At 42.4% G+C, this 65,000-nt stretch overlaps 2 pseudogenes; both read left to right on the forward strand.

Annotated features, from left to right (window-relative positions):
* Nucleotides 1-21,108: 21,108 nt before the first annotated feature.
* On the forward strand, nt 21,109-29,770 carry LOC144522585 (synaptotagmin-2-like; annotated as a pseudogene).
* Nucleotides 29,771-44,362: 14,592 nt separating this feature from the next.
* Nucleotides 44,363-56,443, forward strand: LOC144522586 (myosin heavy chain, fast skeletal muscle-like; annotated as a pseudogene).
* The last annotated feature ends 8,557 nt before the right edge of the window (nt 56,444-65,000 follow it).

The raw sequence follows: 65,000 nt of genomic DNA on the forward strand, positions 1-65,000 counted from the left end.
GTGAATGCTGATTCAACAGCATTCACAGTAATGTTATTCGATTCTTTATTATTATTATTATTCCGCTTCTTCCTCCGTACATTTTAATAACTAACTACTTCAACATACTTTCAGCTAGAAAAAACATTCTAATATCAAAATGTTCAGCTCTTTCAGCAACTATTTTTCTGCTATTTATACTTTAAAATATTATGCTTTAAACTTGTTTGTTTTTTACATTAAAGTCAATGAGAGCATGCTTCAAATTCTTAAAATCCTCTTCCATTTCAAAATGATTCACCTCCTTCATACTTTCACCTACAGACTTCAATTCAACTTTAAACCATTCACAAAAGAAATCAGCTTTTAGGCTGTATCTCAGCAGTTTGATATATTTTACAGTTTTGTGTCATCGCTGTCTTAACAGTTTTTTTCTAAGTTTATAATGCGTGTGTATTGTGTGAAATCGCTATGATGACGGTGATGACGGTGATATCATCGGTGATGACATCGCTAGAGTGTGGAGCCTCGAAAAAGTAATCGTAGTCCCTTCTCTATAACTTGCTCTCAGGCCCACAATTTTTACTTGTCATACACCATTTATACATCAAAACGTATGTATGCTAGTCTACTTTTTTTCTAATACTCATTTAGGCAATAGGATGTATGCATTTGGCTCAGTGAGCTTCCAAATGACACCAGTCTCAAACATCCCTCCATTGGGAGCCCATATTAAAATTCCTTGACATCTCCGGATGAAAGCACAGAGAACCATTTTTTCGAATCGCTGATATGCCCACATTTTTTCATTTTATCCACACAAATTATACAGTATATCAATACGTTCGCAGAGGCCTTCTGCCACTCACCGTGAGGTCATTTCACTAATTCACCTATAGTTTGCTTTTTGAGCCTTCTTTTCACAGGTCTGTCCCTCACTGGCAGAGCAGTTAGACACAGGTGATCTGGTCATTAGCTGATTAGAAAGATCAAAGCCTCAGCTAATGACCACATCCCTGAGATCAAAGGGGTCTCCTCTCTGTTTACAAATATGGCAACTGATTAGACAGACCTGCAGTTCTCCTAACCATGACGCAGCACTTTCCCCTTCTGATGTCAAAAGCTGCATGTCACATTTTTATCTGCTGAACTCTAACAAAACAGAGATCCTGTTATATTATGTACTATATGTCAACCATTGATGGCAGTTGATGACAACGTTTCTTGAGATGAGCCAAATAGTGCAGTTTGAAACACAAACACACACACGCACACACACACACACACACACACACACACACACACAGACAGACAGACACATACACTCGCACACAGACAGACAGGCAGACACTCACACACACACACACACACACAGACACACACACACACACACAGACAGACAGACACACACACACACACACACACACACACACACACACACACACACACACACACACACACACACACAGACAGACAGACACATACACTTGCACACAGACAGACAGGCAGACAGACAGACACTCACACACACACTCACACACAGACACACATACACAGTCACAGACAGACGGACCGACACACTCACACACAGACAGACAGACACACACACACACACACACACACACACACACACACACACACACACACACACACACACACACACTCACACACACTCACAAAGACAGACGAACAGACACATCTGTATTATATTCCACATCTTTTATACATCAGTGGTGTTATTCAACATTTTAATGAAATTTATGTTAATTAAAATTCCTGCTTTTCCAACTATCCTCACCACTTCACCTTCTTCTTACCCATTTAAGCTATTAATCCAGTTTAGCTTTAGCAATTTAGCTAATCAGCATTCACACGCATTTTCAGCAGGAAATACATTTTTCTAGTGTTACTTGATGGTTAGCTGTGTTCGCAAAGTTGTGGACTCACTAGTTTTTGATCATAAGTAAAGTTATCATTACAAATGCCTGTGTACAGCAAGTCATATCTACGATAGCAGAGTATTGTGCATTTGTATTACACTTTGCTATGGTGCTGGAAGCATCAATAAGTCCAATTTGATAGAAGAAATATTCTGCACACTTCATCCACTGCATGGATCTAATAGTGTCTGTCTGTCTCTTCTATCAAGATAATTCTAATTAACATGTTATGCTGTCTCCTGTAGGCTGCTATGATGGCTGAGGAGCTGAAAAAGGAGCAGGATACCAGCTCCCACCTGGAGAGGATGAAGAAGAACCTGGAGGTCACTGTTAAGGACCTGCAGCACCGCCTGGATGAGGCTGAGAACCTGGCCATGAAAGGTGGCAAGAAGCAGCTCCAGAAACTTGAATCCAGGGTAAAAAAGAAAGAAAGAATTTGCAGGGCTGAACTCATTTTAAAAAGATGCATACTTATTTACTTATTGTTCATTGAAGGTGCGTGAACTGGAGGCAGAGGTTGAGGCTGAGCAGAAACGCGGAGGAGATGCCATTAAGGGTGTCCGCAAATATGAGAGGAGGGTGAAGGAGCTCACCTATCAGGTACAGTCACTTTAATAGTTAACAAACAAATCAACTTAACATACATATTACAAAAATTTACTTTCAAAGGGGTATTTACTTTTAAATAAACCTTTACAGACTGAGGAGGACAAGAAAAACGTTGCCAGGCTGCAGGATCTAGTTGACAAGTTGCAGCTCAAAGTCAAGGCCTACAAGAGGCAGGCTGAGGAGGCGGTAAGAACAAAATATACATTTTCAACATTGAATGCTTGATACTGTGGCAGAAGTTTTTCACACAAAGAATACCTTTGGTGTGATAGGAGATTCAAAAATGATAATCTCTATGGTTTTTCAGGAGGAGCAGGCCAACACTCATCTGTCCAAGTGTAGGAAGGTGCAGAATGAGCTAGAGGAGGCTGAGGAGCGCGCTGACATCGCAGAGTCCCAGGTCAACAAGTTGAGAGCAAAGAGCCGTGACTCTGGCAAGGTAAACAAACAATTAAAAATGTTAACTTTAATTAAATTCTTTTTTTTATTATCTGACAGAAAGTTACTGTCAGTTAGATTTGTTTGAAATGAAGTTAATCCAACCCTTTTTTACTTGTGTTTTTAGGGTAAAGAGGCAGCTGAATAAAGAAAACTGTCTGATCAGCTGTTTCTAATCATATAATATGATGTGAGATATGCTATAAAAATAAATGTTTTCCTTGTCACAGTTAAATTGCTGTCTGCCTGCCTTTTTTTCATTGTATTGATTCGCTCAAAAGATAAGTGTCAGACTGGGTAATTGGCTAGATCTAGAAATCACATTTGAGTAACAGACGACCTGATTTCTAATACCACGTCTAATTATACACACTGTGTATTACTGTTGATGTATTACCTTGTCACACAGCTTTTTTGGATAAGGAACAATCAGTCTTGAGTTGCTGCCTGAGGTAAAACAGGCTTCAGGTGATAATAATGAATTTTATATCCCGACTGCCGTACTTCAGTGTGTGTTATGGGTGTCAATAATGGCCGTTGTGGTTAGTTGGAATCACAATCATTGTCTTGAGTGTCTGCAACCACCGGAATACAGCGCAGACATGCCTGGTGGAATCTAGAGGTCAGGTGTCAAAGTTTTATTGCTGTGCAGCTGTGAGTCGGGGCTGGACATTTTGATGAGCAAAAAGACAAATGAGAAAAGTTAACCCTTGAAACCTAAGTCTCTAATCCCCACAGCACAATCCCAAAATGTTTGTTCTTCATTAACCGCGGCTCAAACTCACAACCTCACACATTAGGCCAAGTCATGATCTTGAGCTAAATGGCAACTGAGCTACCATAAACAGCTTCACACTTTTTTTGCATGTAAAGGCAAATTTCAAACTAGTGCCATAAATTCAGTTATCAAGACAAAATTCTGTTTTAAACTTTACACGGCTGCTGTAGTGCCACCATCAGAATGACAAGCCCACAAAGCCAGTTGAGGAAGCTTAGCAAAGGAATGGACCTATGTGCAAAGTTTCACACATGGAAGGCAGATTTCATGGTAAGAAGAATGATAATAATTATAGCTGCTGCACAGCTGTGAATCGTGGGCATTTGGATGAGGAAGAAGAAGACATTTGAGAAATACATTTATAATTGAACTTTGACACCTAAGTCTCTAATCCATACAGCATATTCACTGAGTATGCACTAGGATGTTTGTTTTGCATCACATGGGGCTCAAACTCACAACCTAAGAAATCAAGGGCAAGTCATGGTCTTGGTGAGCTAACTGACAAGTGAGGAACTGTAGATAGCTTTACACTCCATACGTGACAAAACTAATGTTTAAAGATGCTCTATTTCCATTGACTGCAATAGCGCATACTACGTATATGCAAACTGATCGGTCCCCATCTATCCTCAGAGTATTTTACTGCTATGAACTTAAACTGGGATATGCTTAAAACCCCAGCCACTCTGCTTTACAAATAAACTGGGCTGGATAATCTGGACCCCTCTTTTCTAAAACTATCTGCGAATATTATCGCAGCCCCCATTACTAGTCTGTTTAGTCTATCACTCTTATCTTCAGAAATCCCTAAAGATTGGAAAGCTGCCGCGGTCATTCCCCTCTTCAAAGGGGTAGACATCCTTGATCCCAACTGCTGCAGACCAATATCTATCCTACCCTGTCTTGGAAAGCATGGTTAACAAACAGATTACCAACCATCTTGAATCTCACCATACCCTTTCTGCAATGCAATCAAGCTTCCGTGCTCGTCACGGTTGCACCACAGCGACATTCAAGGTTTTAAATTACGTCATAGCCTCTATTGCTTAAAAGCCTTTCTGTGCAGCCATCTATATTGATCTGTCCAAGACCTTTGACTTTGTCAACCATCGTATTCTTATTAGCAGACTCAATAGCCTTGGTTTCTCTCAGAACTGCCTCGCCTGGTTCACTAACTACTTCTCTGATAGGGTTCAGTGTGTTAAATCAGGGTTTGCTGTCTGGACCTACGGCTGTCTTCATGGGGGTGCCACAGGGTTCGATTCTCGGGCTGACACTGTTCTTTCTATATATCAATGATGTGGCTCTTGCTGCCAGTGACTCTCAGATCCACCTCTATGCTGATGATACTATACTGTATATGTTAGGAAAATTATGATTTACATAATTTTCCTCTTGTTATTTATTAAACTGTTTGCATAAGAATACCATATTATACTGATTACCCTAACCAAGATACCATAGAGCCATCGTCTGTCCTTGTGAAAGGCACAGGATGTTTCTGAGGGCAGAGCAGGCAGAGGAGATTCCCAGCCTGAAGATAAACTGGCGACATCGACTTTGTTATGACTATAGACTTTGTATCACAATCCACGTTGTATTACAAAAGCTGTTATAAGAGAGTGTTTCGTCAGTCACTTCTGTACTTATGCTGTGAGTACTGTAACTGGCTCCTTGTTATGTTCGCAAGTTAAATTAACTTTGATATAACTTCAGTGGTTCTGTCTATCCTTTGATAATGTAATTATTCTAACAGTATACATCCGGCCCTTCATTGTATACTGTACTATCTAACCTCCAGGAGAGCTTTAATGCCATCCAGCTTTCTTTCCAAAACCTTTAAATACTTTTAAACTCTGATAAAACCAAGTGCATGCTTTTCAATCGATCGCTGCCCACACCTGCTTGTTTGAATTGCATCACTAGGCTAGATGGGTTAGAATTAGAATATGTGGCTACTTAGGGACTGTTCGTTATTTATTTCGGGGGCCATCGGAGGACTTTTGGTACCTTAAGTCAAAATAGACTTGACCCTCCCTCCACTAGTAATACATTTTGGTTGACCCTCCCAAATGATTGGGAAAAAAAGGGATAACCCTCCCCAACATTACATTGGAGCCTTCTGTACAGGTTTGCAGTTGGCAAAGATGTACAAATGTCCATTGTTTTTAAACAGCCATGGCATATGTAACTAAACCTCTGCATTCTGATCTTACGCACCACACTCCACTATTATGGTGTGGCGGCCATTTCAGTAGATTTACTCACTAACTGTTATGGAAACACAATAAGCATGGAAACTAAATGCACACTTCCTGCATTACTGTATTACTTCAAATACTAAGTTACTCATCTAGTAAATGAGTATTCACATGAAATAAAATAAAACATTGAGACCATTCAACAAAGGACACTGGATAATGACAAATTCAACACTGGTTGCTATGGACTCGTCACTAGGCTTCCTCAGTCGTAGTATATTTTAGCATAGGTAAAACTCCATTTCTCAGATGAGCGTCAATTTGGGAGCTTGCATGCTACCACTCCTTCCTTCTCAAATGCCTTGAAAAGGCTGTCGTTTGCACAATTTCACAAATAGTCACTGGGACTGAAAGGATTTTTGAGTCGGGTATGGCTACAGCCTGGAGACCTCCCGTCTCATGCCCGCCCGGCTGTTCTTTCGGCTTTTCAAAATAAAAGCTTGCGTCTGGTTCGCTATGTTTTCATATGTTTTGGATGTTTTTGAACTAAACAGTATGGCAATCATGCTAATGAATAACATTATTTTTTACAGCAGATGTCTTAGATACAACACAACTAGCAAAGCAGTTTTGTGTTTATATGTGCGAGCAGGATTTATTCATTTTGGGAAATCCAAACAGGGAGAGACCCATTTGCTAGTGATAGGAGCTGAGACTGTGAGAGCAACATGGAGCTACATGGATAAATATGCATCAAACAAGCCACTTTGAAATTTTACTGTTCTCATGAGTAATTTTCAACGCCAGGGAGGTACCTGTTGCGTTATTTTTTGACGATGGGGTCCGTCAGATAGACATTCATGTTAATCCCTCACCGTCAGATATAGACGAAAGAAAAAACACGCCCCCCTTCACTTGAAATCTGTGACAGTTTTATTATTGGTATTTTTAGCCCAATAACCGCTGTTTTAATCAACATTATTCACGAGAAATTATCATGGTTTATATGTATTTCTTTTAAAGTTATTATTTCGGTCTATTTCGGCCAGGGAAGCTGGGTTGCTTTTTTGTTTATTTATTTTTTTAACGCTACATCTATCAACATTTATTTAGATGTTATCATGGTATTCATTTCTTTATTTTTATAATATTATTTCGGTCTTATTACCAGTGAAATATTACAGTATGCTGTAATACAGAACATTACGATATGATCAGAGCTAGACGCATTCAAAGCTGATATCCCACAATGCAATGCGGCCATTCATTCAAAGAATCGGGCAGCGATCAGCGGGTTTTTAACGCCAGCATCGCTTCAATATACATATATATACTCAGTGTTTTATCACCAGCAACAACATGTTGCTCAGCTTTGTTCCAGTAAGTTATACACCGTAATAAAACGTTTGAAAACATCCGCGGAAGTGACGTAGTAATTACCACTCCTCGTCTGTGAAAGAATGTTGCACATGAGAATTTACACAATAAAATACCAATAATGAAAAAATAGTGTTTTATGCTAAGCACTTTGATTTGCCTTATATATACTATATAAAAAACCTACAGTTGAGTGTTTAGAAATACAGCTTAATGGCTTGTTTGACTAATTTGCACTTGTTTTGACTTGTACTGTTATGAAAAACAATAAACTATATACAAAGAGAAGCATTCTTTATTTTATTTTCCATACATAGTTATTTAAAAACGCAATTTTCTAATTTTGCAGTTGATGACCATTGATAGCAAATACTAAATGGAAAAAGAACATGAGCATATTTATGAGTGGGACTTAGTTTGATTTAATATCACACTGCATTATTAGTTGTTTTAAATAAATGACTTTTTTGAAATATCAATTTATGGTAGGCCTAACATATTAATTATTATATTCAGAAGATGATCCTCATATCAATCAACGTGGTTACAGCTTGTAGCCATCCTAACCTTTGTAGCCTTAACTGAGAGACTACCTTTTCAAAATTAAGAAGGGACTAGTTGTAGGAAGCATTTTCAGGAAATTAAAAAGATAAGCAGATTGTTGCTGAGGTTTTTGTTTACAGAGTAAGATGTATATAGCTTTGTATGGGTATGTGTAAGTAGTTATAATACCTGCACCTTTTCGCGTGCCCGTGTACACTGTGTGAAGGTGTTAAAAACGTGGTGTTGGACCTATGATTAACGGCTAAGAAGCTAGGGGTAGGTTTATGTAGGCAATTCGTCATAAAGGATGTGCTTTAAAAGCCTTTGTTTCATGCAATCTGGTCACTTTTTCACCACTCGTTTTTTAGCTAGCTAGCTAGCTAGCTCGTTTTTCTCCACAGCTGTTTCTCAACAATCAACGGTGCTTTTTCTTTTTAATTATTTAGGTGAAAGAAGGAGGAATCGTCTTTCAGTCATGTCTACATGCGTATTTGGATGTCAAGATGCATTGTCTTTTGAAAAAGAAGGTATGAATGATACAGACTCTCCCTGTACATTTGAATTGAGAACAACGAAATGGCTCATCTATTGCTGGAGAAGCTACTGCTATTACAGATATTCCATTTGCGTTGAATCGGGCTCCCCAGAAAAAGAGACCCCGTCCAGAGATGTATACGCCAAGCATGGCTGATTCCTGTACAGTTGATATGGAATATGGGGGTGACAATGGATATTGTTATTCTATTAGCTACAGTGCGGCGTATGTGACATTAGCTGTTTACACTAGCGTTGTTGTGGAGCTATCTAGTAAATCTAAAACAGAGTGCACACTCTCGGTGAAAGACTGGAAGTTTTTTCGAGGTGTATGGATCTCGACAATCCAGGATTTCCTGAGGTTGTGTATGTATCACAATGGGGTAGTTGCAAAGGGAACAAAATCTACCGTGTGGAAGCAGACTGCTTCACAAGAACTGCTGAGGATTTTATTTTCCTCAATGTATGTGTAGAAAAGGAGAAGTTCATTGTGGCCAGAGGTCGTGAAGATTGGTTGTTAAAGCCATATCCTGTTTCTCACGATGAATGCAACAAGTGGTTTAAAAACGGCTTCTTTATACAATGGTGTGACTGGGAGATTTTGAAGAAGCAGTTTGATACCGTCGATTATGTCAGTAGAAGAGACCAGATAAGGAGCTCTTATAAGACCATAAGAAAAAAGTTGATTTTCGATGACGGCGGATAACATTCTCTGTCCCTACCCCGACCGCTTTATAGACCTAAAATCGTCAGACACAAAGACTAGTAAAACGGTGGGTCTATTTGTATGTGCTGTTTAATTACAAAATAGTTAAAAATGCTTTTTTTTTTTGTCTTGTGTTTTATTGTGTCTGTAATGTATGGATTTTTTTTTTCTCCAGAATGTTTGGAGTGTTATTCACCGGAGTCTCCTCCTATCCAACATGGCTTATTTGCACCGCCGACTGTAACAGGATTTCCTCAATCACCGTCACCATCATCATCATCATCATCATCATCATCATCATCATCATGTATGACCCCCGAACGCTTCCTGGCGCCGCCACATATGTCACCTCCACTACCCCCCTCTCTTTTGATCAGGTCACCGCCATCCGCCCCCCGCCACTATGCATATCATCGTCTGATGTCATACAACAGACAGATGGCAACGTTTGTTCAAACGCTGTGGGGGATGATCAACCGGACGGTCTGGTGTCAGCGTTGTTTATACAGTGTTAAAACAGCATCTCTACATCTGCTTAATGTTGTACTTTACAACTATTGGCAGGAGGTGTTTTATGGTTGTCAGATCAACCATCCGCGCTTTCTGGCAATGAAACATCTCCGTGCCGATGGTGCAAGAATCCATGGAGTAGCTGAAACTGTTTTGTACGAGTTAAAATCTGTGGAAGATGTCACAGTCAAAATACGAGAAATGTATGATTCTATGATTGGTGAGGACGTCCTCAAAGTGGCTGAAATTCTCCGAGATTGGAGACTGCTGGAGAGACTTATATGAGAGGAAAAAATAACAGTGTGTGGTTATGGGGAACTGTTTACGTGCAATGGGTAACCGTATCAGTGAGAGATATGTGACAGCTTGGTTATTCCGTATTTTAGATCAAACCATTGCCATCAATGTGAATGATGTTAGAAAAAACCAAAGTATGTGTAATGTAGATAGCCTTGATGTGTGTAGGCTAGAAAAACTGATGGATCTTGGTAGAAGACAGTATAGTAAGCCACATTGGGCTGAGTTGATGCAAATGCTGTTATCAGTGCTAACAACATGTGAGAGTGTTGTGGAGACATTTTGTGCAGTTATAACTAGCATCACACACAATTTCAAGATGTTGAAAGTATGTCATATACTGACAATGTACACAATGCTTGTAGATGCTGTGAGTTTGTATGTGAAAGAAAAACAATGTAGTGATATGATTTACAAAAAGCTACACATATTCATAATCAGTCAAATTGGTGTAGGTGATTTAGCCGAAACTCTATCTGTAATAGAACGGGTACCACTGTCCTCATAATTGTCATGTTTGTTACAGAATAAAAAGGTTGATACACTTGTATCCTAGACTAAACATGGAGAGAGTTGTGCGAAAAATATATTATGACCCTGCACACCCGGGAGGGTTAGGTGGGGTGCATAAGTTGCGCAGTGCAGTCAAAGAATGTACTGGGATGTCTCCGCCAATCCCCACGGTTAAAAAGTTTCTGTTGCGTCAGGATGCGTATACTCTACACGCGTCTGCGTTGAGACATTTCCCCAGGAACAGAGTTAATAGTATTGATAAACAGTTTCAAGCAGATCTGGTTGATATGTCTGAATATTCTGCGGAAAACGACAATGTTCGGTATATATTAACATGTATCAATGTGTTATCTAAGTATGCATGGGTCAGATGTCTTAAAGATAAATCTGGCCTCACCGTCACAAGTGCCTTTAAAGAAATATTGTGTCAGGGGAGGGTGCCTATGAAACTTCAAACAGACGAGGGAAAAGAGTTCTATAATAAGGTTTTTCAAAGATTGACGACTCAATATAAAATTCATCATTTCTCTACATCAAACAAGACAAAAGCCAGTGTAGTGGAGCGTTTCAACCGATCTTTTAAGACTTGTATGTGGAGATATTTAACCGTTGTTAATGCACGTAGATATATTCATGTTGTGCAAGATCTGGTGAATGCATACAACAATTCGTACCACAGGTCAATACAAATGGCACCGTCTGCAGTGAATAAAGACAACGAGAAAACAGTCTTTAACAATCTATACAAACTGAAACATCCCGGAGTGGTTGCTTTTAAATTTCAGCAGGGCGATACTGTCAGGTTGTCAAAACATAGGGGAGTATTTCGAAAAGGTTACCATCAATCTTTTACAGATGAATTTTTACAATAGCTAAATGTGTTGGAAGGACACCCTCTGTTTATATACTAAAAGACAATGGCGGTCAGTTATTGACTGGAACATTTTACGAGGCCAAGTTACAATCCATAATTGTAGACAAAAACCAAATGTTTAAAATAGAGAAAATAATTGATAGCAAGAAAGTAGGGCGTAAAAATCTAGTTCTGGTGAAATGGTTAGGATGGCCTGATAAATTCAATTCATGGGTCTCCCAAAAAGACATAGTCGATCTGAGATAAAGCTAGCATGACATGCACTTCAACTAGTCATTTTGATTCGGTAATGAAAGGCGTCGCTACGATGAATAAGAATGTTTTTTTTGTTACGCTAGCCAGTAACGCTTCGGCATTAGTCTATCCGAACAATAAGATATGGCAGTTCAGAACAAAATTGGCAAAACCGCTAATATTCCAGCAGCCCTATGAGGTAGGCCTCGTAGAGATACAGTACCCCAGGATATGGAATAATTTTACCACAGATGATGAGGAGGTTGAAATTTTTGACACAAAAACTAAACATACATACCGAATAGAACTAGTGGTCGGTTGTTATAATTCAGTGGCTAGCATTGTTAAAGAGTATAATATGAGATGCATTTCTAGTATAGGGACAGCAGACATATCCATGAGCCACAACAATATTACAAACAGGATTTACTTTATCGGCGTTGCGGGTATCATTTAGCATTTACAGGCCGTCTGGCAGAGATTCTTGCCTTCATTCCAGACACTGTGTTTTAAATAGACCACAACCCCTGTGTTAAATGTGTAGCCCCCAGACCTGCAGACATCCACTCGTGTCGCTATAATATATTTATTTATAGCGACATAGTGGACTACCAGCTAGTGGGGGATAGCCATGTTCCACTTCTCCGATGTATAAATATCTCTGCTCATCTACACTCAACTATTACGGACATTCAAATAGATCTACACGACGATCAGAGCAAACATATTCCATTCTCATGGACGGGAGATATACGGCCTACTATATGAACTAGGCCGGTGGAGACCTGCCGGGGTTCATAGGTTCCAGTACGCAATATGGCAACTGACTAGGTGGCGTATTCAGAAATCTGTTTCGAATGGCTGTCCCCTTTTTAAAAAAGGGGTTTAATCTAGCCAAACCTCATCTGAAAACTGCAGCCATTGGTATCATTGGGGACGTGGTCTCTAATGTTCGAAACACAATATCAGCCGGACAGCAGGGAAATGGTCTCATGGTGTACAGACGCAAACCGTTAATAAGAAAACCAACAGGATGTCGTTATCAAAAAACATTTAAAACCACAACCAAAAAACGAATAGTCATCAAAAAGAAGACAGCTTCCAGAAGACGCAGAGCTCCAACCCGACGCTCTCTGGACCTAGCAAAATACAGATTCTAAATTAATTTTTGGGAAGTAAGCCTAATCATGGCGTTCATTCATAATCAGTCGGAAGAGTGTGTGAAGACAGAACTCGATCTGTTCACAGTCCCGTACACGCAGACATCTATCGAAAAATCAACATTTCTAGAAATTCCACCAATGTCCGCTCTAACAGACAGTGGTCCTATTGAGTTTTTCGTATCTGCTAGTGGAGAACATTACCTCGATCTTAACGATTCATATCTTTACACTCGTGTGAAGATTACAAATCCTGATGGCACAGGGCTGGCTAATGCAGCTGATGTGGGGTTTATAAACTATCCAGGCTGTAGTCTTTATTTGCAAGTAGATATAATGTTAGGTGATAGATTGATTACCCAATCTTCAAATACATAGACATACAGAGGAATTATTGAGTGTTTGCTAAACTATGGAAAAGAAACACTAGATACACAGGTTAAGCACTGGACTATTCTGTAAAGATACGAGCGGGAAAATGGACGAGACATCTATTAAAGGAGATAATCTCGGATTAGAACAACGAGGCTCATACACTGGTGAAAGCCATATTGTGGAATTAATATCACCAATATACGCAGACTTGTTTTTTCAAGAAAAACTGTTGCTAAATGGTGTGGACATGTCACTTAAATTCATCAGGTCAAAAGATGACTTTGTACCCAGGAAATGTTCAATTCACTTTGAAAATAATGTCTGCCAGTCTGTTTGTAAAGAAAATATCAGTGGCACCAAATGTTAGACTTGCACACAGTAGAGCGTTACAGCATACTAATGCCAAATATTCTATTGACCGAGTAGCAATAAAAACATTTTCCATACCTGCCGGTACACGGGTATCTAACCAAGAGAATCTATTCATTGGCCAGATACCTAAATTTGTAGTCTTGACTTTAGTTGATAATGAAGCATACACAGGTTCGTATGCATGTAACCCATTTAATTTCGGACACTATAATACCGAGTTTATATTTCTATACGCTGACGGTCAGTCTCACCCTGCACGACCTTTTCAACCACATTTTCAAAGAGAACAATATGTTATAATATTATCAGATTGTGGAATCAACAGGACGCCATTTAAAGGACCGTTCATTAGCCAAAACATGATCAGATTTCGGCGACGGTTACACACTGTTTTGTTTCAATCTGGAACCCGATGGTGGCAGGGGTGGAAATGTATTACTGATTAAGACAGGCAATGTGAGGTTAGAGGCGCGATTCCGAAATCCCCTCCCACGGACGGTGACCCTGATCTGTTATTCTGTTTTTGATTCTGTAATTGAAATATCTAATCGAAGGCAGGTACTATTGGATCATTACTAGTATGAATACAATACCAGCATATACAGCTTACCAGTGTGCTTAGAAAAAGAATGAATGGGGAAACAAATTTCTTAGGTGTCATGCAGTGTGATCAACTTCCGAAAACCATCATTCGTAAACTACCAGCAATGTTAGTGGTAAACACGGACACAAGTGATAAACCGGGTCAGCACTGGTTGGCTATATACATTAACGAAAACAAACATGGCTTGTTCTTTGATAGCTACGGACACAGCCCGTCAGTTTTTCCGCCAGAAATCAGCCATTTCCTCTTAAAGAATTGTGTGGAGGTGTACCATTCGGGGGTACAGGTGCAAAATAACAATTCATCAAAATGTGGACAACACTGTGTGTTCTTTTTATGTAATATTCAGAAAAAAAGTCTTATACAGGTGTTAAACATGTACAGTGATAATTGTGTCTGGAGTAGTCATTTTGTTAACAAAATACATCCCGATGTGTACCACAATCAGAAGTTTAAATGTGTGCAATGTGCATGTGCAACATATATGTAAAAGTCTTGTGTAATGATGCTTGTTTTAGCCAATAAAAATAATTGTCTTACCAATTTCTGTACAATTTTTTTTTTATTCAAACTTTTCAAAAAGAGATCTATACATGAAAAAACAATTACACAATAGGGAAAATGCATGACTAGTTTTGAAAAAACGAATAGAGAAATACAATCAATATTGTCACAGTTTTACACTCTCACAATAATATCTTTTTCGGTTTTCACAGTAGAGAAAAACATTTGCTTGTGTCACAGACACATTCAATAGGAAAATAATGTAAAATAGTATTAAAAAAATACAAACAAACAAGCAATATGTAAAGTTAGAAAATAGGTTAAAAATATATATAAAATTAGTGTGGGACACATTCAATATAGCCACAGTTTTACATTCAATAATGTCTTTAGGTTTTTACAGTAGGGAAAAACATTTTCTTGTGCTACAGTCACATTCAATGGGAAAATAATGTAAAATAGTATTAAAAATAAAAACAAACAAGTAATATGTAAAATTGGAAAAATAGGAAATACATCCATTAATGTCTGAGCAACTTGACAATAAAAAATAATTAAAAACTAGCCCAGTGTGTCTTGATCAAGGGTGAGTCAACGCGTACGGCTCTAGGAGTGGAGGAGTACTGGTCAAGGAAGGCTGTCTAAGGGGGGTGTCAATACGCACTGACCTAGGTGTGAACATGTCTGGTGAGAGTGTATCAGTCAATGTGTGATATCTATTAGCAGCCGCAGGGGTCCCTGTTTTAAATCCAGCAATAGCACGACGTACGGCTGTGTTTGGAATTACGGATAGAGGTATGTTTAAGCGCGCTAATGTCTTTAAAAAAAGATTCCACCCTGTAGGTCTCGAATGGTCTGAAACATTATTATGTTTTACGCTTTTCAGTAGATCATACAGGTGACTGCCTGTCACAGTCTTATCTTCAACAATGATTTCCCCATTATTTGCCCACGAGATCTGATCATTATTACAGGTTAAAGAGGTGATTATGTATTCGGCGTTGCGTTTATTCCTGGGGGGCATATGTGCCAATACATCTGATCTTATCATATTGTCTTCTACGATTGCATCTTGTGACTCAGCCGTTGAGGCATCAGCATTTGAGGCATCGCTGGGTAGGGATAATGTAATTATATTTTTCTCCCGCTCACCCTGTTTTACCAGGGTTAAATACTTCTGTAAAACACTTGAATATTTTTTGGCTTTTTCATATACATCAATGTCAGACTGATTCAATATATCACTCATGGATCGGTCCAATTCATTCTGGACAGACTGCCACAAAGAGACGTTTTGCGTGTCTGAGGTTTGACGCTGCTGTAATGCTGCTAATTGTTGCTGAGGCACCAGAAACATTTTCTGCGTGTGTTCCATATCAGTTCCTATTAATGAGACTAGCGATGAACAGGATTGCCGCCCCCAATAGAGGCAATAGAAACCCGCCTGTTTGAGTAATGGTCTTTTTTTTCTTTAAATGTTTGACTTTTTTATCCGCAATTAATCTGATAACCTTCTTCTTCTTTTTCAACAACTTGTACTGACTGATAGATAGCGGTATATTGCCTCTTAATACGTTCTGAGCTATCTCACACAGTGCATTAATAAAATCTGGACTAGCGTTGCGCACAATAACGCCTCTAGCTCGGGGTGCTGCCTTATGAAGTAGGTCCAGCAGTGTGAAATTGCGTTGCATACGGACTGACATTATTACACCTTCTGTTTCCTTGGGACGTATACAACCTGCTGGGATGATATTAGAGCAGTTCTGAGCCGCAAATTATCTGGAGTTCTTGATTTATAATCTATCATGAGATAGCCATAAATTGAGCTTGTGGCATTGTTAAACACCTCTAAATTTCTTTTACTATTTCCAGGGAACATTTGGCGACCTAATAAACTCATCTGAATCTGGTCTCTAGGATTTTTAAATAATATGATATAGTTTGTGTTCAAAGTGATTGTACGACTGGCCTTGCCTTGAATAAACAGATTCTGCACTAAATACACACAGCTGAGGTTTCTGTGGTGGACATACTTTGTGAACACGTTCTGTAGCTCTAAATTACCACATGCTTGGCTCATAAGGTCATCAATTACTAACAGATTATTCTTAGTAGGCGGAAGAAGTGCGTCGTCGCAAAGTGAATTAGGGATACCTTCCACAAAATTTATATTCACTGTTTTAAGTAACTGATCGTATATTGGTTGCCAGCATGAATAAACGTATACTATGTTATCGATCATGTGCGATATTACTGTTGCTGAATTTTCAATGAGATCTTTGACAAAATAAGTTTTTCCACAATTCGATGGTCCACTAATAACTGTGCTGAACGGATGTTGAAGCCGGCCATCAAATCCTGCAATCAGTTGATTATTATAGATATTATTAGTAGCCATAAGGGAGGGTTGTGTAGTCACTGAGTATGCAGCGTTTATTGTATATGACCTTTACTTTCTTGGTCACCGTGTCGTTTTTGAGATGAAACTGTTTTTTGTCACGTTTTATGGTGAATGCACTAGTCGTCAGATGGTCTGTGGACTGCCGATTGGTCACAAAAGCCTGTACCAAACCTATTAATGACTCATGTGTAACCACTTGGGCGTTTTTTTGTATTGAGGGTTACGCCTTTGCACTTTACCTGGGTATGTCCTTGAGCTGTTCGATAAGCATAGCATTTTGGCCCCCCAGAAACAAACTCTGTTATATAGTCATCTGTAGGAGCGCCACAGACCTGCGCGTCTGTCAACTCGCCAAGATATGGCCCTAGAGGGGGGGACCCACTCATCTTTTTTGGTTGTGAAGATAATGCTGTCCGTGTCACAATAGAGAATCTTGTCTTGCAGCTTATCCAGCAAATCATATAACTCCATGCGCGCATAGGCACTAGTCATATCCCCAATAAAAACATTCACATCTTTTACACTGCACAATAGCGACCTCTGGTGAAATAAATGAGAAGTGCCGAACGTCAATAGCATCGCTGAACATGAGTTGTGTGAAGTCTGTTATGAGCTAAGCAGACGTCATATTGTTACGCATCGCAAACCGACCCCAGAGGCTGTTAAGCAAGAGCTTATTAAGACTTCTGACTGCCTTGTTAACGGTTATTTTGGCAGGGTCAAGACGTATACCCTCGTGGACATAGTAGTCTTCTATGTACTTTTGTTTCTCATCTTCCGTCTGTATATGCCCTGGATATCCGGAAGACTCCTGCTTTTTCTGGAAAATGCCACAACTCTGCGATGGTGACTAGTTTGTACCCTTTCTCCAGGGCTTTCAGTAATTCAAACGATACCCATACGTCAGACATTTGTCTCTCACTGTCATTGTAGTCACAGCAGACTGTCTGATTCAACTGATCGGCACAGGCACCACACAGCGGGAACATCAGTTTACCGTGACAGCAATAGGGGAGAACTGGATGATACAGGACTCTAGGGGGAGCCACAGTACATTTCACAATATAGTGAAATATATATATATATATATATATATATATATATATATATATATATATATATATATATATATATCATAGTATTTGATTTTCTCATCACCTTCTGCCTTGTGATACACCTTCAATGCATTCGTTCGGCCACCAAAGAGGGCTTCTTGAGGGTTGAGACGTTCTGGCTTTTCATATGTTGACATGAAACCCTTAACATCTGGATCATTGCACACCTCGCTTTTCCATTCACATTCCCACTTCACCACAACCGTTAGCCCATAAACAGTCTCTAGCGCTGACACTCTGTCATGGAACTCTCTGAGTAACTTGCCATGTGTTTTTTTTTTCTTCTTGTGATAGGGTTGATTTCGGCCTAACCATAGCACTTACCACAGCCGTGGAAGAAGCACCCGTTAAACTCATAACAAGTGTTTGTGGCGGCACAGTACCCGTCGACAAAGAATGGGCCAAAGGCCTTTTCACCTCTGTTAAGAGCGTGTTGGATGGTGATGTTGTCTCTGTATGCTACCTACTGAAGCCACTGTATTGAGATGTCTGAATACGCCTTGTTTTGCCTCAAAAAGATTCTTAGTGATATAACTAAGCTCTGGTTGATTATCAACATCTAATCTATTTACGGGGTTGGCTACTGTGATATCAACCTTGTCACACCGTTTATCTGACGCAGTTACAGTGGGTCAATGAACCAAGTTGATTATGTATGGTGGGTGTGTCTGGTATACAGTTGTCTTCAATGCTCTCATTCTCCAGTCTACAGATGTATTCAAATAGGCTCGCACAACAGTTTAAATCACCTACGTCATTATCGTGATCCCACAGCCATTCGTCCTGATTCGGGGGGAACAATGCATGCGATGCCTCTGATAGAAGTGGGTCTTCAGATCCTGCTCCTTGTACTTGTTCTTCTACTCCGGCAAGGATTGTCTGGGAGGGTTAATGACATATATGTTTAAATAATGCAACACACACACACACACACACACACACAACTACAGCCCTTCACCCAACCACCGCACATACCCAACAGCAACCCCACCTCCTCAATCATCAAACATGTCCAGACTTCCTTCCTATCATCCACATACCTCTGTTGGTGGCCTCTGATGGATACCGGGGGCCGTATTCAACACATTGGTGTCTTGGCTGTTTAACACCTCTCTCCGAGGTAAAAAGGTGTCTGCTGTCTGGTTCTCATCAGCTCTCTTGGGGGTCTCTAACGCCTTCCCCCTTTGTATAGAACAAAGGCAACAGAGCCACGCTGTGGGGAATGTAACACCATGACCTCAGGTGTGACCGCCCCCGCAGCCAACGGATGTGCAGTGTTCTAGTGAAATGCCATCCCCCGTCCGGACCCTTTGTTCTTGAGGGTTAGACGGCCTGCACACAAACAACGATTAGAATATTAGCTAACTAAAAAACCACACGGATAAATTTAAACATTAATAAGTCTACATGCTGGAATAGATAATCAGGCCACAAAATACCTGTTTTCAACTTTCTTATTGCGCTCAGGATGATGAAGCTTTATATTTCCCAATAGATACCCAGGTTGATTTAAGAAACAGGGTATTTGATCCGTCAATGGAGCCTCCACATCTTTTTTTTTAAATGAAAAACAACACAAGAAAATGCATGAAAATACAACCATAGCCACACAATCAAATTATACTGAAATGGGTTGTACTATATCAATGTTTTTACCTTGCGGAATAAGTGTATCATCAAATCTAAGCAACATTACTCCTTGTGGAATTACCTAATGAACAAAACTAGATAACAAAAAATAAACTTTTTAATTCATGAATGTTTGATTGACTTATCTTAGAATAGGTTTAAACAGGACATTTGCTTTTTAAATCTACTTACCCACTGTAGACATGACTGAAAGACGATTCCTCCTTCTTTCACCAAAAGAATTAAAAAGAAAAAGCACCGTTGATTGTTGAGAAACAGCTGTAGAGAAAAACGAGCTAGCTAGCTAGCTAGCTAGCTAAAAAACGAGTGGAGAAAAAGTGACCAGATTGCATGAAACAAAGGCTTTTAAAGCACATAAACCACACCCTTTATGACGAATTGCCTACATAAACTTACCCCTAGCTTTTTAGCCGTTAATCATAGGTCCAACACCACGTTTTTAACACCTTCACACATCTAAATAATGTACCGACACACGCCCCCCCTATGCAGGTACGCCCTCCCGCGACGAGGTCCCCACCACGCACGCGAGGAGCGCACGCAGATACACCAGTGAGGGGCGCACGCAGATACGGCCGCGATGACGACGCACCGCGATGACAACGCACCCTCGCACAGTACAGTACTTTACATTTACATTACATTACATTTTACATTTTCCTGATGAAATTTACATACTTTTACTTTTACTGCGTTTTCAATGCAGGGCTTTTTCTTGGTTTTAGTACTTTTACTTAAGTAAAGGGTCTAAATACTTCCACCACTGCTGTTGTGATATTGGTGCTGCCCTATGGCTGAACCTCCAATATGGCTGCCAATGGGTCCATTATGTCAAGTCAAGTCATCTTTATTTATACAGCACATTTAAAACAGCAAGTGGACCCAAAGTGCTTTGCAACCAGGGCAGATGGGGTGAAGTATGCCGTGATACATAAATACAACAGAAGGCTACATACATAAAAAAGTACATAACAAACACAACATCATAAAACAACTTGCATGGTAAAACCAATGTCAAAAAAGAACAAAGTTAGAAGAGTGAATTAAATCAGCCATAGCTTAAAAGCAGTATAGGGAATAAAAGGACCGACCAGGAGGTGGCTTGACAGAAGCAAGGCAGCCTCAGACATCGCTAAAAGCATGGGGGATAAAATGGGTCTTTGAATTAGATTTCAAGTTTTCAGTCGTAGAACATGACTTACTATTGGACGGGAGGCTGTTCCAAAGCTGGGAGCTGACAGAGAAAGCACGATCCCCTTTAGTTTTGCAGCGTGAGGAGGAGCTGTTATGTGCCTTCAAACTTCTATAATCTACTACAGTATTCCCATTACATGGTTCGTCTTCCTGTGTTGCAGAGGTATGTAAAGGCCACATGGAGTTTGAGAGTAATGGTTCCACTGATGGACTATCCAGCCCCGGCGGGGCTGCTGTCGGCTGCTGGAGACCTGAGTATGCCATTCTCCAACATGGTCAAGTACTGCATCCTGGGAATCTCGGTCACTCTTCTTCTGCTTGTGCTGGGTGTCTTGGCATGGCAGGCCTTCAGATGTTGCACACAGACACACATCACATACACCCGGCAAGATACTGGTGAGTAGATTAGATTACAATACCAAACAGTACAGCACATATTGCTGATGCTGGGTGTCTGCAGGGAAAAGTAAATAAAACCTAATGCAAACTTGTCTGGTTTGCACTGCAGTGAACAGTGAGCTGCTGTACTTAGAAGAAAAAGTCACGAAGAGCAGGAAACTTCTCAGGAGCTCCAAGTACTAGGGTAAGAGGAAATGGTGTTGAGAGGTGCGGATAAAACAAACGATTTAATTTAAACTTACTTTCTTATGACCTTATATTATACATACTGTATATGTGGCCACGCTATTGTATCAGGTGGCCCAGAGTTCAAAGCAGTACCCATGCTGTACAATTTTAACAATGACCAGATTTCTTAACAAATCTATAGATGTCTGAGGTTCTAGGGCTCTGTGCGGCTAAAGCTGCCTACACATGATAGGCGGCAAAAGCACTTTGCACCGGCCAATCCATTGATTTCCTATGGGGAAAGGGCGGTTGTGCCCAACTATGCGGTTGTGCCCAACTATGCCTGGCGTCACGCAGCACTTTCGTATTTGCCGTTCAAATTATTTCAACTTCAACCTAGTTGCAACCAGTGAGGTAACAGCCTGTCGTTACCTAGCAACGAGGAAATAGCTTCCTTGCCACCCTTGATGACAAATACCTGCGCTGCACTTTCCACCCTACCGCAAATCGCTTATCATGTGTAAGCGGCTTAAAGCTATAGTTCGTAGTTAAAGAATTATGGACAATTTGCAAAACAAACCTGTATTAAGTATGGTAGAGAAGATACCTAACCCTATGTGAGAGTATTTAGAGAAATGCAGGACATTTTCAGGTATGACAACTGCAAACAAAACTAAGAATCAAGTTTAGCAGCCCTATTATTTTATCTCGTGAGATCAATCCATTATTTTGCTCAGACCCTGTAGTCTGTGGAGATGCTCCAAATAGACAACCTTGTCTATGTACATAAAGATTAAGATTAACTTGTTTAAACAAAGGAGAGTGGGACTTGTCCCAAGTCAAATAAAAGCTGGAGGTGCTGTAGTTGTAAATAAAAACACTACTAATAGAAATGGTGTTCATGTCTGCATGCTCCCCAGGTGGAGGAAGTCAGCACAGAGGTCCACAGGCTGAGTCGTTGTCTGTCTCAAGCCTTGTTCCCTCCTCAGGATCCAGTCAGGCAGACAGAGATATGGGAGAGCAGGCCAACATTAGAAATGTGGTATATTACTGTTTAATCCTGTTGTCATGTATCAATCTGCCAACAATTGTCTTTCTGTTTATTCTCTTCATCTATTGGCTTATGAACTCTTTATCTTCAAAAGCACTCAAGGCTCCCTTACAACTATATTTTACTCAGTTAGTATCGGCCATAAAAATGTAGGCAACCTATATCTGACTCATTGTTTTGTAAGGGAGGTATATGTAGTTTTTGGAGTATGCTGTACTGCAAGATTTCCATCAAGCTAAACTCTAACATTAGCATGTTTACAATGACAATACTAAGATGCTAATGTTCAGCAGGTAATAATTACCAGGTTCACCATCTCAGTTTGTGCCTCTCCGGGAACCATCACGTTATCGTGGTGGAGAGGTTTGTGTGTCCCTATGAACCTGAGGGCTGTGTTGTCTGGAGCTTGTGGTCCTGGTAGGGTCTCCCTTGGCAAAGTGGTTTCAGGTGAGGGGCCAGACAAAGAATGGTTCATAAACCCCAATGAGTCATCGAGGAAGAGGTGAAGTTACCCTACCCGGAGGAAGCCCGGGGCCCCCGTCTAGAGCCAGGCCCAGATGGATGGCTCGTCAGCGAGCGCCTGGTGGCCGGGTTTGCCACAGAGCCCGGTTCGGCACAGCCCGAAAAAGCAACGTGGCACCTCCCTCTCCAACCCATGGGCCCACCACCTGTGGGAGGAACCGCTGGGGGCGGGTGCGCTGCCACACGGGTGGCAGTGAAGGTCCGGGGCCTTGCCGGACCAGATCCGGGCGGCAGAGGCTGGCTCTGGGGACGTAGAACGTCACCTCTCTGTGGGGGAAGGAGCCGGAACTTGTGCGGGAGGTGGAGCACTACCAATTAGATCTTGGTTCTGGAACCATACTCCTGGATAGGGGTTGGACTCTTTTCTTCTCCGGAGTTGCCCAGGATGTGAGGGGCCGGGTGGGTGTGGGGATACTCACAAGCCCCCGGCTGAGTGCCGCTACGTTGGAGTTCACCCCATTGGACGAGAGGGTTGCCTCCCTACGCCGGCGGGTTGTGGGGGGGAAAACTCTGACTGTTGTTTGTGCATATGCACCAACCAAAAGCTCGGAGTATTCAGCCTTTTTGGAGACCTTGAATGGAGTCCTGCATGGGGCTCCAGGAGGGGACTCCATAGTTCTGCTGGGGGACTTCAACCCGCAGTGGGCAATGATGGAGACACATGGAGAGGCGTGATTGGGAGGAACGGCCTCCCTGATCTAAATCCGAGTGGTTGTTTGTTGTTGGACTTCTGTGCTAGTCATGGATTGTCTATAACAAACACCATGTTTGAACATAGGGATGCTCATAAGTGTACTTGGTACCAGAGCACCCTAGGCCAAAGGTCAATGATCGATTTTATAATTATTTCATCTGATCTATGTTTTGGAAGAGAGGGGCAGAGCTGTCAACCGGGTCAGGGGGTGGGGGACGACTCTGGACAGACCTGGTAAGCCCAAACTGGTAGTGTGGGTAAATTGGGAACGTCTGGAGGAGGCCCCTGTCCGACAGACTTTCAACTCACACCTCTGGCGGAGCTTTTCGTGCATCCCTGTGGTAGCTGGGAAATTGAATCCGAGTGGACAATGTTCAAAATTTCCATTGCTGAAGCTGCGGCAAGGAGCTGTGGTTTTAGGGTCTTAGGTGCCTCAAGGGGCGATAACCCACAAACACTGTGGTGGACAGGGAAGCCGTCTTTCCGGGATATGTTATCCCGGAGGACACCAGAGGCAGTTGCAAGGAACCGAAGGGCCTGAAGAGCTGCAGCCTCTGCCGTGAAAGAGGCAACGCAGCGGGTGTGGGAGAAGTTCGGAGAAGACATGGAGAAGGACTTTCGGTCGGCACCAAGGTGCTTCTGGAAAACCGTTTGCCACCTCCAAGCTGTGTACAGTAAGGATGGGACACTGTTGACCTCAACTGAGGAGGTAATAGGGCGGTGGAAGGAGCACTTTGAGGAACTCCTAAATCCAACTAATACGCCCTCTATGTCAGAGGCAGAGCTGGAGGATGATGGGGGATTGTCGTCAATTTCCCTGGTGGAAGTTGCTGAGGTAGTCAAACAACTCCACAGTGGCAAAGCCCCAGGGATTGATGAGATCCGTCCAGAAATGCTGAAAGGTGTATGACAGGGTCCCCCGGGAGATACTGTGGGAGGTGCTGCGGGAGTATGGGGTGAGGGGGTCCCTTCTCAGGGCCATCCAATCTCTGTACAACCAAAGCGAGAGCTGTGTCCGGGTTCTTGGCAGTAAGTCGGACTCGTTTCAGTTGACGGTTGGCCTCCGCCAGGGCTGCGCTTTATCACCAATCCTGTTTGTAATATTTATGGACAGGATATTGAGGCATAGTCGGGGTGGGGAGGGGTTGCAGTTCGGTGGGCTGGGGATCTCATCGCTGCTCTTTGCAGATGATGTGGTCCTGATGGCATCATCGGCCAGCGACCTTCAGCGCTCACTGGATCGGTTCGCAGCCGAGTGTGAAGCGACTAGGATGAGGATCAGGACCTCTAAATCTGAGGCCATGGTTCTCAGCAGGAAACCGATGGAGTGCCTACTCCAGGTAGGGAATGAGTCCTTACCCAAAGTGAAGGAGTTCAAGTACCTTGGGGTCTTGTTCGCGAGTGAGGGGACAATGCAACGGGAGATTGGTCGGAGAATCGGCGCAGCGGGTGCGGTATTACATTTAATTTATCGCACCGTTGTGACGAAACGAGAGCTGAGCCAGAAGGCAAAGCTCTCGATCTACCGGTCAAATTTCGTTCCTACCCTCACCTATGGTCATGAAGGCTGGGTCATGACCGAAAGAACGAGATCCAGGGTACAAGCGGCCAAAATGGGTTTCCTCAGGAGAGTGTCTGGTGTCTCCCTTAGAGATAGGGTGAGAAGCTCAGTCAACTATGAGGAGCTCGGAGTAGAGCTGCTACTCCTTTGCGTCGAAAGGAGCCAGTTGAGGTGGTTCGGGCATCTGGTAAGGATGCCCCCTGGGCGCCTCCCTAGGGAGGTGTTCCAGGCACGTCCAGCTGGGAGGAGGCCTCGGGGAAGACCCAGGACTAGGTGGAGGGATTATATCTCCAACCTGGCCTGGGAACGCCTCGTGGATCCCCCAGTCAGAGCTGGTTAATGTGGCTCGGGAAAGGGAAGTTTGGGGTCCCCTGCTGGAGCTGCTGCCCCCGCGACCCGACCCCGGATAAGCGGACGAAGATGGATGGATGGACCATGTCAGTTTGTAGCATGCTAACATTTACTAATTATCACCAAACAGAAAGTAAACCTGAGGCTGATGGAAATGTCATTAGCTTTGTATAAGTACTAAGTATTAGTCATAAAGTAAAGTGTTAGACAGATTCAAATTTTGGCCAGATGATGGTGCTGGACTAGAGAAAACGTAAAGGGATTACCAAGGCATGAGCCAGTCACCATCGACGACATACCAGCAATTCATTCTCCTGAACACCCAATGGACATAAGGCCCCCACATGGAGCAAAGTGGTGAAGACGGGTGAAGCAGGCGAGATCAGCATCAGCACCTGGGCCCAATGGTATCCCATATAGGCTCTACAAGAACATCCCGGGCCCTTAAATCAGTCCCTCACAGGATCTTGTGGGTGGCTTTTAGCTACTTTGGCGAACCAAACCACATCACAGGCTTGGTCAAGAGCTACTTTCAGGATCTACAGTTCTATGTTACATCTGAGAACAACACCACTACCTGGCAGCATCTGGAGATCGGCATCATGGCAGGCTGCACAATTTCCCCTCTAGCATTTGTCATGGCAATGGAGCTGATCATACGGGCATCAGCTTAGGCGAACAGCTAACCATGGGACACACACCCAGGATTTATCAACCTGTAGTGGGCCTGCCTCAGCAGAGGGTGTATTGTGATAATTGGCCGAAACACCCTGTGATGCTGTGGTACACAACTGACGATGTGTCCCGCTAGTTAAGGCTTATAGCAGCGATCCTTCAAGAAATCTGAAGTGGTGCAAATGGAATTGAAATTGGAACATCTAGTCCTTTCAACAAACTTAAAACCAAAAATGTCAAAGTCATGGTGGCACTAGAGGAAGAGTCAGGGAATAGATGCCATACAATGGCCCTTTTTCCATAAATTTATTTACTATCACATTAAGGTGGTTTTTGAAAGTATTATTTCAGCAACTTATGTCTACCAGAGAGGTCAAGTTAGCTGTTAGTAAGCTAATGTTAACGATGTCTTAGCAAGCTAAGGCACTTGTAAACATAATACTGCATAGCTTTCTGATTTATCCACAGTACTCCCAGACTTCCAGCTGATGCCTCACGTCTTATTGCCTGTATCCACTTTTGTCCTAAAGGCTCAGTTTGTTGGGTTCGGCAACTTATTGAAACTTATTTAAGGAGTCTTGACCTTGTTGGCAGTGCATCCCACCACACAGCAGCTTTTAGGCATTTTCCGTTGTTTGTTAGCAGAAGGAAATAAAAAAAAGGCACCTTAACGCAAAAAAGTGTGGTGATTCCGTCGGTATCGGACGTCGATGGGCGTAACAAAGTGGCCGTATTGGGAATGAGAACAGGCTGCACACCCTGCCACTGTTATTGGCTCAGGGTTACGAAAGGATCTTTGTTGGCACCCATTAATGTCCCGCACACAGATACAGACAACGTCAAACACTTCTACTGGGTCATAAGTGATGATTGAGAGGGATACGTTTTGTATGATTCTATGCATTTGTTTTTTTTGGAAAATCCCACATATTATACTTTTTAAAGAAAGCAGAGTGCATTTCATCTTTTCAAGCAATATCAGCAGTGATCTTTGGTGTCTTTCCTAACACAGCCTCTTTTACCAGGTCAATGGGTCTCTACGGTTTTCCATCTACTATGACCAGCTGTAGTCCCAGCTGGTGGTAACCATCCTGCAGGTGGAGGGGCTTCTGGAGCAAAGCCAGGTGTGCAGGCTCCAGCCATTTGTTAATCTAAGACTCATGTGGGCAGATTCAGAGGGAGTGGAATTGGATGACTGCACTGATGAGGAGGTAATTTTGTCTTCATTAGTTAATAGTTACCACATACAAAACCATTGTATATGGTAACACAAACTACTGCATCTTCTTACAAGCGAAATATACACCTTTTCTTTTCTCCTTTTAGGCTTTGCAGGCCCACTTTGTAAATACATGTCTTCAGGTTATTATTTAAAGCCTTGGAGCTGTACCTCGGTACTGTATAAAAGTGTTATGGATTACTGCTGTGTCCCTCTTAGGGCGAAGGGACTGCATCTGTCCTGTGGACAGTGCTGCAGGAGTGGTGGACTCGCATTGTAAAGGGCAGCTGTAACCCTTTAAATGAAGACCAGTTCAGCTGTATTCTGCAAGAGGATAAGGAGCTTCATCACATCAACCTCAGGATAGAGGTCCTGCAGTACACAGACCCCGTTTCTCAGTATCTCTCAAATCATAGGACGTTATTTTGTCAGTTGAAGAAATAAGACCTAAGCAGAGAGAATGGAATGTTTTGTGATTCTGGAAGTAAACTGTCTGGCATCTGTCTGTGTGCATTTCAGGTGAGGGACTTTGATATATTCTCCAGACACACAGTATAAGGAGAGGTGAGGGTACCTCTAGGGCAGCTCAACATCTCCTACCATCTGGAGCTACAAGAAGATCTGAAGATACCCCAGAAGGTACAGTAATACATCATGTATTCAAACAGGAATGTTTTTCCTCATCTTACAGTTGAGGTTAATTAAAGAATGCCATTCTTACACATCCCATGTTTAAGAAGAAGGTAATGTAGACTAGAGTATGTTAACATGATTATAAAACTGGAAGAAAAACTAAATAATAAACTATTATGCCCTAAATCAATTTAAGTTTTCCGAACTTATGTCAGTTTAGAACCAGGATGTACTGTATGTAGAATTTATTATCACCATAACTACAAAACTCTGGAACAACAAAAAATGGTTGAAGTGAAAACAATTACACATGTGAGACTGTCTACTCCTTGGCTTATTGTAAATAGCCATACGTTTTTACTTTAACAACCATATTTTTTATATACTATAGACCAGAGATCTTCAACAGGGGGTCCGGGACCCCTAGGGGGTCCTCAGAGTTACTGCAGGGGGCCCACCAAATTATTGTTGTTAATAAGTTTCCAAGAAAATTAAAATGCGTTACCATGAATCCAACATATTATTAGTAAATATACAGTATATCAGCCTATATGTGAAACAACCCATTGATCATAAGCGCACTGGCCTATAGGTAAGGTAGTCACTAAGATAGCCATCCACAGATATTAACATTAAAACATGATTTAGAAAATCATGTCAACAATTATTATTTTAATAGCTTAATATTCTATGCCAAAGGGTATTTATAAAGGCTTCAGGCCGTCCTACATGTTATTGTAGACCCAATTTAATATGCAACTTAATTTATATACAATGTAATACATTTTTTTGCAATGTAGTAGGGGCTCCCTGCTCCGTTTCTCTTTCAGTTAAGGGGTCCTTGGTTTAAAAAGCGTTGAAGACCCCTGCTATAGACACATTATGTGCTGAAGTGTCTTCCCACTTTCTGGATAGGATATTGTCGGAGAGGTGCTTCTGTCTTTGAAGATTCTTCCCACTTGTCAGAGGCTTGAGGTTGGACTGCTAAAGGTCAAAACGGGCCCCACTGAAATATGCTCAGATGCAGGTAGATAACAAACACCTTAAAAAAAACAAAAAATAAAGCCATAAACATGCACCTGTCCTATATGTCCTAACTGTATAACATACAGTTTCTAATTTGCCTTCTCTGTGTTGTACCTGTTAGCCCTGTATGCCAGGATCAGTGTGCAGTGCAACCAGAGCAAGGTGAGGTACCAAAAAACCTCTGCAGTGGCCCGCTGCCTGGTGACTGTCTTCAATGAGATCCTCATGTTCTCCCTGCCAGAATTTCCTCTGGAGCAGTGTAAAATATTGGTTTATGTGTATGAGACTCACACGACTAAGAAATCAACCAAACATCTGATTGGACAGTTGACTGTGGGGAAGGAGAAGAGTTCAGAAGACAAGCACTGGAGCTTAATGATGCGCTCAATCCGCCAGCCAATAGCAAAGTGGCATGGCCTACTGATCTGAATAACATCTCATGAATGCTCTCCTGCACTTCCTGGATGCCAAGCTGTGGTGCCTGTGTATCAGGCTGTAGAGGAATTTGCATCTGCTTAGCTGCAGACCCAAACATGGACTTCTCTCTCTCCTGACACCTCAATCAGGATAGCTAAGTGACTGCCCTACTGAAAATTTGGGTTACTCAGTCTACTTGTTCAATGACATCTTTTTAGCTTTAAATCTCATCACATTGACAAAGCTCTAAAGTACTGACATTTGCACTCATGATTTCTGATGAAAATTAATTTAGTTTTGCACCCACTACATGCAACTTTGTGTTGCTGTTACATTTATATTTAAGATGTGCTGTTCTTTTGCTTTAAAAACTCAGTTTATTCTGCATTATTAAAGCTTTATGTTTCAACTCTGAATGTGTGGTAAATTATAAATTATCTTAGAAAAAGAAATACATTTCAACAGAAAATCTTACCAAGGATAAGTAGCCTCACTGTGGTAAAAGCAAAACACAATATTCATGCATTATGCAAGTAGCAACGCCCTCTTTTTCAGGAACGCCCTGCTCACACAGTTAGATTAACATCTCATTTTATGTGTTTATTTAGGTTTGGTCTGAAAGGTGTTTTTGCGTTTAGAGACTCTCTCACTGGGTGCACCCATAGTCTGTATACAAAAGGGTGCACCACAGTGATAGTGTTTTCCTCCATTTGTTTTTATTACTGGCCTCTGCTGCCATCTGTTGGTTTAACAGTTTATTTTGTTTGTGAAAGCAGAAAACCTACGTATTGTACTTTTGAACTCACCTTCACAAACCCTGTCGACTGGTCCTATTAAACATCCATGCCTCCAACCTCTAGGGCCCTCCACTAACTGTTGCCTCATCCTGTCTTTGCTTTTTGGGTTTTTATTAAAATGTGTGTGTGTGTGTGTGTGTGTGTGTGTGTGTGTGTGTGTTCTTGTTTAACTATATCCGTGGGGTCCAAAAACCAGGAGTCCAGTATACTTGGGGTCTGGACAGCTTTGTGGGGCCAAAATGCTGGACCCCGCAACTGTAAAGGGCTGTTTGAGGGTTAAGACTTGGTTGTAGGATTAGGGATAGAATTAGGTTATGGTTAGGGTAAGGGTTAAGGTTAGGCATTTAGTTGTGATGGTTAAGGTTAGGGTAAGGGGCTAGGGAATGCATTATGTCAATGATGGGTCCCCACAAAGATAGTGCCACGCACTATGTGTGTGTGTGTGTGTGTGTGTGTGTGTGTGTGTGTGTGTGTATATGTGTGTGTGTGTGTGTGTGTGTGTGTGTGTGTGTGTGTGTGTGTGCTTTCAAGATTGATGTGGTTGTAGCACCGCATTGTGTGAGTGTGTGTGTGTGTGTGTGTGTGTGTGTGTGTGTGTGTGTGTGTGTGCGCGCGTATTATTTGCAAATAAATATGATCGGTTTACAGTTTATGGGCCATAGGTCTGTATCATGATAGTCTAAGGGGGCTTTCACACCTACCTCATTTGGTCCTGACTTTCGGACTTTTCAGTTTGATCCGAACCAAAATTACAGGTGTGAAACCTCCCCCATACCACGGTCCGGACCAAACAGACGAAATTGGGTCAGACCAAAAGAGGTCCGGATCAAACTGAACCATGGTCTGGTTTGTTTCTAGTGTGAAAGCATTTTTTGAATGGTTCGGACATTTGGCCCAAATACAGGAAGCTCTGGCATACTATCTTTGTGTTATAAGACCGGGATAGCTCAGTGCTTAGTGTGTACGTGAGAGAGGGTAACGGTGTCAGCGCTCAGAGTCAGAGCAGCTGCTATCAGAGCAGGGAATATATCAGCAGTTTACTTGCTAAGTGGTAGTAAATGTACAGTGTAGACTTCAGTTTGTCTCTGAATAAATGCTACAGCTCCTCAAACCCCAAGTAAAGCTCCCGTGTCTTGCTTCTCAACAAGGCGACAAAACAAAAAGAGCTGCAGCAGCACGGGGAGAGCAGCGGTCAGCTGGAAAAACTCAGACACAGAGATAGGATACGAGAAGACAGGGAAGCCTGTCTACAAACCAATCAGTTACAACTGTCGGGAGACGCAGTTCACGTATGTGACGGCAACAGGACGTAGTTTTGTCACATATAGGTCTTTAGTGCGCTTTCATAACTGCACTGTGAAACCAAAACTTTGCGGATCATATGCAAAGACATGAACCTCGGTCCAGACCTTGGTTCGGACTTTCAGGTGTGAAAGCCCCCTAAATCGATGACTTTTCAATTCCGGGATTGCTCCGGTGCTGCCGTAAGGTCCACCAGATCTCCCTCATTTTTGGTCAAATGTCCCTCACCTTCCGCTTTCTGTGTGTTGCCATTCTGAACTCTGTTTGATTTATGAAGACTATGGTTAACTGCTCCTCAGATCTCTGCAGGGTAAATCCAGACAGCTAGCTAGACTATCTGTCCAATCTGAGTTTTCTGTTGCACAACTAAGACAACTTTTGAATAAGCACGTTCCACCAAAACAAATTCCTTCCCGAGGCTATTTTGCAGAGGCACCGTTATTGCGTTTGTGCCGAGCGCTGCCCATGATGATTGTGATTGGTTTAAAGAAATGCCAATTAACCAGAACACGTTTTTCTCCACTCCCCAAATGCTGTGTGGACTAGCCAGCAGACCACTGCTGTTGCACTGCTACTTAGAAAAACACATGCAAATAGACCAACTGTTTCCAGGGGACACGTTTAAATGTGTGTGTGTGTGTGTGTGTGTGTGTGTGTGTGTGTGTGTGTGTCACCTAAAAGTGTCCCCTGGAAACACTTCTGTTGCATTATGGTCTATTTGCACGTGTTTTCTTAATGTGTTGTGGTCTATTTGGATGTGTTTTCTTAATGTGTTGTGTTGTGGGCTATTTGCATGTGTGTTCTTAATGTGTTGTGTTTTGGTCTATTTGCATGTGTTGTCTTAATGTGTTGTGTTTTGGTCTATTTGCATGTGCCGCACTGTGGAGGAAGGTCTGGCAGGTGACCTTGATTCGGATAGCGGTCTCATACATCCATAGACAACATTAGCTAAGTCTTTTGCTAAGACAGCCAAGCAAACATGTCCTTGTGTTGCCTATGTGTGCCTACTGTGGGCAAAAAAGGGCCCCAACTGGGCAGCCCACTGTGGGCCCCATTACCATCGTGAAATGCGGGGCATGTGTGGGCCACCCATGTGGGGCCCAGTGGTGCAGCAGTGTGGGCTATGCCCCATATATACACAGATATTAACACATTTTCCTCAGATGGCAAGTGTAAACAGAAAGTAGGCTGTAAACATTGCAAACAGAAATTCAAAACGTAGCCTACTCACCAAAATGAAACCCCATATTTGCTTGGCGTTAAGTGCTACTGATTTTTTGAGATATGCTAAGGTAAAAGCTGCTGTTTTCAAAGCGTACGAGTTGGTCCCTGAAGCTTATCGTCAGAAATTCAGGAGCTAGGAAAAAGGTGATAAGCTGACTAATGTGGAATCTGCTAGCCATTTGCAGGACCATTTTAACCACTTATGTTCTGCTGCTGATGTTGATTATTTTGGGGATCACTATGAGTTAGGAGTGTTGAAGCAGAGATGGGGACTCGAGTTTGAGATTCGGACTGGAGTTGCACTTGCTCCTTTTTTTTCAACCTTGACCCTATTTTCCTCTGTTGACGATGGGAATAACAATCTTCCCAATTGGTCCAGTTTTAAGTGAGATGCTGTGACCTGCAGCCGCAGAACAGGCTGCAATGTAATCCTATAGGTCAAATTTGCATCGTCAATTACGTCTTCTAAAAGTGCTGTTTCTGCCACAGACATGCTCAGATTATTATTCTAAGTGTGTGACAACATTATGGAAAGGATCCCTACAGAGATATGCATTTTAAAAACCTCTTTAAGACCTTTTTGTTTAACCAGAAACAGCTCTGAGATCGCAAGCGTTAGCCACCATTTAAAAAAACTATATTTTTCCGTGTGTATAGAGCCAACATATTTTCATGTTCATATTTGTGTTTATTTCGACCAAAACTAGAGTTGTGATAGTTGGAAAAGTGGTAAGATGTACCGAAACGGCTTTTCATAGTTTAATTTTGAATGAAGTGTATTTTACAATGCTAAAATTACTGTTTATTAACATGGAATCTGGTGGCTCTAGCGAACGCAATTTCACGGATGTTTTAATGTTTAAAATAAGGATCTTACTCTAACAGAAAGGTCAACCTCCTTAGAAATCATTTTCATAATGTTGTATATAATGTTCAATAACTTACATTGTAGATTGTTTAGCTGACTGCCGACAGCAGCGGTCTTGCTTTATACTGGACCAATGTCAAAGATTGTCAGTCACGTAGACACAAAAACATAGGAAAATAGGGTCCAGTTTGAAAAAATCTAAGTTACCCTTTAAGTTGCGCACAATGACTGGAGACTTGACTTGAGACTCGTCCTCAAAAGACTTTAGAATCGACTCAGACTCAAAATGCAGGACTTGTGAACTATGTTTATTTTTAGGGAATGTCTGATGAGGGGAATGTTATTCCCCTCCCAGCATAACCTTTAACCTACCTTAACATATTTGCTGCCAGCGGCCACAAGTGAGAAAAATATTTTGACCACGCCAGCAGCTGCTGTTTCATTCATTATAAGCATGACTTTTAAAACTTCATGCAACAAGGCCCAAACAAAAGAAGCGCTGAATGTAAAATATGTGGACTCTAGCTCAAAGACTTGAGACTTGACTCGGACTCTAGCTCAGAGACTTGTGAGCATCTCTGTGTTAGGAGTAATTTAAAAAGACTGTTCCTTAGCATGTAGCAACATATATGAGTGAACAGAAAGCAACCACTGTACTTAAAGTGGGATTCAAAGACATCATCATCATGACAGCTGCCATATGGCACAGGGACGCACTGTTACAGCTGGACTGTGCGATCTCCCACCCCGCAGTGATAAGCCAGAGCGCTTGGAGAGGTTAGGGTGTCTTGTTGCAATACTTAGGCAACAGCTCCACCCTGTGGTTAAATCGGGTATGTTGATCTGTAAAAGCAGAGCCCACTGTGTGAGCCAATATGCGGTATGTGAATACACGGATCTTAAGTCACAGAATGACTAGCGGCCTTATTCATTCAGCATGTTACGCTTAATGGCAGTCAGCTTTCCAGCGCTGGTGTGTAGAGAAAGGCTCAGACACCACCTCTGCCTCTCGTGTTAACCTACCCTCAGACACTGCTGGATAATGATTTGGCTAAGTTTTTAAAGCGTATGTTACAGCCTTTTTCGTCATGCGACAAAGACTCTGAAGAGAGATGGGTTTTGCACATCCCTTAGTAAAGTGTTTGCTGGGGATCAGACGACAGAAACCTGCTGTGTGTTCTCTAGCACCTTTATGGGATTTAATCTAAGGTGACCAGATTTCTGAGACAAAATCCAGGGACATTTTCAGCTCAGAAGCCTCCAAATACCTCCAAAACAGACCTGTTTTAAAAAACATTACCTGTAATGTTTTTATTTTTGTAAAACTTAAAACGGGGACACTGCCCCAGGGGCGTCACTAGACATGGAGCTGCACTGGGGCACAAAGGGGGTCTCGCCCTGGGTGTAATTCAATATGGAACTGCCCCTGATCAATCTGGTGCACTTTGAAAAGAAATTCAGAGGTTAGACTTGATTATTCTTATCTATGGATGGAAATATTTGTGCTGTACCCTGAACTATTTTGCACTTCAGAATTTTAACCATGCACACACAGGTTGAATGGTTTTTTCTTCATGTTTTTGCATTAATGTCACTAAGAAGCACAAAAGTAGAAATATATATTCATATTTGTAAGTGGGTATATATAAGTAAGTGGGATTGTCTGGAATCTGACAATATAATAACCATTATGGTGGGATACACTGGCTAAGCAATTTACAAAAATGTCTGTGCTGACATAAATAGTTTACATGAGAATACATTATAATTTTGGCCCAAAGTTGGAGACTATGTACAAATTTTTTTGCAATTTCAAAACCGGATTACCCGGGAACCGCTTGTTGTACCGATGCATGTGTTGAGTGAAGAGTTTGAATTTGTTTCTGCAACAGTTCATTGAGTATCGGATACTATTAAAATTATTGAGGAAAATATTGAGGAAATATTTTCCTTTTACATTGGTCCAGTATTAAACGAGATCGCTGCAGTCGGCAAAGGCGAAACAAGCTACAATGTAAGTTAACAGGACGTCAATTGTCCAGCTTGTATTTACGTTCATAAAAGTGCTCGTTGAGCCACTGACAGGCTCAGATTAATATTCTATATTAAGTGTCTGACAACATTAAGGAAAGGATTTCTAAGGAGGTGGACCTTTCTGTTAAAGAGTAAGATCCTTTTTTTAAACATAAAAAGTCCGCGAAATTGCGTTCGCTAAACCCACCAGACTCCATGTCAATAAACAGTAATTTTAGCAACGTAAAATATGGGCATTCTAGAACATCTCTGAGCTCTGAGCAGCACTTGCTCTGGGTGTTTTGAGTAGGGTTGGGTACCGTTTGAATTTTTACGATTCCGATGCTGAACCGGTACTTTAAAACGATTCCGATTCCTAACTGATTCCTAAACCGAGTTATTTTTTTTATTGAAAATTATTTAAGTTTAACAATATATTAACGTTTTAAAGTACTTAAATATATAATAAGTAAACCTAAGTCACCTAACACATAACTACAATAAGTTAACAAATAACAGTTACACTTTTAACAAGTAACAACAAAATAAATGTTCTTGAGTTGGTATGTCAACCAGCTTCAAACTTTAGCAGTTCTTTTGCAGAAAAATTACCATATTTGCCTTCTCTGGCAAGAAACACACCTCTCCTTACTTATGGCATGTCATGCACAGGAGAAAGCTCTCTCAGATGGTGTCCAAGAGGCCTGTACACACAGGTATAAGTTTGAAAGGGGAGACAATTTGGGGCGGATGTCTCACCACCAAGCCACAGGGTCTTGTCCTGAACGATAGACTAGCAGAGCAAGTGTAATATGTTTACTAGAGAGCACGTGCAGTGAACGGTTAATATGCCTTTACGTCTGTTTCGGTGAGCCCAGAGGGAAAATATGGCATTTTAAAAGTAGCCTACATTTACGATAGCTTGCTAACAGTAGACCACAGAGAAAGTGTGATATATTTACGTCCGTTTCGGAGCGTGTACAAAAAGCAGTCTATCAGCTAACAACATCAGTGATAGTAGAGTGCATGTCCGAGAATAGCGCGGACACACGCTTCACACCGCGAGCGGGCACGTGCGCCACTGGGTAGTAAAGGGAGAAAGAAAAAAAGAGTCTGCCGCTGTCCGGAGCGACAGAGGGGAAATAGTTCAGTCGGAACCGAAATGAGGAACTGAAATTTGCGTTCTAATCCGGCCTGAATACTACCGTTTGATCCATAGTGGAACCGGGTTTCGGTACCCAACCCTAGTCTAGAGCCTGCGTGTGTAGGGTGCGCGAGTCAGCGCGACTATACGTTTGGTCAATGTTTTCTTTCTTTCATTCCAATTTCGGGTCTGTCAGTCACAGTGAAAACCGGGGACATTTCTGGGGACAGCTCCAGCCGGGGACAGGTCACTGAAACCGGGGACGTCTGGTCACCCTAATTTAATCCCAGTGCTCTGGGCTTGGGGGTTCCCCTTTTAAGCCTCTGACACAAATCTCTCTCAGAATGTTGTTCCTGACAACAGCGCTCCTCATAGCCTTGACGTTGGCTAGGAGAGTGAGTGACTTACTGTATGTGCGCTGTCGGCCTTACCGTCCTACTTTTCTATTAGAGAGGACAGGAGCACGGCTACTTTACAGCCAAATCCTTCGTTCATGCCAAAAGTCAAAATAAACTATTTTCGGCCGAGAATTTCTTACCTTGAGGGTTTCTTCCTTGCCTCATAACAGAGAAGGGGAATAATCATCTCACCGAGTTTGCCCAGTGCGCGCGTTATCTCAGTTATCTCATGTTTTAAGCACAGCAGACATCAGGCGGAGCAGCTGTTCGATCACTTTTTAAAACTCACTCTCACTAACTCTTTCGAAACAGCGGCTGTCTCACCAGTTATTACCCAGGCTTTTAGTGTAAAGGGAGTGGCATCCGGGCACACTCCACGAGAGGGTTATCAGCACCCTCAGCCCTCCTCAGAGGTATGACAGTGGCTACCATCTGTGCAACGGTGTCTTGGGCATCTCCCTGCCTTTTTTCATCCGCTTTCATCTTCGCTGATCTAACTATAGAAGAATGCATGTACACAGATTATCATTGCTAAAACTGACTACTACGTCCTCTTTCCTACATGATGAAATGCCTGCATCATCGCTCCCAGACCCATTGGTCGGCTCCCCTGTCCATCATTGATGGTTGCAACCAGTGACGAGATCCTGGTTTTCCTCCAAGCTGCTCCAAGCAAGACAGAGCTCCACAAGAAGATCTTGTCATGCAGAAGAGGAGCTCCTGCACCCCAACAAGCATTAATTATATGTATACCTGGTTTGCTGTTTATTCTATTATTGCATATCAGGTGGTTTGCTGGGTAAGAGTATTCATTCATCTTAGCATAACTGTAATGTGCTTACAGAGGCAATGCCATTTCTCTAGATAGCATATTCCTCCTGCGGCGGCTGAGCTCATATGGAATGGCCTCACGGCGGCTGGTGCCAGGCCCACACATAGCAGTTTCACTAAATAGCATATTCCTCCTGTGGCCGCGGAGCTCATGGGGAATGGCCTCAGAGCGGCTGGTGCCAGGCCCATAGCAGTTTCACTAGATAGCATATTCTTCCTGTAGCCGCGGAGCTCATGGGGTATTGCCTTATGACGGCTGGTGCCAGGCCCACACATAGAAGGTCCTCTCATAAGTAGCGCCAGCATTTGATCTATGCAGTTTTGGGGGGAAGCTACTTATCATCACTCCCCAATCTCTCATGTAAACCCATACTGCAGGAAGTGATGAGGTCAGAGTCTGGTCAGCAATCTCAATGTTCCGCTGTTATAATAAACATTTCAAACGTGAGTTGTCTGACTAAAATGAGGCGACTCCTGCGAGCTAGTTCAGGCAGCCAACTCAAGCTGAACTGCATACACACACATGACATGCCTCACTCCCCGTATCATTTACCGAACACCATCCATCCATCCATCCATCTTCATCCGCTTATCCGGTATCGGGTCGCGGGGGTAGCAGCTCCAGCAGGGGACCCCAAACTTCCCTTTCCCGGGCCACATTAACCAGCTCCGACTGGGGGATCCCGAGGCGTTCCCAGGCCAGGTTAGAGATATAATCCCTCCACCTAGTCCTGGGTCTCCCCCGAGGCCTCCTCCCAGCTGGACGTGCCGGGAACACCTCCCTAGGGAGGCGCCCAGGGGGCATCCTTACCAGATGCCCGAACCACCTCAACTGGCTCCTTTCGACGCAAAGGGGCAGCGGCTCTACTCCGAGCTCCTCACGGATAACTAAGCTTCTCACCCTATCTCTAAGGGAGACGCCAGCTACCCTCCTGAGGAAACCCATTTCGGCCACTTGTACCCTGGATCTTGTTCTTTCGGTCATGACCCAGCCTTCATGACCATAGGTGAGGGTAGGAACAAAAAACTGACCGGTAGATTGAGAGCTTTGCCTTCTGGCTCAGCTCTCTTTTCGTCTAACGGTGCGATAAATTGAATGTAATACCGCACCTGCTGTGCCGATTCTCCGACCAATCTCCCGCTCCATTGTCCCCTCACTCGCGAACAAGACCCCCAAGGTACTTGAACTCCTTCACTTGGGGTAAGGACTCATTCCCTACCTGGAGAAGGCACTCCATCGGTTTCCTGCTGAGAACCATGGCCTCCGATTTAGAGGTGCTGATCCTCATCCCAGCCGCTTCACACTCGGCTGCGAACCGATCCAGTGAGTGCTGAAGGTCACAGGCCGATGATGCCATCAGGACCACATCATCTGCAAAAAGCAGCGATGAGATCCCCAGCCCACCGAACTGCAACCCCTCTCCACCCCGACTACGCCTCGATATCCTGTCCATAAATACTACAAACAGGATTGGTGACAAGCGCAGCCCTGGCGGAGGCCAACTCTCACCTGAAACGAGTCCGACTTACTGCCGAGAACCCGGACACAGCTCTCGCTTTGGTCGTACAGAGGTGGATGGCCCTGAGAAGGGACCCCCTCACCCCGTACTCCCGCAGCACCTCCCACAGTATCTCCCGGGGCACCCGGTCATACGCCTTCTCCAGATCCACAAAACACATGTAGACTGGTTGGGCATACTCCCAGGCTCCCTCCAGGATCCTTGCGAGAGTAAAGATCTGGTCCGTTGTTCCACGACCAGGGCGGAATCCGCATTGTTCCTCTTCAACCTGAGATTCGACTATCGACCGAACCCTCCTTTCCAGCACCTTGGAGTAGACTTTACCGGGAGGCTGAGAAGTGTGATACCCCTGTAATTGGCACACACCCTCTGGTCCCCCCTTTTTTAAAGGGAACCACCACCCCGGTCTGCCACTCCATAGGCACCGTCCCAGACTTCCACGCAATGTTGAAGAGGCGTGTCAGCCAAGACAACCCCTCCACACCCAGAGCTTTAAGCATTTCTGGACGGATCTCATCAATTCCTGGGGCTTTGCCACTGTGGAGTTGTTTAACTACCTCAGCAACCTCCACCAGGGAAATTGATGCCAATCCCCCCTCATCCTCCAGCTCTGCCTCTACCATAGAGGGGCGTATTAGTCGGTTTAGGAGTTCCTCAAAGTGCTCCTTCCACCGCCCTATTACCTCCTCAGTTGAGGTCAACAGCGTCCCATCCTTACTGTACACAGCTTGGATGGTTCCCCGCTTCCCCCCTCCTGAGGTGGCGAACGGTTTTCAGAAGCACCTTGGTGCCGACCGAAAGTCCTTCTCCATGTCTTCTCCGAACTTCTCCCACACACGCTGCTTTGCCTCTTTCACGGCAGAGGCTGCAGCCCTTCGAGCCCTTCGGTACCTTGCAACTGCCTCCGGAGTCGTCTGGGATAACATATCCCGGAAAGACTCCTTCTTCAATCGGACGGCTTCCCTGACCACCGGTGTCCACCACGGTGTTCGTGGAGTTACCGCCCCTTGAGGCACCTAAGACCCTAAGACCACAGCTCCTCACCGCAGCTTCAGCAATGGAAACTTTGAACATTGTCCACTCGGGTTCAATGCCCCCAGCCTCCACAGGGATGCACGAAAAGCTCCGCCGGAGGTGTGAGTTGAAAGTCTGTCGGACAGGGGCCTCCTCAGACGTTCCCAATTTACCCGCACTACCCGTTTGGGCTTACCAGGTCTGTCAGAGTCTTCCCCCACCCCCTGACCCAACTCACCACCAGATGGTGATCGGTTGACAGCTCCGCCCCTCTCTTCACCCGAGTGTCCAAAACATACGGCCTCAGATCAGATGAAACGATTATAAAATCGATCATTGACCTTTGGCCTAGGGTGCTCTGGTACCAAGTACACTTATGAGCATCCCTATGTTCGAACATGGTGTTCGTTATAGACAATCCATGACTAGCACAGAAGTCCAACAACAAACAACCACTCTGGTTTAGATCAGGGAGGCCGTTCCTCCCAATCACGCCTCTCCATGTGTCTCCATCATTGCACGTGCGCGTTGAAGTCCCCCCAGCAGAACTATGGAGTCCCCGACTGGAGCCCCATGCAGGACTCCACTCAAGGTCTCCAAGAAGGCCGAATACTCTGAACTCTTGTTTGGTGCATATGCACAAACAACAGTCAGAGTTTTTCCCCCCACAACCCGCAGGCGTAGGGAGGCGACCCTCTCGTCCACCGGGTTAAACTCCAACGTAGCGGCGCTCAGCCGGGGGCTTGTGAGTATCCCCACACCCGCCCGGCGCCTCACACCCTGGGCAACTCCGGAGAAGAAAAGAGTCCAACCCCTATCCAGGAGTATGGTTCCAGAACCAAGACTGTGCGTGAAGCCCCACCAGATCTAACCGGTAGCGCTCCACCTCCCGCACAAGTTCCGGCTCCTTCCCCCACAGAGAGGTGACATTCCACGTCCCCAGAGCCAGCCTCTGCTGCCCGGGTCTGGTCCGTCGAGGCCCCTGACCTTCACTGCCACCCATGTGGCAGCACACCCGACCCCAGCGGTTCCTCCAAGAGGTGGTGGGCCTATGGGATGGAGAGATGTCCGCCACATAGCTTTTTCGGGCAGGCGCTTGCTGACGAGCCCTCCATCTGGGCCTGGCTCCAGACGGGGGCCCCGGGCTTCCCCCGGGCAGGGTCACTTCATCCCTTCCTCGATTTTTCATAGGATTTTTTTTTACCGAACACACCCCCTCAATTTGGCGGTCTATTTAAGCTGCACAATTTCCCCATCTCTGCCTTGTCAATGCTGCTGCTGCCCTTCACCTGTATTGTTGCCTGCTGTTAGCTCCACCACCACCCCAACATTCACCTGCAGACTCCGGCCTGGGGGAAGCTACTTTATCATCACTCCCCAATATCTCACGTAAACCCAAACTGCGGGGAGTGATGAGCTCGGAATCTGGCCGCCAAACTCAATGTTCTGCTGTTATAATAAACATTTCAAATGTGAGTTGTCTGACTGAAGTGCATTTAGTGAATTTACACATTTCCCTATTGTTTTGAGTGAGCTTTCCACACCTGCAACTTCACTCTACACAAGGCCGCTAGCATTAGCAAGTTAGCCTACAGCTCTTAGTCTCAATTTACACAAGATTCTCTAAACACATCGTTTCGCTGACTGGTATGTGCAAATGATCTAATAAACTGCGTATTCAACTCTTTAAATCTAGCATGTACGTTCAGTTTAAGGCATGTTTACCGACCTGTGATAAAGAATAGAAGAGACACACGTTGAACTCCTCTGTGTGTGCTGGCAATACTATTCTCTATCACCCAAGCGCAATGTGCCACCTAGTGGTCAGAATGTGAACTAGTAAAATCGTACTAGTGTTAGAAGTCAATAAAAATAATTGAAGAATATAAAACAAAAAACAAAAATGTGACTGTAGTTAGCTGTTTTTACCCCTCTACACAGACCTCCTGAAAATACAGCGAGAAATTATGATTTTAATTATATATTATATACAGTAGACCTCCTGCTTAGTTAGACACACATGCATTTAGGAGGCCCGGCATGTCTGTCCCAAAATGGCGGCCGCATTGACGCATCGTTCCAATGAACAGCAGCAGAGAATGGGGTAAATAGCCTATGTAAATAGCCTATATACATATATATATATATGTATATATATATTTGAGTTCTGAGTTTAAAGTCATCATTATGAGAATAAAGACAGTATTCTGAGAATAAAGACAATATTCCTCAGTCTCCACAGCAACAAACAATACAATATACATTGTACACAATATTCAGCCCAAATTACTTTGTTTTGCATCTTCCCTTAGCAGTCCTTCAGGATGATTTGGCAATAGTTTGATCCACCCACAAAACCTGATTCTGAAACAGACAGAGGAGGCAGTGTTATGTCCCCGTCATTAATGCAGACATGCTGTAGACTTAAACTATTACTCTGCCTGGGACATGTTTTGATATAGGGTTGTTATGTGGGTCAGTGGCCAGAATGTGACCAGTCTCAATTTACACAGCAGGCTGGAAATTCAACCACAGTAGTGAGAGCAGCAAGTTAGCGGACTGTGGAGTCATTACTGCCCCTTTCTCTCTCGATGCTGCGCACCGTGTGCGTGTGTGTGTGTGTGTGTGTGTGTGTGTGTGTGTGTGTGTGTGTAATCTGAGATCAAAGGAGAGAAACACAACCTTAGATGACAGCAAAACACAACAAAGACCAAATAATCCCAACTAAATAAAGCCAGAATGGAGTTGAATATTCGGGTCCTGTCCTAATAATGTCAATTAATTAATTCAATCATCTACCAAAATCCATTTTATTCGATATTTACTACTTTGCGTTCAGAAGTCAACTATTGATGTTTGCGATTAATATAAATGAACTAATCACTAAGCATATAATTAATTTTTTAAATCACCTGATAGTCCAATGTTTTTAAACTGTTAAATGAAGACTTCAAGAGCCTACAATAATCTTAAATAGAAGTAATCACTAAGCAAAAATCAATACTTGGCCTTTCAACAGACACCTGAAACATCAGATGATATATAATTACAACAACTATCTGACTATCTGCAATACCACATTTGGTATGCATACCACATTTAGCTTTTGGGATGTCATCAAAACCTGATTCAATATAAAGGCTACTTGTGGACACAGTGTGTGACACAGAAGACCTGGGAGTCCCAGATTGTAGTGATGGCTATGTTCTTGTAAGATTGAGATCATTTGAAACATTTATTGAGTGCATCTTGTTTTTACTCTACTACTACTAGAACAGGACCTTTTAAAAAGGATTGGTGAATACTGTTGACAAAGAGAGGTCAGGTAAGGACAACTTTTAAATGTTTACCTTTTCTTTATAAGTGTTATATACATATGCAAACTATTTATTCATCATTGAGTGTCTAAACAAGAGGTTAGTATTCATCCTCAATAACAACTAAGTCTGAAATGTTTTTGTCACTTTGTCAAAGTCAAAGTCAAAGCCCACCTGGTAACAATACCCAGACATGGTTTCATTGTGGATAGGTATCCAGCTAATTTTAAAGGCTGTTTAATTACATGGACTTAGTCTAAGATGGAAGTTCCTTTGTAATATCTAACAGACATCAGCCGCCACCATGAGTACGGACGCGGAGATGGCCACTTATGGCAAAGCTGCCATTTACCTTCGTAAGCCAGAAAGGGAGAGAATTGAGGCTCAAACTGCACCATTTGATGCCAAGAGTGCCTGCTACATTGCTGATGTCAAGGAGCTGTACTTGAAGGCAAAAATCCTCAAGAAAGATGGTGACAAAGTCACAGTCGAAACCCTGATATCTAAGGAGGTTGGTATCATGAAGTCAGACTTAACCGGCAATTCAATATGATCAGTTCTCATTGTGACAAATGTACTGTTCCAGGAAAGGGTAGTGAAAGAAGCTGATGTCCATCCAATGAACCCTCCCAAGTATGACAAGATTGAGGACATGGCCATGATGACCCATCTCAATGAAGCCTCTGTGCTGTATAACCTCAAAGAGCGTTATGCAGCATGGATGATCTACGTAAGACAATCTGCCTAATGTTAAAAGAGAACTATTGCAAATTGCTATACTTGTAGGAAACAGAGTTAACTGTTGAATCTCTTTGATCACTTTCAGACCTACTCTGGGTTGTTCTGTGCTACTGTGAACCCCTACAAGTGGCTCCCAGTGTACGATGCTGAATGTGTAAGTGCCTATAGAGGCAAGAAGCGTATGGAGGCTCCACCCCACATCTTCTCTGTCTCTGACAACGCTTTTCAGTTCATGCAAACTGGTAAGTCATTACCATAACAATGTAGAATTCATCAGTATATAATGTTTCTGTTCCAGTAAAACATAGTCAATTATTTTGTTTTTGATTTAACAGACAGGGAGAACCAGTCTGTCTTGATCACGTAAGTTGTTACATTTACTTTTGTAGACTTTGTTTACATCAAATATCTTGATCAAATTCTTAAAAGTCTATGTCTATACCTAGTGGAGAATCTGGTGCTGGAAAGACTGTGAACACCAAGCGTGTCATCCAGTACTTTGCAACAATTGCAGTTGGTGGACCAAAGAAGGACGACGCAAAGGTATGTTACTGTATGATTAAAATTCAGGGTTCTTCCGCTCTAGAATATTTCTCCAGGGAGAAAAATAGTCATTTTCTGACTGTAATTCTAAACCTGGATTATAGGGTTCACTGGAGGATCAGATTATTGCAGCCAATCCCCTGCTGGAGGCCTATGGTAACGCCAAAACTATTAGGAATGACAACTCTTCTCGTTTTGTAAGTTTGGAACAATTTCTGCACATTAGAGAGGTCTTGTCACAGATTGCCAATGTGGAGGAACATTAAAAATCCATTATTCCAAACAGGGTAAATTCATCAGAATCCATTTTGGCGCAACTGGCAAACTGGCTAGTGCTGATATTGAGACATGTAAGTAATAATACTCATAGTACATACAAACGACTGGAATTGAGAATTGGCCAGACTGTAATTTATGAACAATATTTGTAGATCTGCTGGAGAAGTCTAGAGTGACATACCAGCTTTCTGATGAAAGAGGCTACCACATCTTCTTCCAGATGATGACCGGCCACATACCTGAGCTGCTTGGTAAGAAGGTTGAGAGGATGCACATTGTTTAACCTGTTTTCATATGAAACAGATGTTCTGACATTTCCTCCCTTTTTTGATCTCCAGATTTGGCACTCATCACCACCAACCCCTACGACTTTCCCCATGTGTAGCATGGGTCAGATCACTGTGGCCAGCATTGATGACAAAGCTGAGCTGGAAGCGACTGATGTGAGTGATCTTCACTTCAAAATATTGAAATGTACTTTTTTCCATTCAATGCAAGTGCATTTTTCTAAAATAATATGTTTTGTTTGGACCTCTTTTGAACTCAGAATGCCATTGATATCCTGGGCTTCAGCAATGAAGAGAAAATGGCCATCTACAAGATGACTGGTGCTGTGCTCCACCATGGTAACATGAAGTTCAAGCAGAAGCAGCGTGAGGAGCAGGCTGAGCCTGATGGCACAGAGGGTGAGTATTGAATGTCAGCTCAGAGTGAATAGCTTGGAAACAACAGTTCAACAGGAAGTTCTTAATCACACTGGTGTCTATTTACATAATGATGGAAATCTCTGAACTATTTTCAGAGGCTGACAAGGTTGCTTACTTGCTGGGTCTGAACTCCGCTGACATGCTCAAAGCTCTGTGCTATCCCAGAGTGAAGGTCGGAAATGAGTATGTCACCAAGGGACAGACTGTACCTCAGGTAAACATGAAGTATCAATATCCTACTATTTAAAAACAGATTAGTTATGTTAGTTCTATTAAAATCATGCAGCACAAGGTGTAATAAAAAGCAGCGTACAACGGCAGTGTTCAATTTACCGTATTGCTACTTTCAAAGAGTTTAACACTTTGAATTCTAAATACATAATGTAGAATAAGTCAAGGACCATCTTAGATGTTATTTTTAGTTTAGATCTTTTGTATTATTTTTCTCACTAGTGAGGTGCCCGTTCAGGCGGATTCCTTGGGTCATGAGCAATACACCTGCCATGACATAGTTGCATCATATACCCAAGGCGCGTCTACTCATGGTCAGAAACAAATTTACAATAAACTGGGGGAAAACATCCAGCGCAAACTTTACCATTAGGCAAGTTAGGCAACTGCCTGGGGGCCCAACATAAAAGGGCCACAAACAGCTATAGATTTGTCATGATGTTTAGGTATGAAAAATATAGAATATGTACCAAAAATAACTTACAAAGCACTTAAAAAATATGCAACTCAACTGTAGTACTGACTTACTGTGGTCTTCTACTTCAGAGGAAAGCATTGTACTGCTACATTTTCCTTACAGAGAAGTTTTACTGGTAACATTGCTGCGGCTGTGGCTCAGGTGGTAGAGCGGTCGCCTACCAATCGGAAGGTGTGTGGCTTGATCCCTGGCCCCCATGTCGAAGTGTCCGTCGACAAGACACTGATACCCAAATTGCTTCCGATGCTACGCCATCGGTGTGTGAATGTGTGTGAATGTTTATCTGATGAGCAGGTGTCAACCTTGTATGGCAGCCTCAGCCACAGTGTATGAATGTGTGTGAATGGTGCCTGTAATATGTAAAAGCTCTTTGAGCAGTCGTTAAGACTAGAAAAGGGCTATGTAACTACAGTCCATTTACATTGTAGATTTGGACTTTTCCTCACAAAATTATTAATCGTTCCTTTTTGACTAGGCCTAGTTCTAAACCTACCAACACCAACATTCCAAGTTAGAGAAAGGGTGACAAGTATGGAAAGCCACTTTGTCTGGGACCCAAGTCGAGCAGTCTATTTTTATTTTTTTTGTAAATCAGAGTGCGCACTCCTTCCGTTCACGCTGCTGTCCAGGTTAAAATCATTCCGATATGTCAAGTTGTCCCGTCTGCTAAGTAAAATGTTAGTGACAGGGTATTGGCCTTTTTTATTATACTGTACATCCATGGTACAGGCAGATGCAGAACTGGACCAAGGGGCTTAGTCTATGTGAGACTAGGGGCAGCTGCCAGGAGGAAGAGAGGCTTTCCAAGTTCAGGCTCCAACATAATATTATGTTCTACCTTCTGCGTGGTGAATTTATAGCTCACAGCAACCTAATCAGAAATATCTATTGTCGGCAACAAAAATTGTTTTATCATGTATGATATTTTATTGAGTTTCCTCTTAGCTAAATGCTGTCCGTTTACCTGCTTGTGACGTCTTTCGAACATTCGGGTCACCACATTTAACCCGATAACCGGACGGACTGACTCACTCACACAGATTCCTGCCTTTATTAGAGAGATTAGAAGAAATACCAAAAATCAATACCAATGATTTTACAAAAAGGTTGACTGAATTCAATCAAATCACATCCTTGTTTTTTATTCAGGTGATGAACTCAGTGCCTGCCCTGGCCAAGGCTATCTATGAGAGGATGTTCTTGTGGATGGTCGTTCGTATTAACCAGATGTTGGACACTAAACAAGCAAGACAGTTCTACATTGGTGTCCTGGACATTGCTGGTTTTGAAATCTTTGACGTAAGCTTCATTTCCAACAATTCAGAAGCTGATACTTTTCATGACAGAATCATTCTCATTGCCCTGCGAGAAATTATACTGATGAATTGTCCCCTCACAGTTCAACACCTTGGAACAGCTGTGCATCAACTTCACCAATGAGAAACTGCAACAGTTTTTCAACCACACCATGTTTGTCCTGGAGCAAGAGGAGTACAAGAAGGAGGGTATTATCTGGGAGTTCATTGACTTTGGCATGGACTTGGCTGCCTGCATTGAGCTCATTGAAAAGGTAATCACTTCATTTTGTGATAATATATAATTGTTCTTATTAGGATTTTATGTATTATTATCATTATGACACCTAATCAACTAATACTGTATTTCTCTCCACTTTTTTCAAGCCCATGGGAATCTTCTCCATCCTTGAAGAGGAGTGCATGTTCCCCAAGGCCACAGACACATCCTTCAAGAACAAGCTGTATGACCAGCATCTTGGCAAAAACAAAGCATTTGAGAAGCCTAAGCCCCCCAAGAAAGGCAAGATTGAGGCCCACTTCTCCCTGGTGCACTACGCTGGTACCGTGGACTACAATATCTCTGGCTGGCTGGACAAGAACAAGGATCCACTGAATGACTCCGTCATCCAGCTGTACATGAAATCCCCAGTGAAACTGCTGGCTCTCTGCTTCCCTCCTGTCGTTGAGGGTATGATAGTAACTGCAGTAAACTAAAACATGTTTTTAGGTTATACTGGATATTTTCAACTAACTGTAGAATGTGTTCATGTGCATTTCATTTGTTATTCTACCAAAACACATCTACTTAAAATCCTCAACAGATACTACTAAGAAAGGAGGCAAGAAGAAGGGTGGTTCTATGCAGACTGTGTCTTCACAGTTTAGGGTAAGGTTTAACGTTGCAAACTTGTCTTATACTGTATATAGCTCGGTTTATGCTCAAACTCACAATTAATTACATGTCATGATAAGACTCCCCATCTTGGATCTACAGGAGAACCTGGGGAAGCTGATGACTAACTTGAGGAGCACCCATCCTCACTTTGTGCGCTGCCTGATTCCCAATGAGTCAAAGACTCCAGGTAGATAGAGAACACAATCTCAAGAGATTCTTTAAGGAGCGGTTTTGTTAATATGGTTTATTTAATTGTTTGCTGCTTTAACTAAGAGTCTATTTAGTCAACGAAGTAATTAAAAAATGTAATTTTTTTACAGGTCTCATGGAGAACTTCCTGGTCATCCACCAGCTCAGGTGTAACGGTGTGCTGGAGGGTATCAGAATCTGCAGAAAAGGTTTCCCCAGCAGAATAATCTATGCTGACTTCAAACATCAATCGATATTTTAAGAGAATTTTGATAGATTATTAAAAGAAAATGTTCACACGGACCATTAACTCTCTCATAAAAAGGTACAAGGTGCTGAATGCCAGTGTCATCCCAGAGGGCCAGTTCATTGACAACAAGAAGGCTTCAGAGAAGCTGCTTGGGTCAATTGATATTCCACATGACGAGTACAAATTCGGACACACAAAAGTAAAGAGCTTGCTTTCTTATTTTACTGTAGACTAATGACCAAACAGGTTAGGTTGTTCAGTCCAGTGTGTTTGCTTGTTTTTCTGTTAATTATATATGTATTAAATGATATCTGTTAATAAAAAATCTAAAAACTACTTACGTGATTGTAGAGTTTGGTGCCAAGGAATAAGTGATTTATTTTAAATATAGAGGCAGAGCGGCCTGCATGTGGCCATTTATAAAACACCTACGCCTTAGAAGCCTTAAAACATGTAAGGTAAACGAAAATCCTTTAATGTTTAACAGGGTGTGAAGTATTCACTATCTGAGTTCATCCTACATTCATTTTTATTGTTTGAACAGGTGTTCTTCAAGGCCGGTCTGCTGGGTGTCCTTGAGGAGATGAGAGATGAAAAACTGTCGTCTCTGGTCACCATGACTCAGGCTTTGTGCCGTGGTTATGTCATGAGAAAGGAGTTTGTGAAGATGACGGAGAGGAGGCATGTTGAAAACAGCTAATTCTGAATCATGGTATTAAAAATCACTAACAATATTGTCCATAACAGCTATTTCTTCTCCGCAGGGAAGCCATATATTCCATCCAGTACAATATCCGCTCATTCATGAATGTCAAACACTGGCCATGGATGAAGGTGTACTACAAGATCAAGCCTCTGCTGCAGTCTGCTGAAACTGAAAAGGAGCTGGCAAATATGAAGGAGAACTATGATAAGATGAAAACTGACTTGGCTGCTGCCCTGGCCAAGAAGAAGGAACTGGAGGAGAAGATGGTGTCCCTTATGCAGGAGAAGAATGATCTGCAGCTGCAAGTAGCATCTGTAAGTACACATCAACAGACAGTTGTGCTTTTCATGTTTTTCAAAGTTGAATGTGCTAACTTCTATTTTCATAAAAATTAACTAGGAATCAGAGAATCTGAATGATGCTGAAGAGAGATGTGAGGGACTTATCAAGAGTAAGATTCAGATGGAGGCCAAACTCAAAGAGACAACTGAGAGACTGGAGGATGAAGAGGAAATCAATGCTGAGCTCACTGCCAAGAAGAGAAAGCTGGAGGATGAATGCTCTGAGCTCAAGAAGGATATTGATGACCTGGAGCTTACCTTGGCCAAAGTGGAAAAAGAGAAACATGCCACAGAGAACAAGGTTCGTAAATAATGATCTGTCCAGCAGATCAAGTAAGATTATAATGATGACCATTTAAAGACTAGATCTTTCTTTACACTTAGGTGAAGAACCTGACCGAGGAGATGGCCTCTCAGGATGAGAGCATTGCTAAGCTGACCAAGGAAAAGAAAGCCCTTCAGGAGGCTCATCAGCAGACTCTTGATGACTTGCAGGCAGAGGAAGACAAAGTCAACACTCTGACCAAGGCCAAGACCAAGCTTGAGCAGCAAGTGGATGATGTAAGTTTACAAAATCTCTTGGATTGGCAAAGCAGGATTCTTCTTCTTGAATGTGATGATTAAAAACTCATCTTATTTCTTAGCTTGAGGGTTCTCTGGAGCAAGAGAAGAAGCTCCGTATGGACCTTGAAAGATCCAAGAGAAAGCTTGAGGGTGATCTGAAACTGACCCAGGAATCCATAATGGATCTTGAGAATGAGAAGCAGCAGTCTGATGAGAAGATCAAAAAGTAACAGTTTTTGAATTTGTACAACAAAAGCTCTTTAAAGAAAAAAAAAGTTGTGGTCAACTGCATTAACTCTGTACTTTATCTATCTATCTCATAGGAAGGACTTTGAAATCAGTCAGCTCCTTAGCAAAGTTGAAGATGAGCAGTCACTGGGTGCTCAGCTTCAGAAGAAGATCAAGGAGCTCCAGGTAACATATGGTTTTACAGAAACCATTCCTGCAAATGTTTCCAATTTTTGTAATTAAAAGTAAAAGAGTAGTGAAAGACCAATCTATATTCAACAGGCTCGTATTGAGGAACTGGAGGAGGAGATTGAGGCTGAGCGTGCTGCTCGTGCCAAGGTTGAGAAGCAGAGAGCTGACCTCTCCAGGGAACTTGAGGAGATCAGTGAGAGGCTGGAAGAGGCCGGTGGTGCCACTGCTTCTCAGATTGAGATGAACAAGAAGCGTGAAGCCGAGTTCCAGAAGCTCCGTCGTGATCTTGAGGAGTCCACTCTGCAGCATGAAGCCACTGCTGCTGCTCTTCGCAAGAAGCAGGCTGACAGCGTTGCTGAGCTGGGAGAGCAGATCGACAACCTCCAGCGTGTAAAGCAGAAGCTTGAGAAGGAAAAGAGTGAATACAAGATGGAGATTGATGACCTCTCCAGCAACATGGAGAATGTTGCTAAAGCAAAGGTACACCAATGCATTACATGCTATTTTATTACCCAAATTAGTATAGTAAAAAAAGGTACTTAATATTATAGATACAATCTGATCACTGATTTCATCTATATTTACTCATTAGGTGAAATCTTGAAAAGATGTGCCGTACTCTAGAGGACCAACTCAGCGAACTAAAGACCAAGAATGATGAAAATGTCCGTCAAATCAATGACACAAGTGCACAGAGAGCACGTCTCCTGACAGAAAATGGTATCTACAAGCTATCAGTTAATGATGTTAAACTGTTGTGTATGTTATTGAAGAAATGTGACACAAACTAATGTATCATGACATCTTTCACACAAGGTGAGTTCAGCCGTCAAGTTGAAGAGAAAGAAGCTCTTGTCTCCCAGCTGACCAGAGGCAAACAGGCATTCACACAGCAGATTGAGGAGCTGAAAAGACAGATTGAAGAGGAGGTTAAGGTAAGAAACATTTAAATAAGTGTGTATTGGTATTACTCGTTTGGGATTCAGGAATTTTGTAAATTCAATCATATTTCTTACACCAGGCCAAGAATGCTCTTGCCCATGGACTGCAATCAGCCCGCCATGACTGTGATCTGCTGAGGGAGCAGTTTGAGGAGGAGCAAGAGGCCAAGGCTGAGCTGCAGCGTGGAATGTCCAAGGCCAACAGTGAGGTGGCTCAGTGGAGAGCTAAGTATGAAACTGATGCTATCCAGCGCACTGAGGAGCTTGAGGAAGCCAAGTGAGTAACATTCAAACAATTCAATGGCCAGTGTATCATTTTACCATAACTCAACTTTGGAGCAAACATTTTATAGCTTTGCCTTCATATGTTCATCTAGATCTTTAAAAAACATAACTAGCCATTAATAACAACATAGACTGATTAGAAATTGCCCATCCCTTCTTTCTGAAATCTATAAGTTGGAAATACTCAAAACCCTAAGAATATTAAGGCTTCCTTCTTACCTTTTTTCAAACAGGAAAAAGCTGGCTCAGCGTCTTCAGGAGGCTGAGGAGCAGATTGAGGCAGTGAATTCCAAGTGTGCTTCTCTTGAGAAAACCAAACAGAGGCTCCAGAGTGAGGTGGAGGACCTCATGATTGATGTGGAGAGGGCCAATGGGCTGGCTGCCAACCTGGACAAGAAGCAGAGGAACTTTGACAAGGTAGCATTGTTTACTTTTTGCGGCAAAGCCATACAAACAATGACAGATATATTGATTTGTCTTCCCATTGCTACATAACCAACTGAACAGTATAAATTGTGTTATTCAGGTATTGGCAGAGTGGAAACAGAAGTACGAGGAGGGTCAGGCCGAGCTCGAGGGAGCACAGAAGGAGACTCGTTCTCTCAGCACTGAGCTGTTCAAGATGAAGAACTCTTATGAAGAATCTCTGGATCAGCTGGAGACCATGAAGCGTGAAAACAAGAACCTGCAACGTGAGTTCTACATTATGTAACAGTTACATTGTATTCAACACGTGTTAGAATAAATGTTTATTTTACATTCTAAGGCTTAACAATATAAAACACATGTATCTCTCTGCAGAGGAGATCTCAGATCTGACTGAACAGATTGGTGAGTCTGGCAAGAGCATCCATGAGCTGGAGAAGTCCAAGAAGCAGGTGGAGACCGAAAAGACTGAGATCCAGACAGCTCTTGAAGAAGCTGAGGTACTTCTTTTCCGGGGACATCTTCTGAGAAAAATCCCAATCATGGACACATATACTTTAAAATATTTAAAGGCAGAGATCAACATTTCATTATTTGATATCATCAGGGAACTCTGGAACACGAAGAGTCTAAGATCCTGCGTGTCCAGCTGGAGCTCAACCAGATTAAGGGTGAGGTGGACAGGAAGCTAGCAGAGAAAGATGAGGAGATGGAGCAGATCAAGAGGAACAGCCAGAGGGTGATTGACTCCATGCAGAGCAATCTGGATTCTGAGGTCAGGAGCAGAAACGATGCCCTGAGAATCAAGAAGAAGATGGAGGGAGACCTGAATGAGATGGAGATTCAGCTGAGCCACGCCAATCGCCAGGCTGCTGAGTCCCAGAAGCAGCTGAGGAATGTGCAGGCACAGCTGAAGGTATTGTTGGACAGTGAGCTGTTGCACAGACTATGATCAGTGCAGGTACATTGAGGCATTCATGTGAATACTTTCCTGATATTTTTTTCACTAGGATGCACAACTGCACCTTGATGATGCTGTCAGAGCACAGGAGGAGTTCAAGGAACAAGCTGCTATGGTGGATCGCAGAAATGGTCTGATGGTAGCTGAAATCGAGGAACTTAGAGCTGCTCTGGAACAGACAGAGAGAAGTCGCAAAACTGCTGAGCAGGAGCTGGTGGATGCCAGTGAGCGTGTTGGACTTCTGCACTCTCAGGTGAACGAGCCCAAATCATTTCTTCAATAATTCAAAAAACTAATGACATTTTAAATAACATGAAAACCAGGCATGTGATGACTAAAGTGCCTACATCTTTTTGCCTTTTAGAACACAAGCCTTCTGAACTCCAAGAAGAAGCTTGAGTCTGACCTGGTCCAGGTCCAGAGTGAAGTGGATGACACTGTTCAGGAAGCAAGGAATGCAGAGGAGAAGGCCAAGAAGGCCATCACTGATGTAGGTTTACATTTCATATGTTCTTAATTCAACTCCAATGTGTTTTTTCGAGATATAAGGAGGGGAATACTGGCGGGGAGAGGCACCTCTGTCATGCCTGAACCCCAGCCATGGCGAGCGGGCAACGAATCCAGGTTCAGCAGCCTCTAAGGCAGAGGCGAACAGACCATAGAAGATATGGAGGAAGCTAATAACCGAAAATCAGATAGTGACCAAGCAAGAGTTAATCTCGGATGGGCTTTTAGTTGTTGGCTAGAAATTTCGGGAATAACGTTAATAGTCTGCAAGACAGACACCGAGCTGGCCATCTTGCTGTTACATTACTAGTAACGTTAAGTACTATGTCTTGTGTTGTTGCATTTAACGTTACTTGATGTTTGGCTGTGTTTGCAAGGTTGTGGACTCCCTATTTTTTATCATAAGTAATGTTATCATAACAAATGCATTTGTACAGCTATCCATATTTATGACAGCAGTGTACAAGTGAATTGCACTTTGAAACTGTACGGGTGCCAAAAATATGATGTTACGGAATGTTTCTTTAATGCAGGATGACCACTGCTCCACCCGGCTTATTCTCTGTTATGGTGCTGGAAGCATCAATAATTCCAAATTGAGAGAAGAAATATTCTGCACACTGCCTACACTGCAGGCATCTAATAGTGTGGATATCTCTTTTATCAAGATAATTCTTAGTAACATTTTATGCTGCCTCTTCTAGGCTGCTATGATGGCTGAGGAGCTGAAGAAAGAGCAGGATACCAGCTCCCACCTGGAGAGGATGAAGAAGAACCTGGAGGTCACTGTTAAGGACCTGCAGCACCGCCTGGATGAGGCTGAGAACCTGGCCATGAAGGGTGGCAAGAAGCAGCTCCAGAAACTGGAGTCCAGGGTAAGAAAGATTTTTTTTTTTTTTTAATTTTCTATAAAAAAAGGAGACTTATTAGTGTCTCGTTTTTTCAAGGTGCGTGAACTGGAGGCAGAGGTTGAGGCTGAGCAGAGACGCGGAGGAGATGCCGTTAAAGGTGTCCGAAAATATGAGAGGAGGGTGAAGGAGCTCACCTATCAGGTACAGTCACTTTGATAGTTTGATGAATCAACTTAACACATTTATGACAAAAACATTTATTTACTCTAAATAAACTTTAACAGACTGAGGAGGACAAGAAAAACGTTGCCAGGCTGCAGGATCTAGTTGACAAGTTGCAGCTCAAGGTCAAGGCCTACAAGAGGCAGGCTGAGGAGGCGGTAAGGACAATTTATGGAGTTTCATCACTGAAAGCTTGATACTGTGGCAGAATTATTTCACAAGAAGAATACCATCAGTTTTTTAAGAAATTCAAAAATGTCAATGGTTTTTTCAGGAGGAGCAGGCCAACACTCATCTGTCCAAGTGCAGGAAGGTGCAGAATGAGCTGGAGGAGGCTGAGGAGCGCGCTGACATCGCAGAGTCCCAGGTCAACAAGATGAGAGCAAAGAGCCGTGACTCTGGCAAGGTAAACATACAATTCAAATTTTAACTTTAATTTCATTCAAAAATAATTATCTGACAGAAAGTTAACTGTCTGTTAGATCTGTTTGAAATTATGTTGATCAAACCCTTTTTACTTGTGTTTTAGGGTAAAGAGGCAGCTGAATAAAGAAAACTGCCTAATCAGCTGTGTCTAATCATATAATATGTTGTAAGATATGCTGTAAAAATAAATATTTTCCTTGTCACAGTTAAATTGCTGTCTGCTTGCTTTTTTCATTGTATTATTTTCCTCAAAAGATAAGTGTCAGACTATCCAGAAATCAGAAATCAATTTGTCTAAGGCAGGGGTCTTCAATAGGGGGTCCTCAGAGTCAATGCAGGGGGGCCTTCAAATTGTTAAGTTTTTTCAACAATTAATGAATCCAACATATTATTAGCAAATATAAATCTGATGATAAGCTTACTGGCCTATTGGTAAGGTATTCACTAAGATAGCCATCCACAGATAGTTAGTTAATTAGTTAATTAATTAATTAATCCACTGTGCCACATGTATGTTTCAATATTAAAACATGATTTATAAAATCATGCCAACAATTATTAGGCTATTTTAATAGCTTAGTATTCTATGCAAAAAGGCAATGTATGAATGCTTTAGGCCGCCCTACATGTTAATGAAGGCCCATTTGCATGCAACTTCATTTGATACAATATATGTAGTAGGGGGTCTCTGCTCCATCTCTCTTTCAGTTAAGGGGTCCTTGGCTTAAAAAAACATTGAAGACCCCTGGTGTAGTAATAGATAGAGTAATAGATGACCCAACTTCTAATACCAAGGTTTCTTATTCACACGTTGTATTACTGTTTATGTATTACCTTGTCACACAGTTTTTGGGGATAAGGAACACTCATTCTTGAGTTGCTGCCTGAGGTAAAACAGGATTCAGGTGTTAATGATGAATTGCATATCCAGACTGCTGTACTTCAGTGTGTGCTATGAATGTCAATAATGGGCGTCGTGGTTAGTTGGAATTACAAGCATTGTCTTGAGTGGCTGCGACCGCCAGAATATATATATATATATATATATATATATTGGCGTGGCAGACACAGGGTACGGGACATGTCCCCCACACTTTCCATGATGGTGCCCTCTGTCTCCCACACTTACAACACGTCTGAGTTGATTTGAACGCACCATAAGTAGGAGAGTGTGTGCACGTTACTCAGGTTGCATCAGTTGATTGATAGACTCATATAGATCATAGGCAATAATTAAATAATATATAATAAAAATATATACAAAAAATATAGGGAGGAAAACTCATTAAATGCAATAATTAAGATCAGTGTATATGATGGAATAGTGGCATTAGAATGTGCCAGAGGCCACCAAATCATCAATCATAAATTAAATGTTGGCTACTTGGAATCCGCGATTTGGTGAGACAAATGGTAGAGGATCTTTTCAATAACAATCATCCTCCTGAACAATCTGTCCCCCTCACTTTGGAAATTATGGCTACGCCCCTATATTTATGTGGCTGTTATCTTTGATTGTTTGCCAAACGCCACCATAAAAACACTAAGAAGACGAAGAAAAAGAAGAAGAAGAAAAAGAAAAAGCGGACATCAGTGGGAGGCAGCAGTGCACTAGTGCCTAGTCTGACGGAAAGGAATAGAAGAAAAAGAAGAAGCTTGTTTTGGCTGACGGATAGAGCGCACATTTGACTGTTACAGCCGTGGTCTGGACTAGATTTTTTGCCTTTCTGAGGTTGTTAACTAATCATTTATGAACATGTCAAAGCCTGCCTTGTGGATTAACGGACACCGATAAACAATAAAGTGGCTAGGAGGCCCAAAGGCTAAAATGGACGAACATAATTCTTTTTCACCACGTTTGATAAGCTAACGTTAGCTAGGTGTTACTTTTTCAAGTTTGTCATAGTCTATGGTCATAGCTAACAGGTTGACTGATGGATACAGTGCATATGACTTTAGTAATGTTAATGTTACATCCATTAACTAACTTAGCCAGAGGCTGTAACATGAAGTTAACATTATAGGGTGAAACGGGATTCCCACCGCATGGTTAATGTTAACGTTAATGAAAGCTAGTGGGTTTTTTTTTAGTTCAAGCAAATTCATTTAGCCATTAATGTATTAAATAATAATAAAGTCAGCTCGCAAGCAAATAGCCCGGCGGCGCGAGGCTATTCGCGCGAAGAACGCCATATTCAACTGCCATACATACCCTCGTCTCCACTTTTAGCCCGACATGAAGCAATAGGCTACGAGACCCGGTGGCGGGTAACGTTACGATAATGTTAACATTTTACTAACCGCAGTATCTATTACTTTTTACCTATATATTTCAACCATACTTTTATCTAACGTGAACTATTTGCCTCTTCTAGGCTGCTATGATGGCTTAGGAGCTGAAGAAGGAGCAGGATACCAGCTCCTACCTGGAGAAGATGAAGAAGAACCTGGAGGTCACTGTTAAGGACCTGCAGCACCGCCTGGATGAGGCTCAGAACCTGGCCATGAAGGGTGGCAAGAAGCAGCTCCAGGAACCTGAGTCCAGGGTAAGAAAGGTAGAGTTTGCAGAGCTGAACTTGTAAAAAAAAAAAAAAAAAAATAGATATATACTTATTTCCTTACTGTTCATTTAAGGTGCTGAACTGGAGGCAGAGGTTAATGCTGAGCAGAGACGCGGAGGAGATGGCATTAAGGGTATCCGCAAATATGAGAGGAGGGTGAAGGAGCTCACCTATCAGGTACAGTCACTTTGATAGTTGGCATACAAATCAATTTAACATACTTAACATTACAATGTTTTCCCTAGGTCTGTGGAAGACTTAGGTGCACATATTTGGTGGGGGGTTTTAGGGGTCCTTCCTTTAAGAAAATGTCACGTTTTTCAATTAAAACAATTGTAATTTGAAATCATTTTGGACCATAATAATGATTACTATATCTGTGTCTAAAACGTTGGAAAAGCTAGAACAGATAATAAATAAATAACACTCAAAAAGCTTAAATACAAAACTTGCTAAAAAAGTCCACTGGGGACTGACTACAATCATTAGCTAGATCTGAGAAAAGTCTTATAGTTAGTTTTGATGCTCACCATAGCTGCCAACACTACCTTTTTTCCTGGGGTTCTCCCGTTTTTTTAGCCCTATCTCCCAGACCCCTCCCGGTTTGTTATTTCTCCCGAGAAACTCCTGTAATTAGCATGGCCCAGACTCCTTTATAAATAATCGGATCAATATGTTTGTCTAATTTTGACCAGTTGCCAGAGCTTGTATGAAGCACATCCTATTCACACAATCCACACACCATATACAATTTTCAACCCATTTGTTACCTCAACCTGGCAACCTATAACCCAGTTGTGCAGTTGATTTCTGCGCAAGATCGCAGAAAGTTCAGACCTGAAAGCGAGCAGGTAAAAATGGCAGGTGAAGGTGGTGTTCCCACAAAGAACTCCAAATATAGCTGTAAATTTCAACAGTGTTGGGCGCAACAATTTACATGCATCTTACCTAGTCATATCGACAACCTCCACGCTTTTTGTAAGGTGTGTCACATTGATTTTAATGTAGCGCACAGCGGGAAAAATGACATTACCCAGCACATTAAAACACAGCGGCACCATCGCGCAGAAGAGGAACATAGGGGCGGACAGGCGATTTCATCCTTCATCATGAAAGGACAGACAGAGGCAGAAAACGTGATGCAAGCTGAACTCAAGATGGCAATGTTGGTAGCACAGACTTACAGTACACTTAACACTTAACTTAGCAGTTGGTCCTTTGTACCTGTTTAACTGCCATACCTTCAACATATAAATTTAATTTAGGTTCATTAAACAACAGATTTTTTTGTTCCAAATACAATGCTTGTGGTTTTAGATACTTTAAGAACTAGTTGGTTATTTGTTACCCATTCTAATGCTGACTGCAATTCCTCATTCAAGACACTAGTAAGCCTCTCAGCTGTGGATGCCGCCATGTATATTGTTGAGTCGTCAGTATACATCGCCATTTTTGCATCTTTTAAGGTTAAAGGTAATTCATTGGTAAATATAGAATATAGCAATGGCCCCAGATAGCTTTCTTTTTTGGAATTCCACAGCTTACTGATAAACTGTACACAGACTGTGCTGCTACATTCACAGCTATAGACCATTTTGCAGTTGTAAACATAAACATTCTAAATGGCCCCCAAGTTGATTTCCTGTTACAGTGTATGTGAATGACATCAACTGACAGGAAGTTAACAAGGGGCCAGGCTGTTGCCTAGCAATGGAATTCCATCGAAAAGCAGTGGTTTTCCTGGCTCAGGATGGGCCTTTGGGGGGGACACATATGAAGCGGGGCGTCCTGCCCAATGAAATTTTGAGAGTCAAAGACTTCATTTCCTGCATTTCTTACCCTGGTTTTCCACCGAATGCGTAACGGAAAGGAACTTTTGGTGGAACATGTGTACATTTTAAAAGTTGTTTGTCGTGCAACAGAAAACTCAGATTGGACAGATATCTTAGCCTAGAAATCTAGAGGCACCCTAGCGGCAGCCAGGGTCACTCTAGCAACTCTCCGTTGGCTTGCGAGCTGGAAAAAAACCAAATTCTGGTCAGGCCAATCACATCTTGTATAGAGTCGGTGGGCAGGCTTAACATAAGGACGGCAGAGTTGCGACGGTTCCGAGTGAATTCCCTGCTACTTGAAAACAACGAAGATGGCTGCTGCTGCTGGCGAACAGCGGTCTTTCGAATCGGCTTCGGCCGCGACTCTGGAAGAAGAGTTAAGCACTGAAGTCATTCTTAAAAAAGGAAGATGTGTTTGGAGTTTTGCCAACCAGATACGGCAAAAGTTTAATCTATCAACTAGTGTTGCTTTGGTTGGCTATGAGTGCAGAGGGAATTTGAAAGACAACCGTTTATCCCGTCCCTCGAATTGAGCCCTGCCAATAGCGAGTTCCCAGACCCAACATCTTGATGTGGGTCTGGCTCGTCAGGCTACAGATAGTCTAGCTAGCTTTCTGGATTTACCCTGCAGAGATCTGAGGAGCAGTTAACCATAGTCCTCATAATTCGACCAGAGTTTAAAATTCCAAGCACCGGAGCAATCCCGGAAGTGGAACATTGTGGATATAGACGATGTAGGAGTGATTTACATAAGGTAAGTGCTATTACTGTACTGATCAGTTGTACAATAATACAATAGTGTTATGAATAATAATACTAATAATATTAATATAATACATAGTGTGAAATACAGTTAACCTGCCGCTGTTACATGAATGGGGCTCAGCAGAGAGATGGAGTGGGACGCCGCCACCTCTGCAGCTTGTTCAGGGAGTCAGGGCAATGCCGATAAAGTGTTCGCAACTGTGGTTTTCATGCGTACTACCATATGGTTTGCATCAGGTGTTAAAATCAACTGTACCAAATCACGGAATTGGACTACTATTTAAGGTGACTACGAGACATTTTCACAGGTTATGAAAAATGACATGAATCTGAATGTAATACTGATAGATTTCAGCGCAGCCCAGTGCGTGGTCAGACAGCAGTCGGAGTTCTGGCGGGAGGCTGTAAGAGCTCCACTCCTGTCAGCAGTGGCTTCTCGCTACACCGCCAGTCCCAATGGCAACATGGTCACTGGGAGAGTGCAGTACATCCTGACTATGCAAACGGAGCTCTCATTAGCGCTAGCTTCATAGCAGAGCGTTCAGATCCAGTCAATTCAGCGCCAGCCATATGTGTATGGTGGCTGTGGATGAGAGGGAGGCTGGCTGCTCTAAATCAGACCTTCTGGCGCTCGTGATTTTCTATGCAGGAAAAACCCTGAAAAGATCGATACTGCTAACTTTATACTCAGAGACACATACACCTCCCTCTCTCTTTTTCTCTCTCTCTCTTCCAGCACACTCACTTGCTGCTGCTCTGTGCGTTCAGGCTGCTTGCTAGTAGCTTGCTCCTGATATTGTTTGTGAACTTCGGGATGGCGGTTCATCCTCCTGGCATTACTTTGACCTTGCAAGCATTGCATAATGCACTCGGGTCTTCTTTTTTCACCGTGAAAAACGTCCACACCACGGACATTGCTCTTCACTTCAGCATGTAAATCCCGTGCTGCGTCACAAATTCCGCGTGGCCAAAAAACACACACACCAGTGCCGACACACACAGTGGTAGCTAGACCAAAATTATCATCGGTTGTGGACATCGGGCCAGTTTTGCTCATCGGACAGATGCCGATGTATTAAAAAAAAAAAAGACTAACACTGGCCTATAACGATTTGATTGCTGATATATTGTGCATCCCTAATATATACCTGTAATTTCACCTGTTTATTCTTTAGATAGAGGTCTCGAATATAATTGACAGTGAAACGACTACGCTGAAGTTAGCTTCCAATTCAGAGCATCCGATTCATGACGCTGGACGAGGACTGAGCGACTGATCCTTAGTTTTTCGCATCTCTTACTGTTGTGAAAGTGTGTTGAACATTTTAGGCAAAGTATTAATGATGTCTGAAACACACTTTTAGATTTGTGAAAGCTTCATTTCATGAAGAAAGATAGAAAGCTAAGAGACAGAGCCACTGTGCTTCAGTCACCAGTGGTTACACAAACTTCGGGCAGTTCAGTGCTTGTTTAGTGTTTTACCTTCCGAGTGTACAGGCGGTTATGTTGTCTGTAACGTTATGGTAGGGCTGTGCTATTAATCAAATTTTAATTGCGATTACGATTTCTGCTCCTTACGATCACAAAAACAGAGTCATCGAGAAAAACGATTATTTTGCATGTTACATTTTGCAAGTAAACTCTTATTTTGTCTTGTGTTCTGAATGAAAAAAAATTTCAATGGGAAATGTATTAAGGGAAATTTCACAGTTTGTGTTTTCAATGTTGATTTGCTTAACTGTTTCACTATTTTTTAACTTCAATAAATGCAACATCTTTCCAGCCATCAATGAGTATTTGTGTTAAATAATAGTGATGGCAATATTGACCCAAAAAAAAATCCTGAGTATGATTTTTTCCACAATTGAGGAGCCCTACGTCACAGGACTCTCATGACGCAAAACTGACTGATGAGTGCCTTGGCACAACAGGTTTTACATGATTGTCCACCGCAGGGTACGGAGCCCCCCTTGGGTCAGCTGATAAAAAAAAACTAAACCGTGCGCACAGAATAAAAATCTGTTCCCTCGGTTTTATAAACTGTATGCACAGATTCATAATCTTTGCTCTTGGTTTTATAAACTGTACGCACAGATTCATAATCCGTATTCTTAATACTCATACTCTTTATAAATGTAAGCAAAATTAGAAAGATATTCACAGATTCGAACTTCTGCGATCAATTCTCTATAGCAAAATGTTATTAAATCACAAACGATGCATCTTTCCTAACGTAGTAAGGTTAACAACGAGCTACAAACTCATTTTCATCAAAACGAGCCGTCCTCCGACCTGGAGAACATTATTGGTCTCTATGAGCAGCCGGCTCACACAGTGCCCCCCCCCCCACAATATCCAACAGCCCAGTGTCAAAGGTGGACTCATTCAAGTTTCTGGGCTCCATCATTTCCCAGGACCTGAAGTGGGAGTGCAACATCAACGCCATCCTTAAAAAGGCTCAGCAGAGGATGTACTTCCTACGGAACTCTGGAAGCATGGCCTACCACAAGAGTTATTCGTCATCTTCTACACTGCTGCCATACTCCTGCCTCGTCCCCTCTGGCAGGCGCTACAGGTCCCTGCACACAAAAACAACCAGACACAAGAACAGCTTCTTTCCCACTGCCATCACTATCCTGAACTGCTGATAAGTGTGGTCATCCCCTCTTTGGCCATTCACCTACACATTACATACTTTATCATTCCAATAAGCATCTTGCACACTACATTCACTATTACACTGCACTCTACTCCATGTGTACTTGTATTGATATTATGTCTTATTTGTATAGTTGTATTTTTTGTATATTATGTGCCTATATGTATATTGTTGTCTCTATTGTACATTATGTGTCTATATGGCCAATAAAACTGATTCTGATTGTTATATACATTTTTTATTTTAAGGTTACAATGCTAGGGGAACGTTAGGGGAACGTTCCATAAAGGTTACAATGTTAGGGGAACGTTAGGGGAACGTTCCATAAAGGTTACAATGTTAGGGGAACGTTCCATAAAGGTTACAAAGTTAGGGGAGCGTTCCCTAAAGGTTCTGTGAATGTTCGATATAATCAAAATCTAACCAAAACATAACCTTCAGGGCACGTTCCCACAACCAAAAACAAACGTTCTGGGAACCATAAATTGTTAGCTGGGAACCACGTTTGAGAGCACCCGCCCATATGACCCTGATAGTCAGATGGTATAGGCTAATTAAATTGCATTTTTCAATTGTCATTTAAGACTTACTGTAGGCTAACGTTACTTGTTGCTTGGTAGTTCTTTGTACTGCTCAGTAGGGATGTAACGACTACCGGTGTAACGGTAAACCACGGTAAACATGTTGATGATAACAATTACTGTTTTCATTTAAAATATTATTATCTCGGTGGATTACCACGGTGTGGAAACCGCGTGTTCCCAGCTTCATCCGAGTCTCTTGAAGTTGCCACGCGGGCGCACTGCGTAGCCTACAGTGCGTTTCTTGAAGTTGGAATCATGGGGGAAGGAGGAGATGACATTT

The sequence above is a fragment of the Sander vitreus genome, chromosome 8 (assembly GCF_031162955.1).
Source record: "Sander vitreus isolate 19-12246 chromosome 8, sanVit1, whole genome shotgun sequence".
Classification (NCBI taxonomy): domain Eukaryota; kingdom Metazoa; phylum Chordata; class Actinopteri; order Perciformes; family Percidae; genus Sander; species Sander vitreus.